Below are 72,089 nucleotides of genomic sequence, written 5' to 3'. Positions count from 1 at the left end.
TGCCGGATTTGGAGAAACCCTCCGCGACGACACCTCAGGGTCGCCCGCCTCGCTAGGCGGCACGGCAGGGGGAGGCGTCCCGCTCTCCATCATCTCCGGAAGGAGATCCCCCGAAGACGAGCTCTGCTGAGAAGGGCTGAGGTCCGAGCTACAAGATAAAGGTTTGGTTAATCTTCTCAGATATAAATCAAGGACTTCCCTCATCCCTCAAAAGGAAAATCTTTTCTCCACTTACGGCTCGCTGGAGGGCTGATCCCCTTGAGGGCGTAGTCCGGCCGAGGAACTCCCCGGCGTCGGACCCTCTGACGAGGATTTTCTCCCCCGTTTCGAGGCCATGGTTTCCGGGTCGTCAGAGGCGGCTCTCTTCTTCCCCTTAGGAGAGGAATTGTCGGTTCCTCCCTTCGGAGCAGCCTCCTTCGAGGAGGCCATAGCTTCCTTGTCCTCCCCTCCAAAGGCATTATCTCCAGCATCCTGACCAGCACGGGATCCGGCCTGGTTTCAGGAAGGGGAGCCGGACACCTGATCAGCTTTGCCTTCGCTATCCACTCCTGTTTAAAAGGACGGCTCTTTTAGGGGCAAGTTTATGACAATTATACGGATAGAAGGTCCGGGCACAAGGTTGCTTACTTGAGTATCCGGGCGATTGCAGCTTAGGCCTGCGTCCTCGGTTAAATCCGGACACATCTCTTGTGATCCGAAGAACAGTCTATACATCTCCGCGGGCGTTGCGCCCATAAAGTTCTGGAGAGCTCGCGGTCCCTCTGGATTAAACTCCCACAGGCGAAGGGGGCGACGTTTGCCGGGCAATATTCGGCGAATCAGCATGACCTGCGTCACCTTGACCAAGCTGAGGTCTCCTTCCAAGAGATCCTTAATTCGGCCCTGTAACAGGGGCACGTCTTTGGGCAAACCCCAATCTAACCCTCTGTTAACCCATGACGCTAGCCGTGGTGGGGGACCCGAGCGAAAGGCAGGAAGCGCCACCCACTTGGTGCTCCGGGAAGCGGTGATATAAAACCACTCTCGTTGCCACAAGCCTAGCTCCTCTTGAAAAGAGCCCTCGGGCCATGGAGCATCAGCATTTTTGCTTATAACAGCGCCTCCGCACTCTGCGTGCCGTCCCTTGATCATCTTCGGCTCCACTTTGAAAGTCTTGAGCCATAATCCGAAGTGAGGGGTAACACGGAGGAACGCTTCGCATACAACGATAAACGAGGAGATATGGAGGATGGACTCCGGAGCTAAGTCGTGGAATTCCAGCCCGTAATAAAACAGCAGTCCCCTCACAAAGGGGTCCATCGGGAAGCCTAACCCCCGAAGGAAGTGAGACACGAACACTACGCTCTCACCGGGCTGGGGACTGGGGATAGCCTGCCTTTGAGCAGGCAACCTGTGCGAAATTTCGGCGGTCAAGAACTTAGCCTCTCTCAACTTTAGCACGTCCTCCTCCGTGACGGAGGAGGGCATCCATCGGCCTTGAAGGTCGGAACCGGACATTGTCGAAGGTCTGAGGCGCCCGGAATCTGGAGCCTAGGGTGTTGGAACTCGAGGCGACGGGCGAACTTGTTTTGGGATTGGAGAAAAGGAGTAAGGCCCTGGTCTCTTTATAAGAGGTTGAATACCAGGAGCCCTCCCCGTAACCGTTTGGGACTCGCCTTTAATCGAGAAAACATGCTAACGGGCACGATTGGGTTACCCACGTCCGTATTGATGAGAATCCCGTAAAAGGGGGGCACACGATCTCTGCTTTGACAAGACGTGCCAAGGAAACCGCCTCGCAAAACACGCTGAGGTGGAAAAGTGAAAACGATTCGAGTGAAGGACTTGGCTGTAGTGTGATGACGCACTGCGGAATACGTCAGCAGATTTGATTTGTGTTAATATTATTCTCTCTATGGCAATATGTGGAAGCTTATTTTGCAGAGCCGGACACTACTCTTGGTGTTTACAATCTTCTATGAAGGACTTGGAGGAGGAACCCGCCTTGCAATGCCGAAGACAATTTGCGCGCCGGACTCGTCGTCATTGAAGCCTGGTTCAGGGGCTACTGAGGGAGTCCTGGATTAGGGGGTGTTCGGGTAGCCGGACTATACCTTCAGCCGGACTCCTGGACTATGAAGATACAAGATTGAAGACTTCGTCCCGTGTCCGGATGGGACTTTCCTTGGCGTGGAAGGCAAGCTTGGCGATGCAGATATTCAAGATCTCCTATCATTGTAACCGACTCTATGTAACCCTAACCCTATCTGGTGTCTATATAAACCGGAGGGTTGTAGTCCGTAGGCAATCAACTCCATATACAACAATCATACCGTAGGCTAGCTTCTAGGGTTTAGCCTCCTTGATCTCGTGGTAGATCTACTCTTGTACTACCCATATCATCAATATTAATCAAGCAGGACATAGGGTTTTACCTCCATCAAGAGGGCCTGAACCTGGGTAAAACATCGTGTTCCCTGCCTCCTGTTACCATCCGGCCTAGATGCACAGTTCGGGACCCCCTACCCGAGATCCGCCAGTTTTGACACCGACAGCTATAAATAGCCCACCCCCTACACCAGAAATTGGTGGCTGCTCAGAGTTAGTGCACGGCTTTTGTCGTTTGAGAGCAACCCACCTCCGAAGCCTTTGAGAGAGAAATCCTTGCGAGGACAAAGCCCTAAACACCCAGAGCCAAAGAGTGTTAGGAATCACTGAAATCTTCCTGTCTGTGTGATCTGAAGACTTGTTACACTTGAGGACTGTGAATCCTCCAGCCAGTTAGGTGTCGCGTTCTGAGCATCCAAGAGTCATTGTGGATTGTCGGTGAACGAAGTGTGTGAAGGTTTGGAAGTCTACCTTGAAGACATACCTGAGCGATGGGCGAGGACTGTGTGTCCTTAGCTCAAGGGGAATAAGGTGAAGACATGGTCTTCTGAGTTAAATCTCAGCCTCCCTAACCAGACGTACAGTTGTCACAACAACTAGAACTGGTCCAACAAATCATTGTCTTCAACAAGCAACTGGTTCTATCCATCCCTTCTCTTTATTTATAGTTGGTACTTGTGAAGTCATAGTCTGTTTGCATTATCTGTTTATCTTCACTGTGTGACTGTTTGTTCTGATTGGCTTCATACTATCTTCCATCCTGATCCATACTGCCTAGTTGCTATTAGTCTTTGTGCTTTCATTTCATTGTATACTTGACTATGGCCTGCCTAGTGTAGTCTACCTTCCGCTGCATGTTTATAGATTCATTTCTATCATTTGTCTTTGAAACATCCATGTTTTGAAGACTTTCATAAAAATCACATATTCACCCCCCTCTAGTCGATAACTAGCACTTTAAAATATATCTCGGAATGGCTATGGAAATGCCATGATAGGTAGGTATGGTGGTTGTTTTGAGGAAGGTATATGGTGGGTGTATGATACCGGCGAAAGGTGCGCGATATTAGAGAGTCTAGCAATGGTGGAAGGGTGAGAGTGCGTATAATCCATGGACTCAACATTAGTCATAAAGAACTCACATACTTATTGCAAAAATCTATTAGTTATCGAAACAAAATATTACGCGCATGCTCCTAGGGGGATAGATTGGTAGGAAAAGACCATCGCTCGTCCCCGGACGCCACTCATAAGGAAGACAATCAATAAATAAATCATGCTCCGACTTCATCACATAATGGTTCACCATACGTGCATGCTACGGGAATCACAAACTTCAACACAAGCATTTCTCAAATTCAAAACTACTCAACTAGCACGACTCTAATATTACCATCTCCATATCTCAAAACAATTATCAAGTATCAAACTTCTCATAGTATTCAACACACTCATAAGATTTTTTTATTAATCTTGAATGCCTAACATAATTAAAGCAAATTACCACGCTGTTTTGTAGAACTCTCAAAATAATCTAAGTGAAGCATGAGAGAACAATAGTTTCTACAAAGCAAATCCACCACCGTGCTCTAAAAGATATAAGTGAAGCACTGGAGCAAAAACTATATAACTCAAAAAATATAAGTGAAGCACATAGAGTATTCTAACAATTTCCGAATCATGTGTGTCTATCTCAAAAGGGTGTTTACAGCAAGGATGATTGTGGAAAACTAAAAAATAAAGACTCAAATAATACAAGACGCTCCAAGCAAAACACATATCATGTGGTAAATAAAAAAATATCTCCAAGTAAAGTTACCGATGGAAGTAGACGAAAGAGGGGATGCCTTCCGGGGCATCCCCAAGAATGGGCTTTTAGGTGTCCTTAGATTATCTTGGGGTGCCATGGGCATCCCCAAGCTTAGGCTCTTGCCACTCCTTGTTCCATAATCCATCAAATCTTTTACCCAAAGCTTGAAAACTTCACAACACAAAACTTAAAGTAGAAAATCTCGTGAGCTCCGTTAGGGAAAGAAAACAAAACACGACTTCAAGGTACTGTAATGAACTCATTCTTTATTTATATTGGTGTTAAACCTACTGTATTCCAACTTATCTATGGTTTATAAACTATTTAACTAGCCATAGATTCATCAAAATAAGCAAACAACACACGAAAAACAGAATCTGTCAAAAACAGAACAATCTGTAGTAATCTGTAGCTAACGCAAGTTCTGGAACCCCCAAAATTCTAAAATAAATTTATGTACGTGAGAAATTTATCTATTAATCATCTGAAAAAATAATTAACTAAATAGCACTTTCCAAATAAAAATGGCAGCAATTCTCATGAGCGCTAAAGTTTATGTTTTTTACAACAAGATTAAAAAGACTTTCCCCAAGTCTTCCCAACGTTTCTACCTGGCACAAAAACTAATTAAAGACAAAAAACACAACCAAAACAGAGTCTAGATAAATTATTTATTACCAAACAGGAGCAAAAATCAAGGAATAAAAATAAAATTGGGTTGCCTCCCAACAAGCGCTATCGTTTAACGCCCCTAGCTAGGCATAAAAGTAAGGATAGATCTAGGTATTGCCATCTTTGGTAGGCAATTCATAAGTGGCTCTCATAATAGATTCATATGGTAATTTAATTTTCTTTCTAGGGAAGTTTTCCATGCCTTTCCTTAACCGAAATTGGAATCTAATATTCCCTTCCTTCATATCAATAATTGCACCAACCGTTCTAAGGAAAGGTCTACCAAGAATAATAGGACATGAAGGATTGCAATCTATGTCAACAACAATAAAATCTACAGGCACATAATTCCTATTTGCAACAATAAGAACATCATTAATTCTTCCCATAGGTTTCTTAATAGTGGATCTGCAAGGTGCAAGTTTAAAGAGCAATCATCAAAATCACGGAAATCTAGCAAATCACACAAAGTCTTTGGAATCGTGGAGACACAAGCACCCAAATCACACAAAGCATAGCATTCATGATCTTTAATTTTAATTTTAATAGTAGGTTCCCACTCATCATAAAGTTTTCTAGGGATAGAAACTTCCAAATCAAGTTTACAAAACAAAGATTTAATAGGGGACACATCAATAACTTTTAGATCCTCATCTTTATTTTCATGGGAACTAGAAGAACACACTTTCACAAAACAATCTTTCTTAGAACGCATCCTAGCGGTTCTTTCTTTGCACTCATAAATGGAAATTCTCATGGCTTTGAGAGACTCATTGATATCATGCTTAGGTGGAATAGATCTAAGTTTCAAAGAATCAACATCAAGAGAAATTCTATCAACGTTCCTAGCCAATTCATCAATCTTAAGCAATTTTTCTTCAATCAAATCATTGAAATTCCTTTGCAAAGTAATAAATTCTTTAATATTAGATTCAAAATCAGAGGGTATCTTATTAAAATTTCCATAAGAATTGTTGTAGGAATTACCATAACTATTAGAGGAATTACTAGGATACGACCTAGGATTAAAGTTTCCTCTATATGCGTTGTTACCAAAATTATTCCTACCAACAAAATTCACATCCATAGATTCATTATTATTCTCAATTAAAGTAGACAAAGGCATATCATTAGGATCAGAAGAAACACTTTTATTAGAAAATAATTTCATAAGTTCATCCATCTTTCCACTCAAAACATTAGTTTCTTCTATCGCATGCACTTTCTTATTAGTAGATCTTTCAGTGTGCCATTGAGAATAATTAACCATAATATTATCTAGGAGTTTAGTAGCTTCTCCTAAAGTAATTTCCAGAAAAGTGCCTCCCATGGCCGAATCTAAAAGATTTCTAGAAGCAAAATTCAATCCAGCATATTTTTTTCGTATAATCATCCATAAATTCAAACCATGTGTAGGGCAATTACGTATCACTAATTTCATCCTCTCCCAATCTTGTGCAACATGTTCATGATCAAGTTGCTTAAAATTCATGATATCGTTTCTAAGAGAGATGATCTTAGCTGGAGGAAAATACTATTTTTAGGCAAATTCATGATATCGTTGCTTAAAAGCATCTTTGCACTGATTCCACGAATCAATACTATTTTTAGGCAAAGACGAAAACCAAGCTTTAGCACGATCTCTAAGCAAAAAAGGAAATAGCTTCAGTTTAACAATATCATTGTCCACATCTTTCTTCTTTTGCATATCACACAAATCAACAAAGTTGTTTAGATGGGTAGCGGCATCTTCACTAGGAAGGCCGGAAAATGGATCTTCCATGACAAGATTCAACAAAGCAGTATTAATTTCACAAGATTCAGCATCGGTAAGAGGAGCAATCGGAGTGTCAATAAAATCATTGTTGTTGGTATTAGTAAAGTCACACAATTTAGTATTATCTTGAGCCATCGTGACAAGCAAGCAATCCAACACACAAGCAAACAAGATATGGGCAAAAAGAGGGAAATAGAGAAAGAGAAGGAGGACAGAGAGAGAGGGCGAATAAAACGGCAAGGGTGAAGTGGGAGGAGAGGAAAACGAGAGGCAAATGGCAAATAATGTAATGAGGGAGATAAGGGTTTGTGATGGGTACTTGGTATGTTGACTTTTGCGTACACTCCCCGACAACGGCGCCAGAAATCCTTCTTGCTACCTCTTGAGCAGTGCGTTGGTTTTCCCTTGAAGAGGAAAGGGTGATGCAACAAAGTAGCGTAAGTATTTCCCTCAGTTTTTGAGAACCAAGGTATCAATTCAGTAGGAGGCCACGCACGAGTCCCTCGCACCTACACAAACAAATAAACTCCTCGCAACCAACGCAATAAAGGGGTTGTCAACCCCTTCACGGTCACTTACGAGAGTGAGATCTGATAGATATGATAAGATAATATTTTTGGTATTTTTATGATAAAGATGCAAAGTAAAGAAAGCAAAATAAACGGAAAAGGAAATAGCTTGTTGACGGAAGATTAATATGATGGAAAATAGACCCGGGGGCCATAGGTTTCACTAGTGGCTTCTCTCGAGAGCATAAGTATTACGGTGGGTAAACAAATTACTGTTGAGCAATTGACATAATTGAGCATAGTTATGAGAATATCTAGGTATGATCATGTAATTAGGCATCACATCCGAGACAAGTAGACCAACTCCTGCCTGCATCTACTACTATTACTCCACACATCGACCGCTATCCAGCATGCATCTAGAGTATTAAGTTCAAGAGAACAGAGTAACGCTTTAAGCAAGATGACATGATGTAGAGGGATAAACTCATGCAATATGAAATAAACCCCATCTTGTTATCCTCGATGGCAACAATACAATACGTGCCTTGCTACCCCTACTGTCACTGGGAAAGGACACCGCAAGATTGAACACAAAGCTAAGCACTTCTCCCATTGCAAGAAAGATCAATCTAGTAGGCCAAACCAAACTGATAATTCGAAGAGACTTGCAAAGATAACCAATCATGCATAAAAGAATTCAGAGAAGATTCAAATATTGTTCATAGATAAACTTGATCATAAACCCACAATTCATCGGTCTCAACAAACACACCGCAAAAGAAGATTACATCAAATAGATCTCCACAAGAGAGGGGGAGAACTTTGTATTGAGATCCAAAAAGAGAGAAGAAGCCATATAGCTAGTAGCTATGGACCCGAAGGTCTGAAGTAAACTACTCACATTTCATCGGAGAGGCTATGGTGTTGATGTAGAAGCCCTCCGTGATCGATGCCCCCTCCGACGGAGCTCCGGAAAAGGCCCCAAGATCGGATCTCACGGATACAAAAAATTACGGCGGTGGAATTAGGGTTTTGGCTTCGTATCTGGTAGTTTGGGGGTACGTAGGTATATATAGGAGGAAGGAGTACGTTGGTGGAGCAACGTGGGCCCCACGAGGGTGGAGGGCGTGCCTGGGGCGCCCTAACTCTTGCCTTCCTGGTTGCTTTCTTGACATAGGGTCCAAGTCCTCTGGATCATGTTCGTTCCGAAAATCACGTCCCCGAAGGTTTCAATCTGTTTGGACTCTGTTTGATATTCTTTTCCCGCGAAACTCTGAAATAGGCAAAAACAACAATTTTGGGCTGGGCCTCCGGTTAATAGGTTAGTCCCAAAAATAATATAAAAGTGTATAATAAAGCCCAATAATGTCCAAAACAGGATATAATATGGCATGGAACAATAAAAAATTATAGATACATTGGAGACGTATCAGAGTCCACGAAGGGCTCCACCCACGAAGGGTCCACGAAGAAGCAACCTTGTCTATCCCACCATGGCCATCGCCCACGAAGGACTTGCCTCGCTAGGGTAGATCTTCATGAAGTAGGCGATCTCATTGCCCGTACAAACTCCTTGGTTCAACTCCACAATCTTGACGGAGGCTCCCAAGTGACACCTAACCAATCTAGGAGACACAACCGTCCAAAAGGTAATAGATGGTGTGTTTATGATGAACTCCTTGATCTTGTGCTTCAAACGATAGTCTCGCCAATACTCAGCTCTCTCTCATAGGATTGGATTTGGTGGAAAGAGGGTTTAAGTGGAAAGCAACTTGGGGAAGGCTAGAGATCAAGATATATGTGGTTGGAATGGAATATCTTGACCTCAACACAAGTGTAGGTGGTTCTCTCTCAGAAAATGTATGTTGGAAGTGTAGGCATGTTCTGATGGTTCTCTCCATGAATGAAGAGTGGGTGGAGGGGTATATATAGCCTCCACAAAAAATCTAACCATTACACACAAATCACCAAACTTGGTGGGACCAAAACATGAAACTCGGTCATACCGATTTGGTTCAGAATGTGGAACGTTAGGATTTTTGGTGGGACCGACATGTCAACTCGGTGGGACCGATTCCATTAGGGTTAGGGCATAATGTAATCTCGGTGAGACCGATTACACAAACTCAGTGGGACCGATTTTGGTAATAGGCAAACAGAGAGTTGGTCAGGCAAACTTGGTGGGACCGATTCGCTCATCTCAGTTAGACCGAAATGTTACGAAGGGGAAACAGAGAGTTTGCATTGCAATCTCGGTGGTACCGATCACTGATGCCCACAAGTATAGGGGATCTATCGTAGTCCTTTCGATAAGTAAGAGCGTCGAACCCAACGAGGAGCAGAAGAAATGATAAATGGTTTTCAGCAAGGTATTCTTTGCAAGTACTGAAATAAGTGGTAACATATAGTTTTGTGATAAGATAATTTGTAATGAGCAACAAGTAACAAAAGTAAATAAAGTGCAGCAAGGTGGACCAATCCTTTTTGTAGCAAAGGACAAGCCTGGACAAACTCTTATATAAGGAAAAGCGCTCCCGAGGACACATGGGAATATCGTCAAGCTAGTTTTCATCACGTTCATATGATTCGCGTTCGGTACTTTGATAATTTGACATGTGGGTGGACCGGTGCTTGGGTGCTGTTCTTACTTGAACAAGCATCCCACTTATGATTAACCTCTAATGCAAGCATCTGCAACTACAACAAAAGTATTAAGGTAAACCTAACCATAGCATCAAACATATGGATCCAAATCAGCTCCTTACGAAGCAACGCATAAACTAGGGTTTAAGCTTCTGTCACTCTAGCAACCCATCATCTACTTATTACTTCCCAATGCCTTCCTCTAGGCCCAAATAATGGTGAAGTGTTATGTAGTCGATGTTCACATAAGACCAGTAGAGGCTAGACAACATGCATCTAATCAAAATATCGAACGGATACCAAATTCACATGACTACTAATAGCAAGACTTCTCTCTTGTCCTCAGGAACAAACGTAACTACTCACAAAGCATAAACATGTTCATAATCAGAGGGGTATTAATATGCATATAGGATCTGAACATATGATCTTCCACCAATTAAACCAACTAGCATCAACTACAAGGAGTAATTAACACTACTAGCAACCTACTAGCACCAATCCCGGACTTGAAGACAAGAATCGGATACAAGAGATGAACTAGGGTTTTGAGATGAGATGGTGCCGATGAAGATGTTGATGGAGATTGCCCTCTCCCGATGAGAGGAGCATTGGTGATGATGATGGCGATGATTTCCCCCTCCGGGAGGGAAGTTTCCCCGGTAGAACAGCTCTGCCGGGGCTCTAGATTGGATCCGCCAAGGTTCCGCCTCGTGGCGGCGGAGTTTCATCCCGAAAGGTTGCTTCTTATTTTTTTCTAGACGAAAGACTTCATATAGGAGAAGATGGCCATCGGAGAGCCACCAGGGGGCCCACGAGGTAGGGGGGCACGCCCTGGGGGGGGCACCCTCATGAGCAGGGTGTGGGCCCCCTGCTCTTCATATTTGGCGAGGATTTTTCATTATTTATTATAAGGTATTCCGTGGAGTTTCAGGACTTTTGGAGTTGTGCAGAATAGGTCTCTAATATTTGCTCCTTTTCCAGCCTAGAATTCCGGCTGCCGGCATTCTCCCTCCTTATGTAAACCTTGCAAAATAAGAGAGAATAGCCATAAGTATTGTGACATAATGTGAAATAACAGCCCATAATGCAATAAATATCGATATAAAAGTATGATGCAAAATGGACATATCAACTCCGCCAAGCTTAGACCTCGCTTGTCCTCAAGCGAAAGCCGATAACGATAAATATGTCACCATGTTTAGAGGTAGAGGCGTCGATAAAAAATAAAATACGGACATGAGGGCATCATGATTATTCTCATAACAACAACATACATAGATATTGTCATATGATTACTTATGTTCAAGTGATGATCTATTCACAATGCAAAAGTATGAATCAGAAACCTTATTGAGAACCAACAAACTATAACCTCAATCATTGAAGTAATTGCAATTTATCATAACATCAGAAAGAGTCTATGTGAGAGCTAAAAAGCAAGTCCACATACTCAACTATCATCTAGTCCTTCATAATTGCTAACACTCACGCAATACTTGTGGTTACGGAGTTTTAATCGGACACAGAGAAAGATAGGGGCTTATAGTTTCGCCCCACAACCTTTTACCTCGAGGGTAATGTCAACAATAATAACTCATGCCCCCTATATCCAATTATATATATATATATATATATATATATATATATATATATATATATATATATATATATCAGGTTCTTTCCGACATGCTGGGCTTGCCAAAGGATAAAATTAAAAAGGAAAGGTGAAGATCACCATGACACTTGCATAAGGTAGAAGATAATAATAAAAGATAGGCCCTTCGCAGAGGTTGCCATGCGCTTTTATGCTTGGATGCACAAAATCTTAATGCGAAAGAACGTCACTTTATATTGCCCCTTGTGATATGAACCTTTATTATGCAGTCCGTCGCTTTTATTACGTCCACATCACAAGAACGTATAAAGCTTATTTCTCCCACACCAATCAATCATACATATTTAGAGAGCAATTTTTATTGCTTTGCACCAATGACAACTTACTTGAAGGATCTTATTCAATCCATAGGTAGATATGGTGGACTCTCATGGCAAAACTGGTTTAAGGGTATTTGTAAGCACAAGTAGTATCTCTGCTTGGTGCTGAGAATTTGGCTGGCATGAGGGGGAAAGGCAAGCTCAACATGTTGGATGATCCATGACAACATACTTTATCTCAGATATAAGAAAACATAACCCATTACGTTGTCTTCCTTGTCCAACATCAACTCTTTAGCATGTCATATTTTGATGAGTGTTCCCAATCATAAAAGATGTCAATAACAATATATTTATATGTGAAACCTCTCTTTCCTTATTACTTCCTATTAATTGCAATGATGACCGAATCTATGTCTGCCAACTCCCAACAACTTTTAATCATCACACTCTTTCTATGTTAATTCATTACTATCAATAAGATCAATATGAACTTTTGTTTCTTCTTATTCTTTTTCTCTTTTCTTTTCTTTTATTTGGGATCATGGAAAAAATAAGCAAGCCCTTGACTCAATCACTAATCTTTATTATATAACTCACAGACTCGATTACATAGAGAGATCATAAAGCAAAACTCGAAACTAGATCTTGCCATAAACTTTATTCTACTAGATCAAAATACTACTAATAGGATCAAACTAAGAAAAACGGTAAAGATAGGAGTTGTGATTGTGATACGATACCGGGGCACCTCCCCCAAGGTTGCCAGTTGCCAAGGGGAGTGCCCATACCCATGTGATTATATCTCCTTGGTTGGTGAAGAAGGTGGAGGTGTTGTTGACTTAGTTGATGGCATAGACTTCTCCCTTAATTTACGCTTGAGGACGGCATTTTGATCCCTTAGATCATCAATCTCCCACTCCAGGGTTAATATCTTTTTGCATAGGTCCTGCTTATTTTCCTGCAAGAGACGAAAAGGGATAAACTCGAATTTTGGTTTCTTTACCCTATCAGGGAGACTTGACTTTTTGAACTCCAGGTGCATATCCCCAGGTTGAGGTAATGGGGCTTCATCTTCATCTGAGCTCGTCTCCTCCTTCCCATAAGGTTCATAGTTCTTTTCTTCCTCCGTGGTCCAACCATCGTGCTCCACATCTCCATAGACCTTAGGATTAGCTAAGTAATCATCCACATAGCTTTCTCCTTCCGAATCCTGGGAAGACATGTTGATCTAATCTGCAGCGGGATAGCTCGAAACAAAAAACAGAGGATAATTGCATGATACGGGAGTCAAAACCCCCGGGAGATTATATAATGAATTTTTACCGACCAAAATACGTATCATGCAAGAAAATGGAGTCTGGAAGGCACACAAGGAGCTCATGAGGGGGGTAGGGCGCGCCCTCCACCCTCGTGGGGCCCTCATGTCCTTCCCGGACTACTACTTAATTTTCTATTTTTCTAAATATTCCAAAACGGAGAAATATTGCCTTAAAAATTGTTTTGGAGTCGGTTTACTTACCGTACCACATATCTATTCCTTTTCGGAGTCTGAAACGTTCTGGAAAGTGTCCCTTATGTATTCCTCCGGTGTTACGGTTTCAATAATATTGGTTTCAACATTTATGGGATTACCTGAGATATAGTGTTTAATTCTTTGACCGTTTACCACCTTCAGATTTGTGCCTTCGAAGTTGTTGATTTTTATGGCACCGGAACGATAGACCTCCTCGATAACATAGGGGCCTTCCCATTTAGAGAGAAGTTTTCCTGCAAAAAAATCTTAAACGAGAGTTGTATAGCAATACATAATCACCTACATTAAACTCACGCTTTCGTATCCTTTTGTCATGCCATCTTTTAACCTTTTCTTTAAACAACTTGGCATTTTCATAAGGTTGGGTTCTCCATTCATCAAGTGAGCCAATATCAAATAACCTCTTTTCACCGGCAAGTTTGAAATCATAGTTGAGCTCTTTAATAGCCCAATATGCCTTATGTTCTAGTTCGAGAGGTAAGTGACATGCTTTTCCATATACCATTTGATACGGAGACATACCCGTAGGATTTTTATATGCAGTTCTATAGGCCCATAATGCATCATCAAGTTTCTTGGACCAATTCTTTCTGGACCTATTAACAGTCTTTTGCAAAATTAATTTGAGTTCTCTATTACTCAATTCTACTTGAAGACTGTGGGTGATACGGAGATGCAATTCTATGATTCACGTCATATTTAGCAAGCATTTTACGGAAAGCACCATGAATAAAATGTGAACCACCATCAGTCATTAAATATCTAGGGACTCCAAACCTCAGAAAAATAACTTCTTTAAGCATTTTAATAGAAGTGTTATGATCATCACTACTAGTTGGAATAGCTTCTACCCACTTAGTAACGTAATCAACAGCAACTAAAATATGTGTATATCCCTTAGAGGTAGGAAAAGGTCCCATATAATCAAAGCCCCAAACATCAAACGGTTCAATAACAAGTGAATAATTCATAGGCATTTCTTGACGTCTACTAATATTACCAATTCTTTGACATTCATCACAAGATAGGACAAACTTACGGGCATCCTTGAAGAGAGTAGGCCAATAAAAACCGGATTGCAATACCTTATGTGCAGTTCTATCTCCCGCGTGGTGTCCTACATAAGTTTCAGAGTGGCACTTGTGTAGGATCTGTTCCTGTTCATGCTCAGGTACACAACGTCTAATAACACCATCTACTCCTTCTTTATAAAGATGTGGGTCATCCCAAAAGTAATGTCTCAAATCATAGAAGAACTTTTTCTTTTGTTGGTATGTGAAGCTAGGTGGTATAAATTTAGCAACTATGTAATTAGCATAATCAACATACCAAGGGGTACTACGAGAAGTACTTATGACATTTAATTGTTCATCAGGAAAGCTATCATCAATAGGTAGTGGGCCATCAAGAACATTCTCTAACCTAGATAAGTTGTTTGCAACGGGATTCTTGGCTCCTTTTCTATCGACAATATGCAAATCAAATTCTTGTAGCAAGAGAACCCATCTAATAAGTATAGGTTTAGCATCTTTCTTCTCCATAAGATATTTAATAGCAGCATGATCAGTGTGGATAGTTACTTTAGAATCAACAATATAAGGTTTGAACTTATCACAAGCAAATACAACTGCTAAAAGTTCTTTTTTCAGTAGTAGCATAATTTCTTTGAGCATTGTCTAGGGTCTTACTAGCATAATGAATAACATTTAATTTCTTATCAACTCTTTGCCCTAGAATAGCACCTACAGCATAATCGCTAGCATCACACATAATTTCAAAGGGTAAATCCAATCAGGTGGCTGAACAATGGGTGCAGAGACTAATGCTTTCTTAAGTATTTCAAATGCTTCTACACAATCATCATCAAAGACAAATGGTATATCTTTTTTAATAAATTAGTCAGAGGCCGAGAAATTTTTGAGAAATCCTTAATGAACCTCCTATAAAATCCGGCGTGACCAAGGAAACTTCTTATACCTTTTATGTCCTTGGGACATGGCATATTTTCAATAGCATCAACCTTGGCTTTATCAACTTCAATACCTCTTTTAGAAACTTTATGCCCCAAGACAATACCTTCATTAACCATAAAGTGGCACTTTTCCCAATTCAAGACAAGATTAGTTTCTTCACATCTCTGCAAAACTCGATCAAGATTTCTCAAGCAATCATCAAAAGAAGATCCATAGACGGAAAAGTCGTCCATGAAAACCTCACAAATCTTTTCACAAAAGTCAGAGAATATAGCCATCATGCATCTTTGAAAGGTAGCAGGTGCATTACATAAACCAAAAGGCATACTTCTATAAGCAAAAGTACCAAAAGGGGATGTAAAAGTAGTCTTTGATTGATCTTTAGCCGACACAGGTATTTGAGAGAAACCAGAATAACCATCTAGAAAGCAGTAATGTGTATGTTTGCATAATCTTTCTAGCATTTGATCGATAAAAGACAAGGGGTAATGATCTTTCTTAGTAGCCTTATTTAATTTGCGGAAATCAATTACCATCCTATAACCTATAATAATTCTTTGTGTAATCAATTCATCTTTATCATTAGGAACAACAGTAATACCTCCCTTCTTAGGGACACAATGAACAGGACTTACCCACTGACTATCAGCAACAGGATAAATTATACATGCCTCTAGAAGCTTTAGTATTTCTTTTCTTACCACTTCTTTCATTTTATGGTTCAAACGTCATTGAGGATCACGAACTGGTTTGGCATCTGCTTCAAATTTATTTTATGTTGACATAGAGTGGGACTAATGCCCTTAAGATCATCAAGAGTATACCCAATAGCAGCATGGTGCTTCTTCAGAGTTTTCAATAATCTTTATTCTTCATTCTCTGAAAGGTTAGCACTAATAATAACATGATATATCTTCTTTTCATCAAGATAAGCATATTTAGATTATCAGGCAATGGTTTAAGCTCAAACACGGGATCACCCTTAGGTGGAGGAGGATCCCCTAGGATTTCAACATGCAAATTGTGTTTCAGCATAGGTTCCTGTTTAAAGAATACTTCATCTATTTCCCTTCTTTCATTCATAAACATATCATTCTCATGGTCTAGCAAATATTGTTCTAAAGGTTCACTAGGAGGTACGGCAATAGAAGCAAGACCAATAATTTCATCCTTACTAGGCAGTTCTTCTTCACGGTGTTGTTTACTAAATTTAGAGAAATTAAATTCATGAGTAATATCATCCAAGCCAATAGTAACAACATTCTTTTCGCAGTCTATCCTAGCATTAACAGTTTTTAAGAAGGGTCTACCAAATATAATGGGACAAAAGCTATCTTGTGGGGAACTAAGAACAAGAAAATCAGCAGGATATTTAGTTTTCCCGCACAAGACTTCAACATCTCTAACAATTCCCATTGCTGAAATAGTATCTCTATTAGCAAGTTTAATTGTGACATCAATATCTTCTAACTCAGCAGGTGTAATTTCATGCTTGATTTCTTTATACAAGTCATAAGGTATAACACTAGCACTAGCACCCATATCACATAAGCCATGATAACAATGATCTCCTATTTTAACAGAAATAACAGGCATGCCTACCACAGGTCTATGTTTATCTTTAGCACAAGGTTTAGCAATTCTAGCAGTTTCACCGCAGAAATGAATAACATGCCCATCAATATTATCAGACAAGAGCTCTTTAACAATAACAATATTAGGTTCAACTTTAACTTGCTCAGGAGGTGTAAATGTTTTAATATTGCTTTTACGAACCACAGTTGAAGCTTTAGCATGATCCTTTATTCTAACAGGGAAAGGTGGTTTCTCAACATAAGAAGTAGGAACAATAGGATCATTATAAGTGATGGTCTTTTCTTCAACTTTAATAGGTGCATCTACTTTTACTTCTATGGGAGGATGATATTTAAACCACTTCTCCTTAGGGAGATCAACATAAGTAGCAAAAGATTCACAGAAAGAAGCTACTATCTCAGAATCAAGTCCATATTTAGTGCTAAACTTATGGAAAATATCGGTATCCATAAAAGATTTAACACAATCAAACTTAGGTGTCATACCTAACTCCTTACCATTGTCGAGGTCCCAATCTTCAGAGTTACGTTTAATTCTATCCAATAAATCCCATCTAAATCCAATGGTCTTCATCATAAAAGAGCCAACACAAGAAGTATCAAGCATGGTGCGATTATTTTCAGAAAGCCGAGCATAATTTTTTTTGAATAATCATTTCTCTTGAGAGCTCATGATTGGGGCATGACTATAACGTTGATTTAAGCCTCCCCCAAGCTTGAGCGATGCTTTCTCCTTCACGAGGCCAAAAATTATATATATATAATTGCGATCACGATGAACAAGATGCATATGATAAAACTTCTGATGAAATTCCAATTTCAATCGTTTGTAATTCCAAGACCTCATATCATCACATAGCCAATACCATGTCGATGCATCTCCCCTCAAAGATATGGGGAAGACCTTCTTCTTAACAACATCTCTGGATACACCTGCAAGCTTAAATAATCCACAAACTTCATCCACATATATTAGATGTTCATCAGGATGTTTTGTTCCATCTCCTAAAAAAGGATTAGCTAGCAGTTTTTCTATTATACCTGAAGGAACTTCAAAGCAAGTATTTTCATTTTCATTTTCATTTTTAGTAGGTTCAGTAGGTTGAGGAGCAACTCTTTGCTCTACTGTTCGGGGTGAAGATACCCCGAACAAGCCCCTCAGAGGATTACTTTCCATAATAACAAGTGACAGTAAATTTCAGCACACTATATAAATTTTTCCTCACCAAATTCCACCTACCAAAGGCGCTTCACTCCCCGGCAACGACGCCAGAAAAGAGTCTTGATGACCCACAAGTATAGGGGATCTATCGTAGTCCTTTCGATAAGTAAGAGCGTCGAACCCAACGAGGAGCAGAAGGAAATGATAAATGGTTTTCAGCAAGGTATTCTTTGCAAGTACTGAAATAAGTGGTAACAGATAGTTTTGTGATAAGATAATTTGTAATGAGCAACAAGTAACAAAAGTAAATAAAGTGCAGCAAGGCGGCCCAATCCTTTTTGTAGCAAAGGACAAGCCTGGACAAACTCTTATATAAGGAAAAGTGCTCCCGAGGACACATGGGAATATCGTCAAGCTAGTTTTCATCACGTTCATATGATTCACGTTCGGTACTTTGATAATTTGACATGTGGGTGGACCGGTGCTTGGGTGCTGTTCTTACTTGAACAAGCATCCCACTTATGATTAACCTCTAATGCAAGCATCCGCAACTACAACAAAAGTATTAAGGTAAACCTAACCATAGCATGAAACATATGGATCCAAATCAGCCCCTTACTAAGCAACGCATAAACTAGGGTTTAAGCTTCTGTCACTCTAGCAAACCATCATCTACTTATTACTTCCCAATGCCTTCCTCTAGGCCCAAATAATGGTGAAGTGTTATGTAGTCGACGTTCACATAAGACCAGTAGAGGCTAGACAACATGCATCTCATCAAAATGTCGAACGAATACCAAATTCACATGACTACTAATAGCAAGACTTCTCCCTTGTCCTCAGGAACAAACGTAACTACTCACAAAGCATAAACATGTTCATAATCAGAGGAGTATTAATATGCATATAGGATCTGAACATATGATCTTCCACCAATTAAACCAACTAGCATCAACTACAAGGAGTAATTAACACTACTAGCAACCTACTAGCACCAATCCCGGACTTGAAGACAAGAATCAGATACAAGAGATGAACTAGGGTTTTGAGATGAGATGGTGCTGATGAAGATGTTGATGGAGATTGCCCTCTCCCGATGAGAGGAGCGTTGGTGATGACGATGGCGATGATTTCCCCCTCCGGGAGGGAAGTTTCCCCGGCAGAACAGCTCTGCTGGAGCTCTAGATTGGATCCGCCAAGGTTCCGCCTCGTGGCGGCGGAGTTTTGTCCCAAAAGGTTGCTTCTTATTTTTTTCTAGATGAAAGACTTCATATAGGAGAAGATGGTCATCGGAGAGCCACCAGGGGGCCCACGAGGTAGGGGGCGCGCCCTAGGGGGGGCGCCCCCACCCTCGTGAGCAGGGTGTGGGCCCCCTGGTCTTCATATTTGGCGAGGATTTTTCATTATTTATTATAAGGTATTCCGTGGAGTTTCAGGACTTTTGGAGTTGTACAGAATAGGTCTCTAATATCTGCTCCTTTTCCAGCCCAGAATTCCAGCTGCCGGCATTCTCCCTCCTTATGTAAACCTTGTAAAATAAGAGAGAATAGCCATAAGTATTGTTACATAATGTGAAATAACAGCCCATAATGCAATAAATATCGATATAATAGCATGATGCAAAATGGACGTATCAATCGCTCATCTCGGTTAGACCGAAACGTTATGAAGGGAAACAGAGAGTTTGCAATCCCATCTAGGTGAGACCGAGATCCCTACTGGTGAGACCGAAATGACTAGGGTTTGTGGTAGTGGCTATGTCAAGTGAACTCGGTGGCGCCGGGTAGGAAATTTCGGTGGGGCCGAGTTTGACTTTTGGTTTGGGACATATGTGGATATGAGAAAGTAGTTGAGGGCTTTGGAGCATATCACTAAGCATTTTGAGCAAGTAACTCATTAGGCAACACCTCATCCCCTTTTAATAGTATTGGCTTTTCCTATGGACTCAATGTGATCTTGGATCACTAAAAGCAAATGTAGAGTCTTGAGCTTGAGCCAACATGTGTTCTTAGTATTTTGAGGGGTCCACTTTCTGATCCATGCCATGCCAAACATTGAGCTTTCCTGAAATATTTATCTTGAAATAGCATTAGCTCAATGGGCTATATGTTGTTAGGAATTACCAAAACCACCCAGGGATAGTTGCACTTTCAATCTCACCCTTTTTGGTAATTGATGACAACATATAGATCAAAACTACGAAAAATGGTAATAAGATTGAAAAATATCGTCGCTTTGAGAAGTATGTGATAAGCAAGAGCTCCCCCTAAATTTGTGCATCATTTAAAATTTGCTTTTGAATGCAAACGCACAATCGATTAGGATCATGGGTTACTCTTCCATGTCACATACATCTTGGTGGAGCGCTCAAAATGATAGAAATTAAAAGCATGCACTCATCACCAAGCAAGTGAATGGTCATTTATGGATATAAAAGATAGTATCATCTAAACAAGCATTAAGGTGTCAAATGATCAATCACATGATCACATAAGTATCTCACACAAGGACATAAAGTATCTCACACAATAAAAAGTTCAACCAAAGACAAAGAAGCAAAACACTCTCTCGAAGCCTATGATCTATACATATTTCTCCCCCTTTGGCAACAAGTTACCAAAAAGTTCAAATATGCATAGTGCTATGCATCTCTCAGGCTTGGTCTTCGGGAGGTGGTGTAGAGAGAACTCCAAGGACAAAGGCATCTGTTGATGTAGTTGGAGCTGGTGGAGTGGATGCTGGAGGTGGCACTGAGGCTGTGGCTGCAGGTGCTGATGTTGTAGCTCTAGAATCTGTCACTGGCATGACAGCAGACCTTTGTCCTCTAGGCACTCACTAAAATGCATCTGTGGTTGCCTTACCTCTCTTCTCTTCTGCTTCCTCCTGAAGCTGCTCAACTGCTGTTTGAATCTCAGTTACCTTCAGATTAAGATCATAAAACTTAGTTTATACGATCCTCTCCAAGCTCTCCTGGTTTTGAGTCAGGGTGGCCAAGCCCTTCTCAATCCTCAGTGTAGACTGGATCAGATATGCAAGTTGATCTTGCTTGCTCTTCAGGAAAACCTGAGATGCCTCTTCAACACTTGGCATCTTGGCAGCTTTCTCAGCCTTTGCTTTGGCTCTCTTCTCCTGTGCTTGAACTGATGATGGTTCCTCCTTATTCATCACAATAGTATTATCTTCAAAATCAGGATACAGGGGTAGATGCTCCTTATCCAACAGATATGTTCCTGTGCTCATCTTGGAGTTGATGAGGTCCTGAATGTGTGGAGCATACCCACAACTTCTCATCTGGTCAGCAGCAGTCCTCTTGATTGTCTCTACAATCAGACTCATGACCTTGAACTTCCGAGGGACATCAAAAAGTTGTAGCAGGTTGATAGAGTGCCCTCTGATCATCTTGTGATCTCCTGACTTGGGTAGCAGAGTGTGCCTTAGGATCCTGTTGATAGTAGGCAGACCAGACAACAAGAAATGTATAGATCCAAGCTTGTGAGTCTCCAAAGCTTTATCTGGGATCTCCTTGTACATGTTAGCTATAGTGTTGTGGTCCTTCTTCTTCATGGCATACACATCCAAGTCATCTTCATGTTCTGCTGGGGCATTTATTAATTTTGCCCATTCTTCAACTGTGGATTGGTACCTAGTACCTTCTGACATCCAAACGATCTTCCCATCTGGGTAAAAGTGAGCAGTGGAGTAAAACTGCATGATCAGCTCATCATTCCATTTTGTGAGCTTCTATCAAATAAACTCATCTACTCCACATGCTTTGAAACTGTCATAAACTCCTAGGAAGTGATCTTCATTCTCCTGGATGAATTCCCAATCAACCCATCTCATGTCACTCACAATGGGCTTCTTGTCAAGCAGAATGGTTTCATAAAAGTCTTGCTATTCCTTTGTGTGAAACCTGTAGTCAACTACAGTCCTTCTCCTCACAGCATAAGGATAAGACTTTCTCCATAATCTCAGTCTAGCATCTTTTCTGATGTGCATGTATTCAGGTACTGGATGAGTATCATTGTGGTATGGAATCTTGGGATTAAATTTTCTCAAAACAAGAGACTCATCATCTTCCTCTTCAGCTTTAGGCACTGGGGCCTTGTTCTTTTCTTCAGCAGGTATACTTCTGGTGTTCCTCTTGGGCTTAGGAGGCTTCTGAGCTTGAGCTTTGGGGGCAGCTTTGGGCTTTGATGTTGCAGCCCCTGACTTTATAGCATCTCCCATAAGCTTCTGAGCTTTGGGTGCTGGAGCATCCTCTTCTTCCTCTTCATCTTTAGAGGGATCTTTCATCATGGAGGGCTTGCCAATGACTCTGGCAATGGTCTTCTTGACTCTTTCCTTTCTCTTCTTTATCTCTCTAGCTTCTTTGGGTTCAAGAGTGAACTCCATTGTTTCTTGAGTAGAGGCTCTGGCCTTAGACATAGGAACTCTCTTTGCTCGAGCCTTCTTATTCATTCCTCGCTTAACTGTAGCAGCTGTGCCATACTCCTTTTTCAACACCTTCTTCTTGGAGCTTACTTCCTCCTCAGTGGCAACATAATCCTCAGCCTCCGATTCTGAGGTTCTCTTCTTCCTAGATCTGCTGGCTGCCTTTGGCAAGTTGCTGGGAGTGCTCCTATTGCCATCATCAGAAGTTCTCGAGGGATTTGAACCCTCACTTAGTTGCACATGTTCTGCAGACTTGTTCTGACTGTCACTCTGATCAGACATCTTTGCAAATTCACTGACAGCAGACCATGTGAATAGATGTAGATGAGATAGGGTGGATGAGCATCACAAAGTGCAGAGTTTTTGCAAAACAGATGACTTAAAAACTTAGTTTTAGTTCTCCACGGAAAACATTTCAGAGCTACCGATTTGTAAACTCGCTGATACCGAAGCAGCTTTTGGAACCTAAACTAGTGAACTCGGTCAGACCGAGTCACAGTTCAGTGGCACCGAGACTGCTAGGGTTTCACAGAGAACCGAACTCGGTCACACCGATTTGTAGTTTTCGGTCAGACCAAAAATCGCAAGTGCTATGGCCTAAGCCAAATCGGTGAGACCGATTTCTACAACTTGGTCGGTCCGAGATGAGTTCGGCGGAGACCTAACCCTAAATTTCAAATCAAATCTAACCTAAAGGATGTTTTCAGTGGATAGAGTGTTTGCATACATGGTAATGATCATGGCAAAAACAATGTGCTATGAATTAGAGGTAAAAGAATAGCACAAGGGTCGAACCCATACCCTAGTTCAGTGGGGGTTCACTACGGCGACAACGGCAGAGAAGATTTCCGTTGATGGCGACGGAGACCAGCGGCAGGAGGTCGCTGGCGGGGAGGAGATGATCTGGAGACCCGAGGAGGCAGAGCAGGACACATGGGCGGGTTGAAGAGTTTGAAGAAATTTCCAAAATCTCACCCGTGGGTATATATATCCTGACCTTGTCGGTGTGACCGAGTGGAACAACTCGGTGGCACCGAGATGCAGACTCGCAAGCGGTTACTGCAACTCGGTGTGACCGAAAAGTTCAAATCGATTGCACCAGATTGAAAACCTAGATCAACTTAGTGATCTCGGTGTGACCGAAATGGATGACTCGGCCATACTGAAATGCACAAGGAGGTTTTGGAAGTTTAAGTCTATGACAAATCGGGGACTCCGAGTGCTCCTCACACAGAGTGGTTCGAATCTGACTTGATCAAACTTTGTGATGTAACATGAATAGAGTTTGAGATGACAAAAGCACAGATAGCTAGAGGAAGTCCTTAGGCATTCTTGTCCATCCATTTGACAAAAGAGAAAAAGCCAAACAATCAAGGCAACGAATGGATGTCCTTGAATGAGTAAAATATGCAACCAACATGCTCACACAATAAGATGGCAAATGAAATATGTGGCAAAGCATGCACAATCACTCTAGCATCTATCAAGCAATTTGGCGATGACTAGGTCATCTATAAATGAGTATATTGACTGAGGAGTCAAATGAGAACATTTGATCGTAGGTCATACTCATCGTTTAAGCACGAGTGAGGTTACCACTTTTACATAATGCATTGTTGTGTTCACATTGTTAGAGTTGCTTTAGCTCAATTGATTAGAGTAAAGCTCCCCCTAGATGTGATATCCCCCCTAGGGGGGATGAACTAACCTTGGGTTTTGTCGATGATGACTTCATGTAGGTGTTGAAGATGTCGGTGCTCAAAGTTGATGTAGATCATTCAGAGCAATCCTTTGGAGTGAGTTGCACTTTCAATACCTACACGGGTTAGTCCCATAAGGAACAAACAAGGATATCCATAGACATAGAGTGATATTCACATGAGATTATGTCCATGAATGCATTGGGTTACCTTGTCCCTTGTCTTACCAACAAGAGGGTTTGTGACTCCTTCAACTAGTGCAAGATATGGAAGTTGTTTGCACTTGTCCTTGCCAAAATGATATGAGTGAAGTATGTTGGCGGAGTCACCCTCAAGAACTCTCTAGTTCTTCTTCTTCGGGATCCACACCATCTTGATGGGAATCCTTGGAGTTGTAGTCGTACTTGATGAAGTAGAACTTGATGTAGTCTTGGGAACCCACTTGACCAATGCCTTAGGAGCTTCTTCAAATGCATCAATCTCCTCTTGAAGCTTGTCCTTGCCCTTTAGCTTGTGGTCTTGTGGTGGAAGATAATCTTGAGCTTGTGTTCCTTGGAAAGTAGTAGGATCATACTTCTCTTATTGAGGAACAAACTTCGTCTTGGGGTATTGATCTTCTTCCCACTCAACTCCCTTGGCATTGAACTTTCGTTCAAAACCAACACCTTGATTCTTCCGGTGTCTTCCTTGCTTGCGTACAATTTCCTCAAATTGCTTACTTCCGGCAAGACTTGTAAACACCTTTCTCTATAATTCCCTTCAATAAGCTATTTTCTTGCTCAAGTGTAACTTGGCTAAGAGAATCATTAGTGGAATAAAGAGAACTACTAGAAGCAACATCATTGGATTTAGCATGATTATTGTTACTACTAGAAGAAGAATCTTTCTTACTCTTGTTGCTAGATTTAACTTGAGGCATGTAAGTAGACAAGAGTAAACGCTTGGCAATGTAAGAAGAACTTGTCTTGCGAAGATCATCGTTGATTGCCTTTAAGAACTTATGCTCTTGCTCAAGGTTGAGCTTTTCAAAGCGTAGCTTTTCATGAGTCTTTAAAAGTTCTCGATGATCTTCCAAGGTAGTTTCATGAGCTAACTTAAGAGTGTTTAGTTCTTTAGTTAGACGCTCAATCTCTTTCTTATCATTGTCATTCATTTTATCTTGATTAGCATGATTAATAGCAAGTTCACCATAGTTTTCATCACTAGAATTGTCAACAAGTAAATCATCATCACCTAGCAAATCATCTTCATGACTATTGAAATCAACATACTCGGGGTGTGATACCTTTGGGCCTTTAGCCATGAAGCATCTTCCAATTCCTTCATTTGGCGACTCAAATATGTCGTAGGAGTTGGTTGGCACAAGTGCTAGACCGACAACACCTTCATCTTGAGTATATCCGGATTCAGAGTGATAACTTCTCTCAGAGTGATTGTTGGAGTCGGAGCCGGATACCCATTCACCAACATGAGCTTGATGTCTTCATTTTGTGTAGCTCCTTGATGGCTTGTCCCTCCTTTCTGAATCCTTGCTTCTCCATGACGTTCTTCGTTCATAACGGTCATCTCTACTCCTTCTCTCTCTTGGTTGTGATTCTTCTCTCCTACTGCTTCTTTTGGGAGAATCTTCTCTTCCTTTGTAGGGAGTCGTACACTCATTGGAGTAGTGTCCGGGTCTTCCACAATTGTAGCAATTATGTTCACGACTTGAAGATCTTTTGTCATTGTAGTACCTTGACTTGGAACTTATTTCCTTGCTTCTACTCTTGTAGAACTTGTTGAAGTTCTTCACCATTAAGCTCAATTCTTCATTGAAGGTTTGTTTCTCACTTGATGATGTGGGAGCATCACATGAGGCTTTGTAAGCACCACTTGACTTGTTGTGGAGCTCTTCCTTATCCTTGAGTGACATCTCATGAGGAACAATTCTTCCAATGACTTCGGTTGGCTTGAGATCTTTGTAATTGGGCATCATTTGGATCGATGTGCACACGGTATCATATTTCCCATCCAAGGCACTTAGGATCTTCTTGATGATGAATTTGTCGGTCATCTCTTCACTTCCTAAGCCGGCAATCTCATTTGTGATGAGAGCGAGCCTAGAGTACATTTCAGTGACACCTTCAGCATCCTTCATTTTGAACTTGCCAAGTTGACTCTGGAGCACATCCAATTTGGATTCCTTGACAGAGTCGGTACCTTCATGCATATCAATCAAAGTATCCCAAATTTCCTTTGCATTCTCAAGACGGCTGATTTTGTTGAATTCTTCAGGGCACAATCCGTTGAAGAGAATATCACAAGCTTGAGCATTGTATCGCAACATCTTTTCTGCGGTAGCTTCACGGTTCGGTTCTCTCCCATCAAAGAATTCACCTTGCAAGCCAATACACACAATAGCCCAAACGGTGGGGTTATGTCCAAGAATATGCATTTTCATCTTATGCTTCCAACTAGCAAAATTGGTACCATCAAAGTAAGGACCTCCACGATGGTAATTTACCTCGCTAGACACCATACTCTCCTAGGTTGTGGAACCAAGGCTATGATCACCAAAAGCTATGGAATCAAAGAAAATGGAGACCAAAGCTCTGATACCACTTGTAGGATCGAAAGTATGTCTAGAGGGGGGTGGGGTGATTAGACTACTTGACCAAATAAAAATCTAGCCTTTTCCAAATTTTAAGTCTTGGCAGATTTTAACAACTTAGCACAAGTCAAGTAATCAACCTACACATGCAATTCTAAGAGTATAGCAGCGGAATGTAAAACAATTGCATATGAAGGTAAAGGGAGGAGTTTGGAGGGAGCAAACGCAATGTAGACACGGAGATTTTTGGCGTGGTTCCGATAGGTGGTGCTATCGTACATCCACATTGATGGAGACTTCAACCCACGAAGGGTAACGGTTGCGCGAGTCCACGGAGGGTCCACGAAGAAGCAACCTTGTCTATCCCACCATGGCCATCGCCCATGAAGGACTTACCTCACTAGGGTAGATCTTCACGAAGTAGGCGATCTCCTTGCCCGTACAAACTCATTGGTTCAACTCCACAATCTTGACGGAGGCTCCCAAGTGACACCTAACCAATCTAGGAGACACCACTCTCCAAAAGGTAATAGATGGTGTGTTGATGATGAACTCCTTGCTCTTGTGCTTCAAATGATAGTCTCCCCAAAACTCAGCTCTCTCTCATAGGATTGGATTTAGTGGAAAGAGGGTTTGAGTGGAAAGCAACTTGGGGAAGGCTAGAGATCAAGATTTATGTGGTTGGAATGGAATATCTTGACCTCAACACAAGTGTAGGTGGTTCTCTCTCAGAAAATGTATGTTGGAAGTGTAGGCATGTTATGATGGCTCTCTCCATGAATGAAGAGTGGGTGGAGGGGTATATATAGCCTCTACACAAAATCTAACCATTACACACAAATCACCAAACTCGATGGGACCGAAACATGAAACTCGGTCAGACCGATTTAGTTCAAAATGTGAACATTAGGATTTTCGGTGGGACCGACATGTCAAATCAGTGAGACCGATTCCATTAGGGTTAGGGCAAAACGTAATCATGGTGAGGCCGATTACACAAACTCGGTGGGACCGATTTTTGTAATAGGCAAACAGAGAGTTGGTCAGGCAAACTCGGTGGGACCGATTCGCTGATCTCGGTTAGACCGAAACGTTACGAAGGGGAAACACAGAGTTTGCATTGCAATCTCGGTGGACCGATCGCTCACCTCGATTAGACCGAAACATTACGAAGGGAAACAGAGAGTTTGCAGTCCCATCTCAGTGAGACCGAGATCCCTATTGGTGAGACCAAAATGATTAGGGTTTGTGGCAGTGGCTATGTTAAGTGAACTCGGTGGCATCGGATAGGAAATTTCGATGGGGCCGAGTTTGACTTTTGGTCTGGGACATATGTGGATATCAGAAAGTAGTTGAGGGCTTTGGAGCATATCTCTAAGCATTTCGAGCAAGTAACTCATTAAGAAACACTTCACCCCCTTTTAATAGTATTGGCTTTTCCTATGGACTCAATTTGATCTTGGATCACTAAAAGTAAAATGTAGAGTCTTGAGCTTGAGCCAACATGTGTTCTTAGTATTTTGAGGGGTCCACTTTCTGATCCATGCCATGCCAAACATTGAGCTTTCCTGAAATATTTATCTTTAAATAGCATTAGCTCAATGGGCTATATGTTGTTAGGAATTACCAAAACCACCCAGGGATAGTTGCACTTTCAAATACTCTAGATGCATGCTGGATAGCGGTCGATGTGTGGAGTAATAGTGGTAGATGTAGAATCGTTTCGGTCTACTTGTCACGGACGTGATGCCTATATACATGATCATGCCTAGATATTCTCATAATTATGCACTTTTCTATCAATTGCTCTCTTGAGAGAAGCCACTAGTGAAACCTATGGCCCCCGGGTCTATCTTTTATCATATAAGTTTCCAATCTATTTTATTTTGTAATCTTTACTTTCAATCTATATCATAAAAATACCAAAAATATTTATCTTATTATTATTATCTCTATCAGATCTCACTCTCGTAAGTGACCATGAAGGGATTGACAACCCCTTTATCGCGTTGGCTGCGAGGTTCTTATTTGTTTGTGTAGGTACGAGGGACTTGCGTGTAGTCTCCTACTGGATTGATACCTTGGTTCTCAAAAACTGAGGGAAATACTTACGTTACTTTGCTGCATCACCCTTTCCTCTTCAGGGAAAACCAACGCAGTGCTCAAGAGGTAGCAAGAAGGATTTCTGGCGCCGTTGCCGGGGAGATCTACGCACAAGTCAAGACATACCAAGTACCCATCACAAACTCTTATCCCTCGCATTACATTATTTGCCATTTGCCTCTCATTTTCCTCTCCCCCACTTCACCCTTGCCGTTTTATTCGCCCTCTTTTTCCGCTCGCTTTTTTTCTGTTCGCTTCTTGTGTGCTCGTGTGTTGGATTGTTTGTCATGATGGCTCAAGATTATACTAAATTGTGTGATTTTTCCAATACTAACAATAATGATTTTATTAGTACTCCGATTGCTCCTCTTATCGATGTTGAATCTTGTGAAATTAATACTGCTTTTCTGAATCTTGTCATGAAAGATCCGTTTTCCGGCCTTGCTAGTGAAGATGCCGCTACCCATCTAAACAGCTTTATTGATTTGTGTGATATGCAAAAGAAGAAAGGTGTGGATAATGATATTTGTTAAATTGAAGCTATTTCCATTTACGCTTAGAGATCGTGCTAAAACTTGGTTTTCGTCTTTGCCTAAAAATAGTATTGATTCTTGGAACAAGTGCAAAGATGCTTTTATCTCTAAGTATTTTCCTCCTGCTAAGATCATCTCTCTTAGAAATGATATTACGAACTTTAAGCAACTAGATCATGAGCATGTGGCACAATATTGGGAGAGGATGAAATTAATGATTCACAATTGCCCTACTCATGGTTTGAATTTATGGATGATCATATAAAATTTTTATGCCGGATTGAATTTTGCTTCTAGAAATCTTTTAGACTCGGCTGCGGGAGGCACTTTTATGGAAATCACTTTAGGAGAAGCTACCAAACTCCTAGATAATATTATGGTTAATTATTCTCAATGGCACACCGAAAGATCTACTAGTAAAAAAGTTCATGCTATAGAAGAAATTAATGTTTTGAGTGGAAAGATGGATGAACTTATGAAATTGTTTGCTAATAAGAGTGTTACTTCTGATCCTAATGATATGCCTTTGTCTACTTTGATTGAGAATAATAATGAATCTATGGATGTGAATTTTGTTGGTAGGAACAATTTTGGTAACAATGCGTATAGAGGAAACTTTAATCCTAGGTCGTATCCTAGTAATTCTTCTAACAATTATGGTAATTCCTACAACAATTCTTATGGAAATAATAATAAGATGCCCTCTGATTTTGAATCTAATATTAAAGAATTTATTAGTTCTCAAAAGAGTTTCAATGCTTTGATTGAAGAAAAATTGTCTAAGATTGATGAGTTGGCTAGGAACGTGGATAGAATTTGTCTTGATGTTGATTCTTTGAAACTTAGATCTATTCCACCTAAGCATGATATCAATGAGTCTCTCAAAGGAATGGAAATTTCCATTGATGAGTGCAAAGAAAGAACCGCTAGGATGCGTGCTAAAAAAGATTGCTTTATAAAAGCGTGTTCTTCTAGTTTTGATGATAATAAGGATGAAGATCTAAAAGTAATGGATGTGTCCCCTATTAAATCTTTGTTTTGCAATATGAATCTTGATAATTATGGGACTGGAGATGAGTCAACTTTAGTTAAAAGGCGTCCCAATGATTCGGAGTTTTTAGATCTTGATGCAAAAATTGGTAAAAGTGGGATTGGAGAGGTCAAAATTTTATATAGCAATGAACCCACTATTTTGGATTTCAAGGAATTTAATTATGAAAATTTCTCTTTGATAGATTGTATTTCCTTGTTGCAACCTAAATTCTTCACATTCTTATAGTCAAAATAAAGCTTTTACCAAACATATCGTTGATGATTTAATGCAATCTTATGAAGAAAAGCTTGAATTAGAAGTTTCTATCACTAGAAACTTCATGATGAGTGGGAGCCTACTATTAAAATTAAAATTAAAGATCATGAATGCTATGCTTTATGTGATTTGGGTGCTAGCATTTCCATGATTCCAAAAACTTTGTGTGATGTGTTAGGTTTCCGTGAATTTGAAGATTGTTCTTTAAATTTGCATCTTGCGGATTTCACTATTAAGAAACGTATGGGAAGGATTAATGATGTTCTTATTGTTGAAAATAGGAATTATGTGCCCATAGATTTCATTGTTCTTGATATTGTTTGCAATCCTTCATGTCCTATTATTCTTGGTAGACCTTTCCTTAGAACTATTGGTGCGATTATTGATATGAAAGAGGGGAATATTAGATTCCAATTTCCGTTAAGGAAGGGCATGGAACACTTTCCTAGAAATAAAATTAAATTACATTATGAATCTATTATGAGAGCCACTTATGGATTGCATACCAAAGATGGCAATACCTAGATCTATTCTTGCTTTTATGCCTAGCTAGGGGCGTTAAACGATAGCGCTTGTTGGGAGGCAACCCAATTTTATTTTTGTTTCTTGTTTTTTGGTTCTGTTTAGTAATAAATAATTCATCTAGCCTCTGTTTAGATGTGGGTTTATGCTTTTAATTAGTGTTTGTTCCAAGTAGAACCTTTGGGAAGACTTGGGGGAAGTTTTAGTGATCTTGCTGTAAAAAACAGAAACTTTAGCGCTCACGAGATTTGCTGCGATTTTTTACTGGAGAGTGCGATTAGGTTGATTATTTTTGCAGATGATTAATATACAAATTCCTCACGTCCACAAATTTATTTAAGAATTTTTGGGGTTACAAAAGTATTCGAAACCTACAGATTACTACAAACTGTTCTGTTTTTGACAGATTCTATTTTTCGTGTGTTGTTTGCTTATTTTGATGAATCTATGCCTAGTATCGGAGGGTATGAACCATATAGAAGTTGGAATACAGTAGGTTTAACACCAATATAAATATAGAATGAGTTCATTACAGTACCTTAAGTGGTGGTTTTTTTCTTATACTAAGGGAGCTCATGAGATTTTCTGTTGAGTTTTGTGTTGTGAAGTTTTCAAGTTTTGAATAAATATTTGATGGATTATGGAACAAGGAGTGGAAAGAGCCTAAGCTTGGGGATGACCAAGGCACCCCAAGGTAAAATTCAAGAACAACCAAAAGCCTAAGCTTGGGGATGCCTCAGAAGGCATCCCCTCTTTCGTTTTCTTCCATCGGTAACTTTACTTGAGGCTATATTTTTATCCACCACATGATATGTGTTTGGCTTGGAGCGTCTTGTATGATTTGAGTCTTTGATTTTTAGTTTACCACAATCATCCTTGCTATACACACCTTTTGGTAGAGACACACTTGAATTGGAATTTATTAGAATACTCTATGTGCTTCACTTATATCTTTTGAGCTAGATGATTTTGCTCTAGTGCTTCACTTATATCTTTTAGAGCACGGTGGTGGTCTTATTTTATAGAAATTATTGATCTATCATGCTTCACTTATATTATTTTGAGAGTCCTTTAGAACAGCATGGTAATTTTCTTTGGTTATGAAATTAGTCCTAATATGATAGGCATCCAAGATGGGTATAATAAAAACTATCATAGAAAGTGCATTGAATACTATGAGAAGTTTGATACTTGATAATTGTTTTGAGATATAAAGATGGTGATATTAGAGTGTGCTAGTTGAGTAGTTGTGAATTTGAGAAATACTTGTGTTGAAGATTGCAAGTCCCGTAGCATGCGCGTATGGTAACCGTTGTGTAACAAATTTGAAAACATGAGGTGTTATTTGATTGTCTTCCTTATGAGTGGCGGTCGGGGACGAGCGATGGTCTTTTCATACCAATATATCCCCCTAGGAGCATGCGCGTAGTGTTTGGTTTTTGATGACTTGTAGATTTTTGCAATAAGTATGTGAGTTCTTTATGACTAATGTTGATTCCATGGATTATACGCACTCTCACCCTTCCATCATTGCTAGCCTCTTCGGTACCGTGCATTGCCCTTTCTCACCTTGAGAATTGGTGCAAACTTTGCTGGTGCATCCAAAGCCCGTGATATGATACGCTCTATCACACATAAACCTCCTTATATCTTCCTCAAAACAGCCACCATACCTACCTATTATGGCATTTCCATAGCCATTCCAAGATATATTGCCATGCAACTTTCCACTGTTTCATTTATGACACGCTTCATCATTGTCATATTGCTTTGCATGATCATGTAGTTGACATCGTATTTGTGGCAAACCCACCATGCATAATTTATCATACATGCCACTCTTGATTCATTGCCCTTCCCGGTACACCGCCAGAGGCATTCATATGGAGTCATATTTTGTTCTAGTATCGAGTTGTAAATAAATAGAAGTGTGATGCTCATCATTAATAGAGCATTGTCCCAAAAAAAAGAAAGGCCAAAAAAAGAAAGGCCCAAAAAAATAAATAAAAAGGGACAATGCTACTATCCTCTTTTTCCACGCTTGTGCTTCAAAGTAGCACCATCATCTTTATGATAGATAGTCTCTTGTTTTGTCACTTTCATATACTAGTGGAAATTTTTCATTATAGAACTTGGCTTGTATATTCCAACAATGGGCTTCCTCAAATGACCTAGGTCTTCGTGAGCAAGCAAGTTGGATGCACACCCACTTAGTTTCTTTTGTTGAGCTTTCATACATTTATAGCTCTAGTGCATCCGTTGCATGGCAATCCCTAATCATTGCATTGACATCAATTGATGGGCCGTTGATTAGCCACGTCGATGTGAGACTTTCTCCTTTTTTGTCTTCTCCACATAACCTCCATCATCATATTCTATTCCACCCGTAGTGCTATATCCATGGCTCACGCTCATGTATTGCGTGAAAGTTGAAAAAAGTTTGAGATTACTAAAGTATAAAACAATTTCTTGGCTTGTCATCGGGGTTGTGCATGACGAGAGCATTCTTGTGTGAAGAAAATGGAGCATGGCCAAACTATATGATTTTGTAGGGATGAACTTTCTTTTGCCATGTTATTTTGAGAAGACATGATTGCTTAGTTAGTATGCTTGAAGTATTATTATTTTTATGTCAATATTAATTTTTTGTCTTGAATCTTTCGGATCTGAACATTCATGCCACAATAAAGAAAATTACATTGAGAATTATGCTAGGTAGCATTCCACATCAAAAATTCTGTTTTTATCATTTACCTACTCGAGGACGAATAGGAATTAAGCTTGGGGATGCTTGATACGTCTCCAACATATCTATAATTTTTAATTGTTCCATGCTATTATATTATCTGCTTTGGATGTTAATGGGCTTATTTATACATTTTTATATTATTTTTGGGACTAACCTACTAACCCAAGGCCCAGTGCAAATTGCTGTTTTTTGCCTATTTTAGTGTCTTGCAGAAAAGGAATATCAAACAGAATCCAAACGGAATAAAACCTTCGGGAGAGTTATTTTTGTAACAAACGTGATCCAAGGGACTTGGAGTGGACATCAATAAATCAACAAGGAGGCCACGCGACAGGGAGGCGCGCCTGCCCCCCTGGGCATGCCCCCACCCTCGTGGGCCCCTCGCAGCTCCACCGACCTACTTCTTCCTCCTACACACACACACACACACACACACACACACACACACACACACACATATATATATATATATATATATGTGTGTGTGTGTGTGTGTGTGTGTGTGTGTGTAGCGACCAGACCTCAAACGGTCCAATCTCTGTGCTCTGGTGTCATCCCTGGATCAGTAATGCCGACACCACACAGTACTTGAAGGATTTATAGCAGAGTAGCAATCACACACTTATTACATCGAGTGTCTCAAAAGAGAACTTATTACAATAAATATGGCTTAAGGCCATCTAATAACGATAATAGCGGAAGGCTTGGAAGATAAGTGAGTCCATCAACTCCAACGACATCACTGAGTATAGAACCACGACCTAAAACTCCTTAATCGTCGTCTGAAAAGTCTACAACATTAACGTTGCAGCCCGAAAACGGGTCAGCACATGGAATATGCTCGCAATGTAACACATAGAGAGTAATGGAATGAAACATCTATTCTATATGCATATTTGGCTGGTGGAAAGCTCTATGGTTACAGTTTTGCGTAAAGCCAATTTTTCCCTACTGCAAAGGAATAAATTTATTTAACTATCATGCTGGTTGTTAAACATTGAGAATGGTTGATAGCATTCTCAATCCCAATTAAACATCATCATTAAACAAACCCAGCAAAATTAATTTTTGAGTAACATGTTGAGATTCACATCATAATCCAAGTACTAGATACTCAACATGTCCATAACCGGGGACATGGCTAACCATGATTAGTTTATACACTCTGCAGAGGTTTGCGCACTTTTCCCCACAAGACTCGATCTCCTCCGTTGGATTTCTCGCACTACAATGCATTTGAGAAACGGATGACCGAGACATAGTCTTTCAGAAGCACTAGCACCTTACGATGGGAGACCGTACACCTACATCCCTACATCTGCTAGTCTACCACTGTAAGAGTTCGCATGACTTAGTCAACTATGCTAGAGCCCATAATAGCTTGTGGCTGCACACAGAAGTTTCTAGCATGAATAATCTCATGATCCCTTTGAGCCTGGGTGGCGGTCCAAAAGAAAACAGGCAAATCCTGGAATACCCAGGTGCCTCAATCCACCCAGATGTGTGTTTAAGTTGCCACCTTAAATAAACCATTAATTAACAATCTCACATCTGTCATGGATACACTCACCCAATCCACGTCTACTAGCATAGCATAGCAATAATAAGCAAACGTAGAGTAACTCCCAAAGGTTTGAAAATAAACAGGTAATAGGTTCTACCTCAACTACTCCCAAACCCACAATTTAATTAGATTCTAAAACATGCAAGGTGTGAGGATTGATCTAATGCAATAAAACTGGGTAGTAGGAGGTATGATCAAAGTGTTACTTGCCTTGCTGATGATCCGGGAAACCTAGTGATTCGAAGTAACAAGCGGCGCACTCCGGGTACTCTATCGCAAACAAACAAGCACACAATAAGTACTCATCCAATGCACAGGTAAAACTCGAATAAGAGACCTAACCATAAAGTTCAACTTAAGAACTCCGGTTGGCAAAAAGAATCAAATCGAATGAAGCAGCGAAAAACAAACGGCAAAAGAAACATGCTTCGTTTACTATTCTGGATCTAAGGAAATTTTTACAGTGGCAAAAACTTGTTTAAGTTGGTTAAACTGAAAGAGTGTTTCGAGACGAAACTCCAGGCGCCTGAATCGCCTGATTCCGATAAACGAGCGAAAAGTTATACTAAAACAAAAATCGAATCAGAAATCGCGATCAGAAAAATCGCGGATTTAATCCGAGAAAAATAAAAATGACGAACGTTCGTTAAAACGAACAAACCGACGAACGCTCATTAATTAAATAAACCGGAAAACCAATCTATTTAAAAAAACCAAAACTAAAAAAACGACAAAACCGTCGGAAAACCGAACGGTTTTTCTAAAAAAACGGCGGCGGGATTGAGGTAAACCTCGGGCGGCGGGTCCGGCAGTGGCGGCGGTTCCGGCAGGCAGCGGCAATAGCGGCGACGGCGGCGCGGGGCGGCGCGTCAAGGCGGCGGCGGCGAAGGCGGCTGTGGCGCGGGGCTAGGGCGGCACGGTGCAGCTAGGGTTGGGGGGGGGCCTTCCGGCTGGGCCTCCCCGGCTTTTAAAGCCGGACGGGCCTTAGTGTCCGGGTCGGACATGGCCCGTAGGTCGGTTGCGCGTTTTTTTAAATAGTTACGCTCACAAAAAAACAAAAGGACTACTAAACGGACTCGAAAAATCCCGAAATAAAATTTCCCCGGCTTTTAAAATCAAGCCGCACAGGATGAACATTTATTTGGGGTCTAAATGAAATTTTGAAAAACACACATTTTTCCTAAATTCAAATAAAATAGCAAATAAAACCCAGTAAAATCTTATTTGATTTTTTTTCATTAAATCCTCAATATTTCTTTATTTTGGGAAAGTCATTTTATTCCCTCTCTCATAATTTTTATAATAGAAATAATTGAAGATAAAATAAATAAAATCAAATGATCCTATTTTCAAAATTTGAGGCAACTCAAAATGAAAATAACGAAATCCCCGACTCTCTCCGAGGGTCCTTGAGTTGTGTGAAATTTCTAGGATCAACCGAAATGCAAAAATTATGATATGCAATGATGATCTAGTGTATAACATTCCAAACTGAAAATTTGGGATGTTACAAACCTACCCCCCTTAAGATGAATCTCGCCCTCGAGATTCTGGTTGGCTAGAAAATAGGTGAGGGTGGTCTTTCTGCAAATCTTCCTCTCGTTCCCAGGTGGCTTCATCCTCCGTGTGGTGGCTCCACTGAACCTTGCAAAAGTTGATAACCTTGCTGCGGGTGACTCGACTGGCATATTCTAGAATCTTAACTGGTTTCTCCTCATAGGTCAAATCACTGTCCAACTGAATTGCTTCCAGTGGTACCGTATCCCTCAGCGGTATGTCAGCCATTTCTGCGTGGCACTTCTTCAACTGGGATACATGAAACACGTCGTGAACTCCTGACAGTCCTTCGGGTAATTCCAACTTGTAGGATACTTCTCCCATACGCTCCAAAACTTTGTATGGGCCTACAAAACGTGGCGCTAGTTTTCCCTTAACTCCAAAGCGCTTAACTCCTCGAAGTGGAGATACTCGAAGATAAACTCGGTCTCCTACTTTGTAAACTGTCTCCTTGCATTTAGAATCTGCATAACTCTTCTGCCTGGACTGAGCTACCTTCAGCCTATCGCGAATCAATTTCACTTTCTGTTCAGACTCCTTTATCAGATCCGGTCCAAACAACTGGCGATCTCCAACTTCATCCCAAGACAATGGGGTCCTGCACCTCCTTCCGTACAAGGCTTCGAAAGGGGCCATCTTCAAACTGGTTTGATAGCTGTTGTTGTAAGAGAACTCTGCATATGGCAAATTCTCATCCCAACTAGATCCATAATCTAGCGCACAAGCTCTTAGCATATCCTCCAAAATCTGATTGACTCTCTCGGTCTGTCCATCTGTCTGCGGGTGGAAAGCTGTGCTAAACTCCAGTCTGGTTCCCAAAGTCTCATGCAACTGATTCCAGAACTTTGAGGTAAACTGGGTTCCTCTATCTGATACAATGCTCCTTGGAACTCCATGCAGACATACGATCCTGGTCATGTATATCTTTGCCAACTTTGCACTGGTATAGGTAGTCTTCACTGGAATGAAATGAGCTACCTTTGTCAAACGATCGACTATAACCCATATCGAGTCATAGCCTGAACGTGTTCTGGGCAATCCTGTAATAAAATCCATGCCTAGCTTATCCCACTTCCATCCGGGTATCGGCAATGGTTGTAGCAATCCTGCTGGCTTCTGATGCTCTGCCTTCACTCTCTGACATACATCACAAACTGCTACATATTCCGCAATATCCTTCTTCATTCCGGTCCACCAGAAAATATCCTTCAAATCCAAATACATCTTGGTATTTCCTGGGTGAATCGAGTATGGTGAGTCATGGGCCTCTTGCCGAATTAGCTTCCTAATCTCTGGATCATTTGGTACATAGACACGGTCTTCAAACCATAAGGTATCGTGCTCATCCTCACGAAATCCCTTAGCTTTTCCTTTGCTCATTTTCTCCTTAATAGAAGCAATTTCCTTGTCAGTCCTTTGAGCTTTTCTGATCTTATCCATCAAAGTAGACTGAATCTCCAATGCTGCTACATAGCCTCTTGGAACTATTTCCAAACGTAGCTCTCGTAGATTTTCAGCTAACTCCCCTGGTAAATCTCCCGTCATTAGGGTGTTGACATGGCTCTTACGGCTTAATGCATCAGCTACTACGTTAGCCTTTCCGGGGTGATAATGCAATTTCATATCATAATCCTTGATGAGCTCCAACCATCTCCTTTGTCTGAGGTTCAACTCCTTCTGTGTGAAAATATACTTCAAACTCTTGTGATCCGTGTACACCTCGCAATGGTTTCCAATCAGAAAATGTCTCCAAGTCTTCAATGCATGCACTATGGCTGCTAACTCCAAATCATGCGTAGCATAATTCAACTCATGAGGCTTAAGCTGTCGTGAGGCATATGAAACAACTCTCCCTTCCTACATAAGCACTGCTCCAAGTCCTTGACGTGAAGCGTCGCAATACACCTCATAATCCTTGGTCTGATCCGGTAAAATCAACACTGGTGAGGTAACCAAACGTTTATTCAACTCCTGAAAACTAGCCTCACATTCCTCTGTCCATATAAACTTGGTATCCTTCTTCAACAACTCCGTCATAGGCTTCGCAATCTTTGAGAAGTTCTCAATAAACCTCCGATAGTATCCTGCGACTCCAAGAAAACTCCGGATCTCTCCAACGGTGGTTGGTGCTTCCCACTTGGTCACGGTATCAACTTTAGTGGGATCTACTACTATACCTTCTCCGGATATAACGTGTCTGAGAAATCCAACTTCCTTCAACCAAAACTCACATTTGCTAAACTTGGCATATAATTGATGTTCTCTGAGCTTTCCAAGAACCAAACGCAAATGTTCCTTATGCTCCTCTTCGTTCTTTGAGTAAACCAGGATATCATCAACAAACACTACGACGAAATTATCCAAGAACTCCATAAACACCTTGTTCATGTTCATAAAATATGCAGGTGCATTAGTCAGGCCAAATGACATAACGGTATACTCGTACAGCCCATACTTGGTGGTAAAAGCCGTCTTGGGTATATCCTGTTCCCGAATCTTCAACTGGTGGTATCCTGACCGCAGATCGATCTTGGAAAATACCTTAGCTCCTTGCAATCGATCAAACAGATCATTGATCATCGGTAGCAGGTACTTGTTCTTGATGGTTACTTCATTTAATCCTCGATAATCGACAACCATCCTTAACGATCCATCCTTCTTCTCTACTAGAAGTACTGGCGATCCCCAAGGCGATGAACTTGGGCGAATATATCCTCTATCCAGTAACTCCTTAATCTGCTTCTTAATTTCCACCAAATCCTTTGCAGGCATCCTATATGGTCTCTTTGATATTGGCCCTGTGCCTGGCAAAAGCTCAATCAAAAACTCAATATCTCTATCCGGTGGCATGCCTAGCAACTCTTTTGGAAATACTTCAGGGAAATCCTTCACTACTGGTACTTCCTCCTGCACAACTCCGATTAAACAATTTACTTGAGTCCTCTTTGGCACATGTCGGGATACATACTTGATCCTTCTCCCTTCTGGGGTGGTAAGTAAAATTGGCTTACTGGCACATTCAATATTCCCTTCATACTTTGACAACCAATCCATGCCTAATATTACATCCAATCCTTGGGATTCCAACACTATTATGTCTGAGGGAAAAACATAGTTACCAATTCTTAATGGTAACCGATCACACCATAGACTAGCCATATATTCTGCTCCAGGCGAAGTTACTAACATGGGTGACCTAAGGGCTTGGGTTGGCAGTTTATACTTATCCACAAATCCCCTTGATATGTATGAATGCGATGCACCAGTATTGAAAAGAATGAGTGCAGTAAATGACTTAACCAAAAACTTACCGATTACTGCATCCGGCTGCTCCTCAACCTCCTCCACGTTAACGTGGTTCACCTGTCCCCCGTTGAAAGGGTTCGGCTTCTTCCCCGAGCTTCCATTGCCATTTCCGTTCTGGGATTCAGGACATTCATTGGCATAATGTCCGGTCTTCTAGCAATTAAAACAAGTGACTTGGCTCAGGTGTTTCTTGGCTGGGGTTGATGAGTTGGTGCGGTTCTGGCCGTTGCTTCCTCCATTCCCATTACCATTCCTGGGGCCATTGTGATTGTGCGAGCTTCCTCCTCCATGGGTATGCTGAAAATGTCCTCCCGGCCTAGGGGTAAATCGTGGCTTATGCTGAGCTCCTGAATTGTACTTTCCTTGTGCATACTTCCTCTTGCGATTCTCAATTTGCTGCTGTTTCCCTTCAATCATAAGAGCACGATCTACCAACTCCTGGTAGTTGTTGAAGGTTGCTACCATCAAATGCATGCTCAACTCATCATTCAGTCCTTCCAGAAACTTCTCCTGCTTTGCTGCATCCGTAGCAACGTCATCTGGGGCATAACATGCTAATTTAATAAAGTCCTCCACATACTGGCAAACTGTCCGTCCTCCTTGGCGCAAGTTACGAAACTCTTGCTTCTTCATGGCCATAGCTCCTGCTAAGACATGGGCAGTACGAAAAGCCTGCTGAAACTGGTCCCATGTGATAGTATCGACAGGGAAAGTGGCTGTGAAATTTTCCCACCATGAGGCTGCGGGTCCTTCAAGCTGATGTGCGGCAAACTTCACCTTCTCCGCATCCGTGCATCCTGCTGTGGTCAACTCTCTAGCTGTCTTGCGGAGCCAATCATCTGCTACTATCGGCTCGGTGCTACTGGAAAACACCGGCGGATTCAGCCTAAGAAAACGGGCTAAGTGATCAACAGGTGGTGGTGGTGGTGGGTTGTTGTTGTTGTTGTTCCCCTGGTTCTGATTCTGGACTAGTAACTGCATCAATGTGTTCTGCTGCTGGATCAACTGGGTGAGCTCCGGTGGAAAGGTAAATCTGGGGTCTCGTCTCGGAGGCATCTAAGGGTTTAGAAAAGATGAGATTTAAGAATAGAGGGGGGTCTAAAGATAAAACACTACCCATATGCACATGAGGCAAAAGCAAACAATTCACTTCATTCAATCAATCAAACAAGGGCATACAATCGATTTAACTATCGCAAAAGTGCTCGGACTACTATATTTATATGCTGGACTACTACTACTGTTGGGGTGGTCTACTAGAAATATTCTTTGGTTGCAGACTCCATGATATCTGCTCCAGCTTCATCAACATAGTCATCATCGCTATCATCTGGATCTGAGTCGGTGTCGTCAATGATGATGTAGTCTTCCGGGCAAATCTCCTTGGGTTCTCCGTCTTCTTCTACTAGTGTAGGGCCTCCCATAAATATTCCAATCTTCTTGATCAGATCGTCATTCTTTTCCACTAATACTTCAATTTCTTCTTCAAAATCTTCACGTCTAGCCTTGAGTTCTTCCTCCAGTTCCTTGATTCTTGTCTTTGCCTTCTTCAGGTCTATCATGTCGACACACATCTGGTTCTCCTGACGTCGAATGTGCTAGTTTAACTCCTAGATAAAAGCTGTAATTGATCTATCCTTTCTGGTGCTGATCATCTCCCAGTGCTCATCTCGGCACCCACAAATCTGGTAGATAGTATCCTTGAGATCATTGCAGTAGACTTCTCCGATGCGTCCCATGGCGATGTGAGCTGCCATGCTCTTTCCTAGACTCCAAGTTGGTGCATCAAAAGAAAACTCTATGGGCTCAGTGACTGGCATGAATGTCCTTCCTGGAACTTGAAATTGAATCATCCAGCGCTCTTCTTTAGGTAGAGTGGCGTTGTAGGTGCCGGTGAAGCTTGGTACTCCTATGTTCAGGTATCTAGTGACTTCCTTCAAATGACGTCCAAAGGGTGTATCTTCATCCGGTTGAGTGAACTTGTTCCTTGCATCCGCCATCCTAAAAGAGTAGAAAATATGAGAGGTCAGAAGAGAAGAGAGTGAGTAGTGATCTAGGTCTTTAGCTTAGTGCTCGTGTCCTACAGTCAGCGTGTGCTCTGATACCATCTTGTAGCGACCAGACCTCAAACGGTCCAATCTCTATGCTCCGGTGTCATCCCTAGATCAGTAATGCTGACACCACACAGTACTTGAAGGATTTATAGCAGAGTAGCAATCACACACTTATTACATCGAGTGTCTCAAAAGAGAACTTATTACAATAAATATGGCTTAAAGCCATCTAATAACGATAACAGCGGAAGGCTTGGAAGATAAGTGAGTCCATCAACTCCAACGGCATCACTGAGTATAGAACCACGACCTAAAACTCCTTAATCATCATCTGAAAAGTCTGCAACATTAACGTTGCAGCCCGAAAACGGGTCAGCACATGGAATATGCTGGCAATGTAACACATAGAGAGTAATGGAATGAAACAGCTATTCTATATGCATATTTAGCTTGTGGAAAGCTCTATGGTTACAGTTTTGCGTAAAGCCAATTTTTCCCTACTGCAAAGGAATAAATTTATTTAACTATCATGGTGGTTGTTAAACATTGAGAACGACCAGACCTCAAACGGTCCAATCCCCGTGCTCCGGTGTCATCCCTGGATCAGTAATGCTGACACCACACAGTACTTGAAGGATTTATAGCAGAGTAGCAATCACACACTTATTACATCGAGTGTCTCAAGAGAGAACTTATTACAATAAATATGGCTTAAGGCCATCTAATAACGATAACAGTGGAAGGCTTGGAAGATAAGTGAGTCCATAAACTCCAACGGCATCACTGAGTATAGAACCACGACCTAAACCTCCTTAATCGTCGTCTGAAAAGTCTGCAACATTAACGTTGCAGCCCGAAAACGGGTCAGCACATGGAATATGCTGGCAATGTAACACATAGAGAGTAATGGAATGAAACAGCTATTCTATATGCATATTTGGTTGGTGGAAAGCTCTATGGTTACAGTTTTGCATAAAGCCAATTTTTCCCTACTGCAAAGGAATAAATTTATTTAACTATCATGGTGGTTGTTAAACATTGAGAATGGTTGACAGCATTCTCAATCCCAATTAAACATCATCATTAAACAAACCCAGCAAAATTAATTTTTGAGTAACATGTTGAGATTCACATCATAATCCAAGTACTAGATACTCAAGATGTCCATAACCGGGGACACGACTAACCATGATTAGTTTATACACTCTGCAGAGGTTTGCGCACTTTTCCCCACAAGACTCGATCTCCTTCGTTGGATTTCTCGCACTACAATGCATTTGAGAAACGGATGACCGAGACATAGTCTTTCAGAAGCACTAGCACCTTACGATGGCTAGACCGTACCACCTACATCCCCTACATCTGCTAGTCTACCACTGTAAGAGTTCACATGACTTAGTCAACTATGCTAGAGCCCATAATAGCTTGTGGCTGCACACGGAAGTTTCTAGCATGAATAATCTCATGATCCCCTTGAGCCTGGGTGGCGGTCCAAAAGAAAACAGGCAAATCCTGGAATACCCAGGTGCCTCAATCCACCCAGATGTGTGTTTAAGTTGCCACCTTAAATAAACCATTAATTAACAATCTCACATCTGTCATGGATACACTCACCCAATCCACGTCTACTAGCATAGCATAGCAATAACAAGCAAACGTAGAGTAACTCCCAAAGGTTTGAAAATAAACATGTAATATGTACTACCTCAACTACTCCCAAACCCACAATTTAATTAGATCCTAAAACATGCAGTGTGTGAGGATTGATCTAATGCAATAAAACTGGGTAGTAGGAGGTATGATCAAAGTGTTACTTGCCTTGCTGATGATCCGGGAAACCTAGTGATTCGAAGTAACAAGCGGCGCACTCCGGGTACTCTATCGCAAACAAACAAGCACACAATAAGTACTCGTCTAATGCACACGTAAAACTCGAATAAGAGACCTAACCAGAAAGTTGAACTTAAGAACTTGGTTGGCAAAAAGAATCAAATCGAATGAAGCAGCAAAAAACAGACGACAAAAGAAACAGGCTTCGTTTACTATTCTGGATCTAAGGAAATTTTTACAGTGGCAACAACTGTTTAAGTTGGTTAAACGGAAAGAGGGTTTCGAGATGAAACTCTAGGCGCTTGAATCGCCTGATTCTGATAATCGAGCGAAAAGTTATACTAAAACGAAAATCGGATCAGAAATCGCGATCAGAAAAATCGCGGATTTAATCTGAGAAAAAGAAAAACGGCGAATGTTCGTTAAAATGAACAAACGAACGAACGCTCACTAATTAAATAAACCGAAAAACCGATCTATTTAAAAAACAGAAAGTAAAAAAAGGACAAAACTGTCGGAAAACCGACCGGTTTTTCTAAAAAAACGGCGACGGGATCGAGGTAAACCTCGGGCGGCGGGTCCGGCGGCGGCGGCGGCTCCGGCGACGGCGGCGGTGGGCGGCAGCGGAGCTTCGGCGGCAACGACGGCGGGCGGCGGCGGTGGCAGCAGCGGCGGCGGCGCGGGACGGCTGGGCGGCGCGGGGCGAAGGCGGCGGCGGCGCGGGGCGGCGGCGCGGGACGGCCGGGCGGCGCAGGGCGAAGGCGGCGGCAGCGCAGGGCTAGGGCGGCGCGGCACGGCTAGGGTTTGGGGGGGCTTCCGGCTGGGCCTCCCCGGCTTTTAAAGCCGGACCCGGACACGACCCGTAGGTCGGTTGCGCGTTTTTTTTAAATAGTTACACTCAGAAAAAAACAGAAGGACAACTAAACGGACTCCAAAAATCCCGAAATAAATTTTCCCCGGCTTCTAAAATCAAGCCGCACAGTATGAACATTTATTTGGGGCCTAAATGAAATTTTGAAAAACGCACATTTATTTGGGGCCTAAATGATGTGTGAGTAGTTTACCATAGACCTTCGGGTCCATAGTTATTAGGTAGATGGCTTCTTCTCTCTCTTTGGATCCCAATACAATGTTCTCCTCGATATTCCTGGAGATCTATTTGATGTAACTCTTTTTGCGGTGTGTTTTCGAGATCCGATGAATTGTGGTTTATGATCAAGTTTATCTATGAACAATATTTTATTCTTCTCTGAAACCTTTTATGTATGATTGGTATCTTTGCAAGTCTCTTCGAATTATCAGTTTGGTTTGGCCTACTAGATTGATCTTTCTTGCAATGGGAGAAGTGCTTGGCTCTGGGTTCAATCTTGCGGTGTCCTTTCCTAGTGACAGCAGGGGCAACAAGGCACGTATTGTATTGTTGCCATCGAGGATAAAAAGATGGGGTTTATATCATATTGCTTGAGTTTATCCCTCTACATCATGTTATCTTGCCTAATGCGTTACTCTGTTCTTATGAACTTAATACTCTAGATGCATGCTGGATAGCGGTCGATGTGTGGAGTAATAGTAGTAGATGCAGAATCATTTCGGTCTACTTGTCATGGACGTGATGCCTATATACATGATCATGCCTAGATATTCTCATAATTATGCACTTTTCTATCAATTGCTCAACAATAATTTTTTCACCCACCGTAATACTTATGCTATCTTGAGAGAAGCCACTAGTGAAACCTATGGCCCCGGGTCTATCTTTTATCATATAAGTTTCCAATCTATTTTATTTTGCAATCTTTACTTTCAAGCTATATCATAAAAATACCAAAAATATTTATCTTATTATTATTATCTATATCAGATCTCACTCTCGTAAGTGACCGTGAAGGGATTGACAACCCCTTTATCGTGTTGGTTGCGAGGTTCTTATTTGTTTGTGTAGGTACGAGGGACTTGCGTGTAGTCTCCTACTGGATTGATACATTGGTTCTCAAAAACTGAGGGAAATACTTATGCTACTTTGCTGCATCACCCTTTCCTCTTCAAGGGAAAACCAACGCAGTGCTCAAGAGGTAGCACTTCATCGATGTCTTTCTTTGAAAAACTCCTTTCAAACACTCCTTTATGCTTTCCAGAAAATTCTACATCATTTCTGATCAAAAATATGTCATTCACATATACTTATCAGAAAGGCTGTAGTGCTCCCACTCACTTTCTCGTAAATATAGGCTTCACCGCAAGTCTGTACAAAACTATATGATTTGATCAACTTATCAAAGCGTATATTCCAACTCCAAGATGCTTGCACCAGTCCATAGATGGATCGCTGGAGCTTGCACATTTTGTTAGCACCTTTAGGATGGACAAAACTTTCTGGTTGTATCATATACAACTCTTCTTTAATAAATCCATTAGGGAATGTAGTTTTGATATCCATTTGTCAGATTTCATAAAATGTGGCAAATGCTAACATGATTCGGACAGACTTCAAGCGTCTATACGAGTGAGAAAATCTCATCGTAGTCAACATGTTGAACTTGTCAAAAATTCAACAAGTCGAGCTTTGTAGATAGTAACACTACTATCAACGTTCATCTTCCTCTTGAAGATCCATTTATTCTCAATGGCTTGCCGGTCATCGGGCAAGTCCACCAAAGTCCACACTTTGTTCTCATACATGGATTCTATCTCAGATTTCATGGCCTCAAGCCATCTGTCGGAATCTGGGCTCATCATCACTTCCTCATAGTTCGTAGGTTCATCATGGTCTAGTAACATGACTTCTAGAACAGGATTACCGTACCACTCTGGTGCGGATCGTACTCTGGTTGACCTATGAGGTTCGGTAGTAACTTGATATGAAGTTTCATGATCATCATCATTAACTTCCTCATGTAGACTTCACTGGACTAATTTCAGTGATGAGCTACTTTCCAATTCGAGATAAGGTACAATTACCTCATCAAGTTCTACTTTCCTCCCACTCACTTCTTTCGAGAGAAACTCCTTCTCTAGAAAGGATCCACTCTTAGCAACAAAGATCTTGCCTTCGGATATGTGATAGAAGGTGTACCCAGCAGTTTCTTTTGGGTATCCTATGAAGACGCACTTCTTCGATTTGGGTTTGAGCTTATCAGGCTGAAACATTTTCACATAAGCATCGCAACCCCAAACTTTAAGAAACGACAACTTAGGTTTCTTGCCAAACCACAATTCATACGGTGTTGTCTCAACGGATTTTTAGACGGTGCCCTGTTTAACATGAATGCAACTGTCTCTAATGCATAACCCCAAAACAATAATGGTAAATCGGTAAGAGACATCATAGATCACACCATATCTAATAAAGTACGGTTACGACGTTCGGACACACCATTACGCTGTGGTGTTCCAGGTGGCGTGAGTTGTGAAACTATTCCACATTGTTTCAAATGAAGGCCAAAGACATAACTCAAATATTCGCCTCCGCGATTAGATCATAGAAACTTTATTTTCTTGTTATGATGATTCTCAACTTCACTATGAAATTCTTTGAACTTTTCAAATGTTTCAGACTTGTGTTTCATTAAGTAGATATACCCATATCTGCTCAAATCATTTGTGAAGGTCAGAAAATAACGATACTCGCCACAAGCCTCAACACTCATCGGACCGCATACATCGGTATGTATTATTTCTAATAAGTCAATGGATCACTCCATTGTTCCGGAGAACATAGTCTTAGTCATCTTGCCCATGAGGCATGGTTCGCAAGCATCAAATGATTCATAATCAAGTGATTCCAAAAGCCCATCAGTGTGGAGTTTCTTCATGTACTTTACACCAATATGACCTAAACGGCAGTGCCACAGATAAGTTGCACTATCATTATTAACTTTGCATCTTTTGGCATCAATATTATGTGTATCACTGTGATCGATATTCAGTAAACCATTTATATTGGATGTAAGACCATAGAAGGTTTTATTCATGTAAGCGGAGCAACAATTATTCTCTGACTTAAATGTAACACCCACGATGCGGCTATATCTCCCACGTGTTGGAGCACGACTTAGAGGCATAACCGCATTGTAGGCATGTCGCAAGAGGGGTAATCTTTACACATCCCATGTACTGAATAAGAAAGAGGTACAGAGTTGGCTTACAATCGCCACTTCACACAATACATAAATATAGCATTACATCATTCAGATACAATCAAGGTCCGACTGCGGAACCAAAATAAAGACAACCCCAAATGCATAAGATCCCCGATCGCCCCAACTGGGCTCCACTCCTGATTGTCTGGAAAGGAAACATAGTAACGTCCTGAGTCCACATCGAACTCCCACTTGAGTTCAATCGCATCTCCTGGAATGGCATCATCGACACCTACATCTGGTTTTGGAAGTAATCTGTGAGTCACGGGGAGTCAGCAATCTCGCACCCTCGCGATCAAGACTATTTAAGCTTATGGGTAGGGGAAAAGGTATGAGGTGGAGCTGCAGCAAGCACTAGCATATATGGTGGCTAACATACGCAAATGAGAGCGAGAAGAGAAAAGCAAAGCACGGTCGAGAATCTATGATCAAGAAGTGATCCTAGAACTACTTACGTTCAAGCATAACACGAGACCGTGTTCTCTTCCCGGACTCTGCCGAAAAGAGACCATCACGGCTACACACGCTGTTGATTCATTTTAATTAAGTTAAGTTTCAGGTTTTCTACAACCGGACATTAACAAATTCCCATCTGCCCATAACCACGGGCACGGCTTTCGAAAGTTCAAATCCCCGCAGGGGTGTCCCAACTTAGCCCGTCACAAGCTCTCACGGTCAACGAAGGATATTCCTTCTCCCAGGACAGCCCGATCAGACTCGGAAGCCCGGTTACAAGACATCTCGACAATCGTAAAACAAGACCAGCAAGACCACCCGCTGTGCCGACAAATCCCGATAGGAGCTGCACAGATCTCGTTCTCAGGGCACACCGGATAAGCTAAGCGTACGGGAGCCAACGTAACCCAACTTGCCAAGGGACGGCCTCGCACGGTGCTCTAGGTTGGACCAACACTTAGAGAAGCACTGGCTCTGGGGTTTAAAATAAATATGACCCTTGAGTCCGCGAAACCCAAGGGAAAAAGGCTAGGTGGCAAATGGTAAAACCAAGGTTGGGCCTTGCTGGAGGAGTTTTATTCAAGGCGAACTGTCAAGGGGTTCCCATTATAACCCAACCGCGTAAGGAACGCAAAATAAAGGAACATAACACCGGTATGACGGAAACTAGGGCGACAAGAGTGGAACAAAACACAAGGCATAAGGCCGAGCCTTCCATCCTTTACCAAGTATATAGGTGCATTAAAGTAAACAAAATATAATAATGATACCCAACAATAAACATGTTCCAACAATGTGACGCCCTCGATTCAATCGTACACTAATCATACACGCAAATGTGTACGATCAAGATCAAGGACTCACGGGAAGATATCACAACACAAGTCTAGACACAAATTAAAATAATACAAGCTTTATATTACAAGCCAGGGGCCTCGAGGGCTCGAATACATAAGCTCGAAACACAAGAGTCAACGGAAGCAACAATATCTGAGAACAGACATAGGTTAGACAAGTTTGCCTTAAGAAGGCTAGCACAAAAACAACATCGATCGAAAAGGCAAGGCCTCTTGCCTGGGAGCCTCCTAACTACTCCTAGTCATCTGCGGTCTTCACGTAGTAGTAGGCATCCTCCAGATAGTAGTAGTCATCAGTGGCGTCGTCTGGCTCCTGGGATCCGTCATCTGGTCGCAACAATCGGGTATGGGGGAAAAAGAAGTAGCAAAGCAACCGTGAGTACTCATCCAAAGTACTCGCAAGACTTACATCAGATCTAAACTAAGTATGCATCTGTATCAAAGGAATGGGTTGTATCCGTGGACTAAACTGCAGAATGCCAGAAGAGAAGGGGAAAGCCTAGCCTATCGAAGACTAGCATCTTCTAGAATCCACCATCTTGCAGCAACATGAGGGAGTAGAGTAGCACAAAGTCAAGTAGTAGAAGAGTTATCAACCTCGGCCAGAGATCCTTTCTCGACACCCTGCGAGAAAGCAATCCCAGAGCCATACTATCCATTTATCATCACATATCCAAGTCTCATCTCCATGTCTCATCTCAAGTATCCAGTTCTAGTTGTATCGATCGGGATACAACTCCAAGTGTCCGTTACCGTAGGACATGCAATCGATAGATGTTTTCTTCCCTGCAGGGGTGCACCAACTTACCCACCACGCTCGATTAACTCCGACCGGACACACTTTCCTGGGTTATGCCCGGCCTCGGCCAAACAATACGCTGCAACCCGACCTAGGCTTAATAGAGAGGTCAGCACACCGGACTAAACCTATGCCCCCAGGGGTCATGGGCCATCGCCCCGGGAACTCCTGCACGTTGCGTGGCCGGCCGGTGAGAAGACCTAGCTACCTCCTTCAACAAGGCAGGAGCTTAGGCGGTCCAACCCGGCACACACCGCTCAGTCACTGACGTCTATTAAGCTTCAGCTGATGTATATGACGCAGAACGCCCATACTATGCCCACGTGATGGTTAGTGCTATCAGGCCAGAGGCCCCTCGGATCAAATATCCAAATCGTAGTGGATTAGGAATGCGCGGTAACAAGCAGAGACTCACGAAAGATGTGACCCCGTCGCCCCGTCTTGAGTACTTGCGGCAAGGGCTAAGAATGCCCGGCCACGCCTCGTAATTATCTCGCGGGCACCCTCCAGGTCAACCCGACTCCACATCACTCGCAATTAAGCTCGCGTGGGTACCCCTCAGGGTCGACCCGTCTTTCCAAGTAACAGTGGTAAAGTCCAAGTATCTGTGTGTCCAAGCATCAAGGGGAAAACCCGAGGAATCACACCCGATGAATTCCACTAGATGTAATCATCAAGGTGAACGTAAGAGGAATCACCCCTGAGGTTCACACTTGAGGGGTTGCACGACAGAGTCGTATCGGAAGTGGTTAAGGAGGAAATCACCCTCGATGACCACGACCGAAGGACTACACTACAGGGTTACATCAGAAGTGCTGAAGAGATCTCACCCTCGGCACTCGATAGTAACCCAGTAGTGTCGAACAACTAAGGGGAAAGTGATGTGTGGTGCCAGGGCCTGGTCTTCGATGATGAAGCAGGGGCAACAAGGACAAGGTGGGGGTCACTGATGGGTCACTAACCAACCTATACTAAGCAGTTTAGGATAAGCAGGTAGGTAACAATGAGCAGGTTACAAAAGCAGGCTATGCATCAGAATAGGAGCAAACAATAACAGTAGCAAAATCTAATGCAAGCATGAGAGAATGGAATGGGTGATATTGGGATGATCAAAAGGGGGGGCTTGCTTGCCTGGTTGCTCTGGCAAGGAGGGGTCGTCGTCGACGTAGTTGATCACAGGTGCAGCATCGGTCTCGGGGTCTACCGGAGAGAAGAGGGGGAGGAAACAGTAAATATAAAGCAACATAGCACCACAAAGCATAACATGGCAATAAGATGTGCCGGATGTGACCTAATGTATGGCTACGCGATAAAGGTGAAGGGGGAAAACAACCGGGAATGTTTCCCTAGTTCCGGACCTGTGTCAGACAGATGACCGGAGGGGGAATGTTCCATGTTCAACATGCTAGGGGCATGTGACAGTCGAACGGACCGCGTATCCGGATTCATCTTGTCGTTATGAGCAACTTTCATGTATAAAACTTTTTCATCCCAGCTACGGATTATTTTCTATGATTTTTTTAAAGTTCTAGTAATATTCTGGAACTATCCTTAAATCCAAAATGGGAAATATGACGTCAGCCTGATGTCACCATGACTTGGGCAGTCAACAAAGCGTTGACTGGTCAAACAGAGCAGGGGGCCCATCTGTCATTGACCTAACTAATTTAACAGGGTTAAATTAACTAATTTAGTTAATTAGACTAATTAATCACAGTTAAATTATTACCTAATTAATTAATTAATTAATTAATTAATTAATTAATATTTATTTATAAATCTCTTTTTTTTAAACAAACAGGGGGTGTGGGTCCCTGTGGTCAGTGGCCCATTGGGCCCAACTGGGCGAAATGGGTGTGGGTGGGGCGTAGCCCGCCCGAACACAGGCGAGGCCGCCGTGCGATGGGGAGGAGAAGGGCGCGCAGGCAGCGGGGCGCCGACGGCGGTGGGCCGGCAAGGCGTGGCGCAACAAAGGCCACGCGACGACGGCAGGCGTGGGGTGAGCCGCGGCGGAGGCAGGCGGCACAGGGAGGCTGAGCAGCAGCAGCGGGTGGAGGCGGCATGCGAGCCACAACGGCGAGCCGGGCATCCTCGGGCGGAGTCGGCGACGGTCGAGCAAGGCCACGGGGGCGGGGAGCGCTGGCGATGCGGCTCGGCCGGAGCGGAGCTGCAGGCGAAGTGCGGGTGCGCTCGGGACGAGTGGCCGAAGCGAGTGGGCATCAGCGAGCGCCGTGCGGGGCCGTGCAACTGCAGGGCGAGGCGGGTGTTGCAGCGGGGCCGGGACGCGGGCGGCTGGGCGAGCAGAGGCACGACGGGCAGCGGTCGCGCGTGGGGAATGGCAGCAAAACAAGAACAGGGCGAGGGGAAGCGGAGAAGAAGCTCACGGGGCCCTGTAGTCATGCAAAAGCAAGCTCGGGGATGCCGGAGGAGCTCGAGGTGGGGTCGGGGACGACGTGGGTGGCCGGTGGAGGAAGACGGAGCCATTGTGGTCATAGCAGTGCTCCCCGTCTCCAGCAGAGGGCACCAGAAGACGAGGCGGAGGCCAGCGGGGTTCGTGGATACGAGCTGCGGATGCGAAGAGGACAGCTGCCGCGGTGGTGTAGCAACGATGGCGACGGGCGCGTCGACGAGAGATGCATCTGGAGGGGAAGGTGGAGCAGGAGGGAGAGGAGGCAAGTGGGTGTGGGCAAGTGGTTGGCGATGTGAGTGGAGTAGGGGGAGGAGCCCGAGGGGTCAGCCTTATCCCCTCGGGGCGTCACTAGCGAGGCGATCCGGCGGGGACTCGCCCCCTGTAGCGACGGGTCGCTTGAACAGGAAGACGACCGGGGTGGGTGGCTGGGTCGGCCTGGCCGGTCGCGGCCAGCTAGGCCAAGAGGCCTAGTTAGGCCTAGGGGTTGTTTTCCTTTCCTTTGTTTATTTACCTTTTCTTTTATAGTTTTGTTTAGTATTTAATTTAAACAACAAAAGGGGTTTTGTAAAATAAGAGACTTGGCCCATAATTTACAATGCAAATTTAGGCACTGCCATAAAATGGTTTGGCACATAAATAAAATAGTTTGCAAACTTTTATAATTTTAAAGGCATACAAGAAATCGATTTGGCCATTGTTTCAATTATTATACGACATTAATCCACTTTGTAAAGAGTTGGTTCACCATCATAATTAGTTATGAAATATTTGCCAAAAGATGAACATTTTAGTTTGCATGTTTGACAAATTTGAATTTTTGACTATAGATTGGATTTGAAACTAAATGGTGATTTGGATCAAGTGAAGATTAGCAATAGTAACATGATGACATGGCACCATTATTAGGGGATTACTGTAGCCTGACACTGGGGGTGTTACAAACAAGGAACAAACTCCAATCTTCACCTGCAACTAGCAACGCTATAAGTGGGGCTGAGCAAAGCGGTAACATAGCCAAACAACGGTTTGCTAGGACAAGGTGGGTTAGGGGTTTGACATGGCAATATGGGAGGCATGATAAAGCATGTGGTAGGTATCGAGGCATAGGCATAGCAATAGAGCGAGCAACTAGCAAGCAAAGATAGAAGTGATTTCGAGGGTATGGTCATCTTGCCTGCGAAGTTCTCCGAGTTGACATAAGCTTGATCCTCATAAGCGTACTCAATGGGTTCCTCGATCATGTACTCGTCTCCCGGCTCTACCCAAAGCAAGAACACAAGCAAAGGGAACCACAATCAACCACGGTGCAATGCGCAAGCAACATGATGCAAAACATGGCATGATATGCGGGATGTAATATGCAATGCATATGCTTGCTCCGGAAGGAAAAGATTGAACCAGGCCTCAACTTGGCAAACTAAGAGTTCCACTGGAAAGATGAGTTGATTTCGGTCAAAATTGATATAAAGATCACCAGAATCGGATGCACGGTTTGCAAATGGCAAGCAAAACAATAATGGCACTATTCTGCGATTAACAGCACGATGCCATCTAAAATGCAACAAGAAACTAAGCTACTGCACTCTAACATAGCAACAAAGCACATGACAGTGATCCACTCAAGATGCTTGACAAAAGATGAACACTGAGCTACGGCTAAATCACACAATAGCAGGTTCAAACAAGCATGGCAAAAGTGCAAAAGATATCAGGTTCACAGACTTAGTGAAAATAACAACATGCCAGGAATTCACATCAGGAAGCAATGTTTAGAGCAAGATAACAACATGCTACAGGAACATATCATGGCAAATCAAGGCATGGCATGAAACTACTCAAAGCATATAACAAACGTCCCTTACTGACCATAAGCTAAAAAGGATCAGAAGATATGATGGCACCCATGTAAACATAGCAAGTTTCGTTAACAGATTCAGACTTGGCAGAAGACTGGACATGGCAAAAACAGAGTTACGTAGGCATGTTTGCGAGCTCGATGAACTCACCACAAGGCATTGCATGACAAACTAATCATACACCCAGCAATATGACATGATCAAGAAGCTAAACATGGCAAGAACAACCTCATAGCATGCATGGATCAACTACAACAACCTTGGCAAAATTGAATAACACGTAAACAATCTGCCAGGAACATTTTATAGCAAAAGTTGAGCAAGATTGAGTCATGCTAGGGTACTCCATAATTGCAAACAAAGACATGGATGGATAGAACATAACAATATCTCAAAATCATCCTTACTGAACATGCTCAAAAGAGGCATGGATCACTGTGTAGCAACATGAATACATGGCATAAAAATAACATCAGGGAAAAGACTTAGAAGAATTCTGAGTCCCTGAAATCAGCAACATCACGAGAGCTACTTTGCATGCTTGTGCTAGTCACCACATTGCTCACAAAAATACATGGCATACACCCCTGTAAAGATGGCATGGCATAGCCCAAAACACATGTAGGGCTCAAGTTCATAGGAGGCACACAATAATCATGGCAAAAATGACAAATGTACATAATCTGTTAAGAAACAGAAACTAACATTCTATAGCACTCTTGCAACAAGATTTTAGGCATCAATATGGACTCAAACAAGCATGGTGCAATGAAATGAAATGAAGAGCACATCCTAACGAACAATTCGATATATTAAACGCCCAAAATGGAGCTACGGATGCAGAGATACGACATGATGAAGATGCCTTGAAAATATAGGGACTTAGGGGAAAAATCACCTCCCAGATCTGGATCTAGGGTTTCGGGCGCGCTTTCCGAGGATCGCCAGAATCTTCACCTGCGGTGGCCGAGACTCGCCGGGGAGGAGGGAGATGGCCGGAGTCGAGGGGAGAGGTTGTCGGAGCGCTCGTCGACGCGGAGGGAGCTGCGGTGGTCGGCGAGGCCGGTGGCGACGTCGCCGGAGCTTGGCGGGGCGGCGCGAAGGTGGCGGCGGCCGGCAGCAGGGTCACCAGAGCCGGGCGGCGAGGCGGCAGCTGGCGGGCGCGTCGGGCGGCGGAGCTACAGGCGTGGGGCGACGAGCTGCGCGTCGGGCGGCGGAGCTTGGAGCGGGCCGGGAGGGTCGGCTGCGGGCCCGGTGGGCCGGCGCGGTAGGTGGTGGCGGCGCCCACGTGGCGGCTGCGGGTTGGTCCGGGCGGCGGTGCGGACACGTCCGGCTGTCTCGGACGTGTCCGGCGGCGGCGGGGAGGTTGGATCTATGGTTTGGGACGAAAATTTTGGGGAAGAGGACATATTTATAGGTAGAGGGAGTTAGGAGAGTCCAAATGAGGTGCAGTTTTCGGCCACATGATTGTGATCGAACGACCGAGAGGAAGGAGGGGGTTTGAAGGTTTTGGACCACTTCGAAGAGGTGTTGGGCTGCAACACACACGAGGCCTTTACGGTTCCTTGGTTAACCGTTGGAGTATCAAACGAAGTCCAAATGGCACGAAACTTGACAGGCGGTCTTTCGGTGGTATACCAAGGCCGCTTGGCAAGTCTCGGTCCAATCCGAGAACATTTAACACCCGCACACGAAAAGAGGCAAAAGGGGGACGCCGGAGGATATATGAGTGCCAGAATGCGAAACGGACAACGGGGAAAAAGCTCGGATGCATGAGGCGAACACGTATGCAAATGCGATGCACATGATGACATGATATGAGATGCATGGCATCGACAAAAAGCAAAACAAAGACAAAACCCAACCATGAGGGAATATCATAACTTAGAGCCGAAAATGGCAAGAGTTGGAATACAAATATGGCAAGTTACATACGGGGCGTTAAACACTCCACCACTACGAAAAGATCTCGTCCCGAGATCTAGGACTAGAAAAACTCCGGATATTCGGAACGGAGGTGGTCCTCGCGTTCCCAGGTGGCTTCACAGTCGGAATGATGTGACCACTTCACTTTCAGGAATTTGATAGACTTGTTGCGAGTCTTACACTCAGTTTCTTCAAGAATAGCAACGGGATGCTCATGATAAGACAGGTCTTCTTGGAGATCAATCTCTTCGAAGTTGATGGTGCGATCTGGAGTATTGAAACACTTGCAAAGCTGAGATACGTGAAACACGTCGTGCACATTTGCAAAGTTGGATGGAAGCTCAAGTTGATAGGCGAGATCGCCTCTTTTGCCAATGATCTTGAAAGGACCCACGTATCTAGGGGCAAGCTTCCCTTTGATACCGAAGTGACGAGTACCTTTCATTGGAGAGACGCGGAGGTAGACATGGTCTCCGATCTCAAAAGCCAAGTCACGATGCTTGATATCATAGTAACTCTTCTGGCGTGATTGCGTGGCTTTGAGATTTTCACGAATGACTTTGCACATTTCTTCAGCCTCTGTGATCAAGTCATTGCCAAGAAGTTGGCGTTCACCAGTCTCTGACCAGTTAAGGGGAGTACAGCACTTTCTGCCATAGAGAATCTCGAATGGGGCCTTGCCCGAACTTGCTTGGAAGCTGTTGTTGTAGGAGAACTCGGCATATGGAAGGCAATATTCCCACTTCATATCAAAAGAAATGACACATGCCCTGAGCATATCTTCAAGAATTTGATTGACTCGCTTGACTTGGCTACTAGTTTGAGGATGAAAGGCTGTGCTGAAGCGAATGTTGGTGCTCGTGGCCTTCTGAAAAGAATCCCAGAACTTAGAAGTAAAGATGCTTCCATGATCTGAAGATATCAACTGCGGAATGCCATGCAGAGAGACAATCCTGGAGCTATATAGCTCTGCCAACTAAGCTGCTGTGATAGATTCTTTGATAGGAATAAAATGAGCCACTTTAGTGAGCTTGTCAATGACAATGAAGATAGCATCATTGCCACGCTTGGACTTGGGAAATCCAGTCACGAAGTCCATCTCAATATGGTCAAACTTCCATTCTGGAATGGCAAGAGGTTGGAGGAGACCAGCTGGCCATTGGTGTTCTGCTTTCACTCTTCTACAAACATCACATTCATTCACGAACTGAGCAATCTCGCGCTTCATTCGAGTCCACCAATACGACTGCTTGAGGTCATGGTACATGTTTGTACTTCCAGGATGAATAGAAAGGAGTGAATTGTGAGACTCGTTCATAATGACTTTACAAAGGTCACCCTTAGGAACAACAATGCGATCCTCGAAGAATAGAGTATCTTTGTCATCAAGGCGATAGCACTTGTACTTGGGTTGGCTCTTGGCAATCCCAATCTTCACCTTCTTCACCATAGCATCAAGAAGCTGAGCCTCACGAATCTGATCTTCCAAAGTAGGAGAGACTTGGAGGTTGGCAAGGAATCCTTGAGGAACAACTTGGAGATTAAGTTTGCGGAAAGCTTCACAAAGATCCGGTTGGAAGGGCTTGAGAATCAAACTGTTGCAGTAAGCCTTCCTGCTCAAAGCGTCAGCAATGACATTGGCCTTGCCTGGAGTATATTCAATACTCGGATTATACTCTTGAATCATTTCAACCCAACGAGTCTTCCTGAGGTTGAGGTTGGGCTGAGTGAAGATGTACTTGAGGCTCTTATGATCAGTGAAGATGTCCACTTTTCTTCCCAACAAGAGATGTCTCCATGTTAAAAGAGCATGGACAACTGCCGCTAACTCGAGGTCATGAGTGGGGTAGTTCTTTTCGTTGGGCTTCAACTGGCGAGAGGTATAGGCCACAACTTTCTTCTCTTGCATTAACACAACACCGATACCTTGAAGGGAAGCATCACAGAAAACTTCGAGTGGTTTGGATTCATCAGGAGGAGTCAGAACTGGAGCTGTGACTAACTTCTCTTTAAGGGTGTTGAAATCGATGTCACATTCAGGCGTCCAGACATACTTCACATGCTTCGGGAGGAGGTTGGAAAGAGGCTTCATGATCTTAGAGAAATTCTCAATGAATCTTCGACAATAGCTTGCGAGCCCAAGGAAGCTGCGGAGTTGCTTCACATTCTGAGGCGGTTCCCAATTCACAATTGCAGACACCTTCTCAGGATTAACAGCTATGCCCTTGGCGGAGATGATATGCCCAAGGTAGAGAACCTCATCGAGCCAAAACTCGCACTTTGAAAACTTCGCATAGAGCTGATGTTCTCTGAATTTGTCGATCACCAATCTCAAGTGCTTGGCATGATCCTCCTTGTTCTTGGAAAAGACCAAAATGTCATCGAGATAGACCAAGACGAAGTCATTTGTGTAGGGGTTGAATATGAAGTTCATCATGCGAGAGAATGTTGGAGGAGCATTGACAAGGCCGAAAGACATGACAGTGTATTCATAAGAACCATAGCTTGTTCTGAACGCTGTCTTGGGGATGTCTTGTTCACGAATGCGAATCTGATGATAGCCCATACGGAGGTCAAGCTTGGAGAATACTTGAGCACCTTTGAGTTGTTCGAATAGCTCATTGATGTTGGGAAGTGGGTACTTGTTCTTTATGGTCTTCTTGTTCAATGGACGGTAGTAGACACAAAGTCGGTCCGTGCCATCCTTCTCCTTGACAAAAAGAACACCACAACCCCATGGAGAAGAACTTGCTCGGATGAGACCCATACACTCTTGTATATCGAGTTGTGTCTTTAGCTCCTTCAACTCTTCTGGTCCAAGCTTGTAAGGACGTTTGCAAACAGGTTCCGTGCCAGGTTCAAGATCAATGACGAATTCAACTGGCCGGTGAGGAGGCATTCCTGGAAGCTCTTCTGGAAAGACGTCTTGATATTCACAAACGACTGGAATCTAAGAGATGGCATCCAACTCGCCCTTCTCACTGAGAGAAAACAGTCGAATGGTATCGTCACGGGCAGCAAAGACGATCACATCCTCAGACGATTGTGTCAGTTGAATCTGCCTGGCAGCACAATCAAGTTGAGCCTTGTGCTTAGAAAGCCAATCCATACCAAGAATTAGATCAATATCCGAGTCACCAAGGACCATTGGAGAAGACAGAAACTTATAGTCGCCCATCATGATAGAAACATCCGGGACCATCGTGGTAGCCCTCATAGACTTGGCCGGAGAAACCACTCCCATAGGTTTACCCAACATTTCCGAAACGAAGTCATGCTTTGAAACAAATGATCTTGACATGAAACAATGCGATGCACCAGTATCAAAAAGGACTTTTGCAGGAGTAGAGTTAACTGGAAAGTTACCCATGATCACTTTTGAAGAGTCCTCTGCCTGAGCTGCGTTCACCATGTTGACCTTTGCAAACTTGGGATTATGCTTGACCACTGCATTGCTAGCAAATCTCACAGGAGGAGGAGGCGGAAGACGCCTCTGATTGAAGCATTTGTTTGCATAGTGACCCTTCTGCTGACACTTGTGCACGTAACCTCTGAAAGCGGCCGGTGATACGGAGACTTGACCTTGGAGCATGAGATGAATCTTTGTTCTGAAAGCCTGGGTTGGGTGGGTGGGAAGATCCATTGCCACCTTTGCTCTTCTACTGATAAGGCTGACGGAACGGAGGAGGAGGAGGCAACCAATACTTTTGCTGCTTAGCTGCCACTTGCGTTGAAGAAGAAGAAGGAGTTGCATCCCTGACTCTCTTCTTAGATGCATCACACTTGATCTGAGCAGCTTCTTGCTTCAGTGCCATGTTGTAGAATTCATCATATTTTCAGCTCAAAAAGCACAAGAGCTAGTTGCAGATCTTCTCTGAGGCCACCTCTGAACTGATAAATCATGCTCTTCTCGTCAGGGACGTCTTGCTTGGCGAAACGAGCGAGCCTCTGGAACATGATGTTGTATTGGTAAACAGACAAGCTGCCTTGCTTCAAATTGCGGAACTCCTCACGCTTGCTCTCAACAACACTCTGAGGAATGTGGTGAGCTCTGAAGTCTTGGCGGAAATCATCCTAGGTAATCACACGACCTCCTCTGGAATTTTTGTATTGTTGATACCACTCAGCAGCTTGGTCTTTGAGTTGGAATGAAGCAAACTTGACAAAGTCCTCAGGCCTGATGTTGCTGCACTCAAAATGTTTGCAGATATCCACGAGCCAATCATTAGTGTCTGTGGCCTCGACACAGTTATTGAAGGTCTTTGGCTGGTTTGCAAGGAACTGGTTGAGGGTAGCAAACTGAGTTTGATTGTTGCCATGGCCTTGATTTCCTTGGTTGCGCTCTTGCAAGAGTTGCATAATCAACTGCGTGTTGGCGTTGGTAGCATCCATCATAGCTTGCCATGCCTCCGGAGGTGGAGGTGGTGGCGGTGGTTCCGGATTCTGACGCGTTGAAGGAGCCATCCTGAAGAGGGTGACATCCGTTAGAATCTTGAAAGACATATATTCAAGCTGAATCAAATGGATCGAAATTGCAACATGTAGCCTTAACATTCGAACAAGAATGAACGAATGAATTCCAAATTAAATGATCACACCTCCATAAATTTAGAAGCCACTAAGATAGAGGTAGATGAAAAACAACAAGGTACGGACATGAACAAATACTTGGTAAGGATTACCCAAACACAAACCAAATATCTGCGGAAGAAATACTAGAGCTACATGAATTCCCACCTATGAAACTCCCGAAACTTTCTGGTTATGCAATCAGGTGTTGGGGATACAGGGGAAGCATAACATCTCACCCAAAACTAGCAAATCCTACATCCAGCTGTATCCATCCTTCAACACATAACCAAGAAACCTTCAGAAATCATTTACCTCAACCTTCGAAAAGCATCCGTTATATGAGTTATGGCAATACTCCCGAACTCCCACCCCAGTACTAGGTGGCGTCGATGTTATCTCACCAACAACTGCATAAAAGAGATTTTCGATGTCGGCGAAACTCAGGTATTCCAGAATTGCAACGATAAAATTGTGACGACAACACCTCGGAGCTCAACTCCCCGGGACACTGCCACAACCCCTAAATGTCAGGAGGCACCAAGAACAATGTTCTCGTCACAAAACCATCAGAACGATTCCAAGATACCCGCGTGATCCTAAAATATTTTTTAGTGAAATTTGAGAAGAGAAGAGTCAAAACTCTACGTCAGGATGCCTCACCAGAGCGACGAAGGGACTAAGGAGTAAAAAGAATCCTACTCTCCGATATATATAATCCTAAAAGACTCAAAACATCTTTCTAGACTCAACAACGCCAGCGATTCGATCAAGCAGGGGGCTCCTAAGTCGGGGAAGGCTCTGATACCAACTTGTAACACCCACGATGCGGCTATATCTCCCACGTGTCGGAGCATGACTTAGAGGCATAACCGCATTGTAGGCATGTCGCAAGAGGGGTAATCTTTACACATCCCATGTACTGAATAAGAAAGAGGTACAGAGTTGGCTTACAATCGCCACTTCACACAATACATAAATATAGCATTACATCATCCAGATACAATCAAGGTCCGACTACGGAACCAAAATAAAGACAACCCCAAATGCATAAGATCCCCGATCGCCCCAACTGGGCTCCACTACTGATCGTCTGGAAAGGAAACATAGTAACGTCCTGAGTCCTCATCGAACTCCCACTTGAGTTCAGTCGCATCTCCTGGAATGGCATCATCGACACCTGCATCTGGTTTTGGAAGTAATCTGTGAGTCACGGGGACTCAGCAATCTCACACCCTCGCGATCAAGACTATTTAAGCTTATGGGTAGGGAAAAGGTATGAGGTGGAGCTGCAGCAAGCACTAGCATATATGGTGGCTAACATACGCAAATGAGAGCGAGAAGAGAAGGCAAAGCACGGTCGAGAATCTATGATCAAGAAGTGATCCTAGAACTACTTACGTTCAAGCATAACACGAGACCGTGTTCTCTTCCCGGACTCCGCCGAAAAGAGACCATCACGGCTGCACACGCTGTTGATTCATTTTAATTAAGTTAAGTTTCAGTTTTTCTACAACCGGACATTAACAAATTCCCATCTGCCCATAACCACGGGCACGGCTTTCGAAAGTTCAAATCCCTGCAGGGGTGTCCCAACTTAGCCCATCACAAGCTCTCACGGTCAACGAAGGATATTCCTTCTCCCAGGACGGCCCGATCAGACTCGGAATCCCGGTTACAAGACATCTCGACAATGGTAAAACAAGACCAGCAAGACCACCCGTTGTGCCGACAAATCCCAATAGGAGCTGCACATATCTCGTTCTCAGGGCACACCAGATAAGCTAAGCGTACAGTAGCCAATGTAACCCAAGTTGCCAAGGGACGGCCCCGCACAACGCTCTAGGTTGGACCAACACTTAGAGAAGCACTGGCCCGGGGGTTTAAAATAAAGATGACCCTTGAGTCCACGAAACCCAAGGAAAAAGGCTAGGTGGCAAATGATAAAATCAAGGTTGGGCCTTGCTGGAGGAGTTTTATTCAAGGCGAACTGTCAAGGGGTTCCCATTATAACCCAACCACGTAAGGAACGCAAAATCAAGGAACATAACACCGGTATGACGGAAACTAGGGCGGCAAAGTGGAACAAAACACCAGGCGTAAGGCCGAGCCTTCCACCCTTTACCAAGTATATAGGTGCATTAAAGTAAACAAGATATAATAATGATACCCCAACAATAAACATGTTCCAACAAGGAACAAACTCCAATCTTCACCTGCAACTAGCAACGCTATAAGAGGGGCTGAGTAAAGCGGTAACATAGCCAAACAATGGTTTGCTAGGACAAGCTGGGTTAGGGGTTTGACATGGCAATATGGGAGGCATGATAAAGCATGTGGTAGGTATCGAGGCATAGGCATAGCAATAGAGTGAGCAACTAGCAAGCAAATATAGTAGTGATTTTGAGGGTATGGTCATCTTGTCTGTGTTCTCCAAGTTGACGTAAGCTTGATCCTCGTAAGTGTACTCAACGGGTTCCTCGATCACGTACTTGTCTCCCGGCTCTTCCCAAAGCAAGAACATAAGCAAATGGAACCACAATCAACCACGGTGCAATGCGCAAGCAACATGATGCAAACACATGGCATGATATGCGGGATGTAATATGCAATGCATATGCGTGCTCCAGAAGGAAAAGATTTAACCAGGCCTCAACTTGGCAAACCAAGAGTGCCGCTGGAAAGATGAGTTGATTTCGGTCGAAATCGATATAAAAATCACCGAAATCGGATGCAGGGTTTGCAAATGGCAAGCAAAACAATGATGGCACTATTCTGTGATTAACAGCATGATGCCATCTAAGATGCAACAAGAAACTAAGCTACTGCACTCTAACATAGCAACAAAGCACATGACAGTGATCCACTCAAGATGCTTGACAAAAGATGAACATTGAGCTACGGCTAAATCACAAAATAGCAGGTTCAAACAAGCATGGCAAAAGTGCAAAAGATATCAGGTTCACAGACTTAGTGAAAATAACATGCCAGGAATTAACATCAGGAAGCAATGTTTAGAGCAAGATAACAACATGCTATAGGAACATATCATGGCATGAAACTACTCAAAGCATATAACAAAAGTCCCTTACTGGCCATAAGCCAAAAAGGATCAGAAGATATGATGGCACCCTTGTAAACATAGCAAGTTTCGTTAACAAATTCAGACTTAGCAGAAAACTGGACATGGCAAAAACAGAGTTATGTAGGCATGTTTGCGAGCTCGATGCACTCACCACAAGGCATTGCATGACAAACTAACCATACACCCAGCAATAAGACATGATCAAGAAGCTAAACATGGCAAGAACAACCTCATAGCATGCATGGATCAACTACAACAACCTTGGCAAAATTGAATAACACGTAAACAATCTGCCAGGAACATTTTATAGCAAAAGTAGAGAAGGATTGAGTTATGCTAGGGTACTCCATAATTGCAAACAAAGACATGGATGGATAGAACATAACAATATCTCAAAATCATCCTTACTGAACATGCTCAAAAGAGGCATGGATCACTGTGTAGCAACATGAATACATGGCATAAAAATAACACCAGGGAAAAGACTTGGAAGAATTCTAAGTCCCTGAAATCAGCAACATCACGAGAGCTACTTTGCATGATTGTGCTAGTCACCACATTGCTCACAAAAATACATGGCATACACCCCTGTAACGATGGCATGGCATAGCCCAAAACACATGTAGGGCTAAAGTTCATAGGAGGCACACAATAATCATGGCAAAAATGACAAATGTACATAATCTGTTAAGAAATAGAAACTAACATTCTATAGAACTCTTGCAACAACATTTTAGGCATCAATATGGACTCAAACGAGCATGGTGCAATGGAATGAAATGAAGAGCACATCCTAGCGAACAATTCGATATATTACACGCCCAAAACGGAGCTACGGATGCAGAGATACGACATGATGAAGATGCCTAGAAAATATAGGGACTTAGGGGAAAAAATAACCTCCCAGATCTGGATCTAGGGTTTCGGGCGCGCTTTCCGAGGATCACCAGAATCTTCACCTGCGGTGGCTGGGACTCGCCGGGGAGGAGGGAGATAGCCGGAGTCGAGGGGAGAGGTCGCCGGAGCGCTCGTCGGCGCGGAGGGAGCTGCGGTGGCCGGAGAGGCCGGTGGCGACGTCGCCGGAGCTTGGCGGGGCGGCACGAAGGTGGCGGCGGCCGGCAGCAGGGACGCCGGAGCCGGGCGGCGAGGCGGCAGCCGGCGGGCGCGTCGGGCGGCGGAGCTACAGGCGCAGGGCGGCGAGCTGCGCGTCGGGCGGCGGAGCTTGGAGCGGGAGGCGGCGGCGTGCGAGCGGGCCGGGAGGGTCGACTGCGGGCCGCTGGGCCAGCGCGGTAGGTGGTGGCGGCGCCCACGTGGCGGCTGCAGGTTGGTCCGGGCGGCGGCGGGGAGGTTGGATCTAGGGTTTGGGACGAAAATTTTGGGGAAGAGGACATATTATAGGTAAAGGGAGCTAGGAGAGTCCAAATGAGGTGCGGTTTTCAGCCACGCGATCGTGATCGAACGACCGAGAGGAAGGAGGGGGTTTGGATGGGTTTTGGGCCACTTTGGAGAGGTGTTGGGCTGCAACACACACGAGGCCTTTACGGTTCCTCGGTTAACCGTTGGAGTATCAAACGAAGTCCAAATGGCACGAAACATGACAGGCGGTCTTTCGGTGGTATACCAAGGCCACTTGGCAAGTCTCGGTCCAATCCGAGAACATTTAACACCCGCACACGAAAAGAGGCAAAAGGGGGACGCCGGAGGACATATGAGTGCCGGAATGCGAAATGGACAACGGGGAAAAAGCTCGGATGCATGAGGCGAACACGTATGCAAATGCGATGCACATGATGACATGATATGAGATGCATGACATGGACAAAAAGAAAAACAAAGACAAAACCCAACCATGAGGGAATATCATCACTTAGAGTCAAAAATGGCAAGAGTTGGAATACAAATATGGCAAGTTACGTACGGGGCGTTACATTAAATGAGTAACCGTATCACAATAAACATGATCCAATCATATTTATGCTCAACGCAAACACCAAATAACATTTATTTAGATCCAATACTAATCATGAAGGTAGAGGGACTATGCGATGGTGATCTTATCAACCTTGGAATCACTTCCAACACACATTGTCACCTTGCCCTCAACTAGTCTCTGTTCATTTTATAACTCTTGTTTCAAGTTATTAATCATAGCAACTGAACCAATATCAAATACCCAGGGGCTACTATGAACACTAGTAAAATACACATCAATAACATGTATATTATATATACTTTTGTTCACTTTGCCATCCTTCTTGTCCGCCAAATACTTGGGGTAGTTCCGCTTCCAGTGACCAGTCCCTTTGCAGTAGAGGCACTCAGTCTCAGGCTTAGGTCCAGACTTGGGCTTCTTCACTTGAGCAGCAACTTGCTTGCCATTCTTCTTGAAGTTCCCCTTCTTCCCTTGCCCATTTACTTAAAACTAGTGGTCTTGTCAACCATCAACACTTGATGCTTTTCTTGATTTCTACCTTCGCCAATTTCAGCATCGCGAAGAGCTCGGGGAATCGTTTTCGTCATCCCTTGCATATTATAGTTCATCACGAAGTTCTAGTAACTTCGTGATAGTGACTAGAGAACTCTGTCAATCACTATCTTATCTGGAAGATTAACTCCCACTTGATTCAAGCGATTGTAGTACTCAGACATTCTAAGCACATGCTCACTAGTTGAGCTATTCTCCTCCATCTTTGTAGGAAAAAAATACTTGTCAGAGGTCTCATACCTCTCGACTCGGGCATGAGTCTGAAATACCAATTTCAACTCTTGGAACATCTTATATGCTCCATGGTGTTTCAAAACATTTTTGAAGTCCCGGTTCTAAGCCGTAAAGCATGGTGTACTAAACTATCAAGTAGTCATCATACCGAGCTTGTCAAATGTTCATAACGTCTACATTTGCTCCTGCGATAGTTCTGTCACCTAGCGGTGCATCAAGGACATAATTCTTATGTGCATCAATGAGGATAATCCTCAGATCACGTACCTAGTCCGCATCATTGCTACTATCAACTTTCAACTTAGTTTTCTTTAGGAACATATCATAAATAAAATGGGGAAGCTATACGCGAGCAATTGATCTACAATATAGATATGCAAATACTATCAAGACTAAGTTCATGATAAATTTAAGTTCAATTAATCATATTACTTAAGAACTCCCACTTAGATAGGCATCCCTCTAGTCATCTAAATGATTACGTGATCCATATCAACTAAACCATGTCCGATCATCACGTGAGATGGAGTAGCTTTCAATGGTGAACATCACTATGTTGATCATATCTACTATATGATTCATGTTCGGCCTTTCGGTCTCAGAGTTCCGAGGCCATATCTGTATATGCTAGGCTCATCAAGTTTAACCCGAGTATTCTGCATGTGCAAAACTGGCTTGCACCTGTTGTACGTGAACGTAGAGCTTATCACACCCGATCATCACGTGGTGTCTCGACACGAAGAACTGTCGCAACGGTGCATACTCAGGAGAACACTTATACCTTGAAATTTTAGTAAGGGATCATCTCGTAATGCTACCATCATACTAAGCAAAATAAGATGCATAAAAGATAAACATCACATGCAATCAAAATATGTGACATCATATGGCCATCATCATCTTGTGCCTTCGATCTCCATCTCCAAAGTACCGTCATGATCTCCATGGTCACCGGCATGACACCATGATCTCCATCATCTTGATCTTTATCAACGTGTTGTCACATGGTAGTCTCGCCAACTATTGCTTTTGCAACTATTGCTATCGCATAGCGATAAAGTAAAGCAATTATATGGCGCTTGCATCTTATGCAATAAAGAGACAACCATAAGGCTCCTGCCAGTCGCCGATAACTTTAACAAAACATGATCATCTCATACAACAATTTATATCTCATCACGTCTTGACCATATCACATCACAACATGCCCTGCAAAAACAAGTTAGACGTCCTCTACTTTGTTGTTGCAAGTTTTAGTGGATGCTACGGGCTTCTAGCAAGAACCGTCCTTACCTACACATCAAAACCACAACGATTTTTCGTCAAGTGTGTTGTTTTAACCTTCAACAAGGACCAGGCGTAGTCAAACTCGATTCAACTAAAGTTGGGGAAACAGACACCCGCCAGCCACCTGTGTGCAAAGCATGTCAGTAGAACCAGTCTCATGAACATGGTCATGTAATGTCGGTCTGGGCCGCTTCATCCAACAATACCGCCGAATCAAAGTAAGACGTTGCTGGTAAGCGTATGACTATTATCACCCACAACTCTTTGTGTTCTACTCATGCATATAACATCTACGCATAGACCTGGCTCGGATGCCACTGTTGGGGAACGTAGTATTTCAAAAAAATCCAACGATCACGCAAGATATATCTAGGAGAAGCATAGAAACGAGCAGGGAGAGCGTGTCCACGTACCCTCCTAGACCGAAAGCAGAAGCATTTAGTAACGCGCTTGATGTAGTCGAACGTCTTCACGATCCAAGCGATCCAAGTACTGAACGCACGGCACCTCCGCGATCTGCACACGTTCAACTCGGTGACGTCCCTCAAACTCTTGACCCAGTTGAGTCTGAGGGAGAGTTTCATCAACATGACAGCATGGTTACGGTGATGATGATGTTACTGGCACAGGGCTTCGCCTAAGCACTACGACGATATGACCGAGGTGTTAACTGTGGAGGGGGGCGCCGCACACGGCTAGGAACAATTGTTGTGTGTTCTAGGGGTGCCCTCCCCATGTATATAAAGGAGGGAGAGGGAGGGAGGCAGCCTAGGGCGAGCCCAAGTAGGAGGAATCCTACTTGGGCCCCTAGTCCAATTCGCACACACCCCTACCATATTTGGACAAGGGGGAAAGGAAGGAGGGGGGAGGGGACTTTATACTTTCCTTTTCCTCCTCTCCTTTCCCTTTCTCCCCACGTGGCTGGCCCTATAGGGGATGCACCAGCCCCTTGTGGGCTGGTGTGTTCCCTTACTTGGCCCATTAAGCCCATATCTTTGCCGGGGGTTGCACGGAACCCCTTCTGGTGATCCGGTATCACCCAAAACACTTCCGGTGTCCAAATACCATCGTCCTATATATGAATCTTTACCTCTCGACCATTTCGAGACTCCTCATCATGTCCGTGATATCATCTGGGACTTCGAACAAACTTCGGTCATTAAATCACATAACTCATAATACAAATCATCATCGAACATTAAACGTGCGGACCCTACGGGTTCGAGACCTATGTAGACATGACCGAGACACATCTCCAGTCAATACCAATAGCGGAACCCAGATGCTCATATTGGCTCCTACATATTCTACGAAGATCTTTATCGGTCAAACCGCATAACAACATATGTTTTTCCTTTTGTCATCGGTATGTTACTTGCCCGAGATTCGATCATCGGTATCCTCATACCTAGTTCAATCTCGTTACCGGCAAGTCTCTTTACTCATTCCATAATGCATCATTCCGCAACTAACTCATTATTCACATTGCTTGCAAGGCTTTATAGTGATGATCATTACCGAGAGGGCCCAGAGATATGTCTCCGATACACAGAGTGAAAAATCCTAATCTCGATCTATGCCAACTCAACAAACACCATCGGAGACACCTGTAGAGCATCTTTATTATCACACAGTTACATTGTGACGTTTGATAGCACACTAAGTGTTCCTGTGGTATTCGGGAGTTGCATAATCTTAGTCATAGGAACATGTATAAGTCGTGAAGAAAGCAATAGCAATAAACTAAATGATCATAGTGCTAAGCTAACGGATGGGTCATGTCCATCACATCATTCTTTAATGATGTGATCCCATTCATCAAATGACAACACATGTCCATGGCTAGGAAACTTAACCATCTTTGATTAACGAGCTAGTCAAGTAGAGGCGTACTAGGGACACTCTATTTTGTCTATGTATTCACACATGTACTAAGTTTCCGGTCAATACAATTCTATCATGAATAATAAACATTTATCATGATATAAGGAAATATAAATAACAACTTTATTATTGCCTCTAGGGCATATTTCCTTCAGTGACAACTGTACGTCTGGTTAGGGAGGCTGAGATTTAACTCGGAAGACCGCGTCTTCACCTTATTCTCCTTGAGCTAAGGACACCCAGTCCTCGCCCAATCACTCTGGCAAGTCTTCAAGGTAGACTTACAAACCTTCATAGACTTCGTTCACCGGTGATCCACATTGACTCTTGGATGCTCAGAATGCGACGCCTAACCGGCTAGAGGATTCATAGTCCTCAAGTGTAACAAGTCTTCAGGTCACGCAGACAGAAAGACTTCAGTGATACCTAACACTCTTTGGCTCTGGGTGTTTTGCGCTTTGTCCTCGCAAGGATCTCTCTCTCAAATGCTTCGGAGGTGGGTTGCTCTCAAACGACAAAAGCCGTGCACTAACTCTGAGCAGCCACCAATTTATGGTGTAGGGGGTGGGCTATTTATAGCCATGAGGCAACCCGACCTGATTTGTCCAAAATTACCTTGGGTCACTAAGGAACCGACACGTGTCCAATGGTCGGATTTCAAACACATGCGATAGCTTGACTTGGGCTACAAGTAAAGCTGACTCATCCAGCACTGGATGAGATTTGCTCTCATTGTCTTTGCTCGAAGACATAGGATTTTGGTTGAGCATCACATCAGTCACTATGACTTTGTTCACTTGGACCCCACTTAACAGTACGGTGGTTCCTATGACTCAACAAAGAATAAATGGAAACTACGAAACAACTATGTCTTCGCACTCCATAGTCTTCAAGTGAATGTCTTCACATGTCATAATATTCATCGTGGATGTCTTCACGAACCACCATTGTCTTCAATGTCTTCACACATTTTTAGGGGTCATCTCTAGTAGGTAAACCGAATCAATAAGGGACTACTACCTGTGTTATCCTGCAATTCTCACAAACACATTAGTCCCTCAACCAAGTTTGTCATCAATACTCCAAAACCAACTAGGGGTGGCACTAGATGCACTTACAATCTCCCCCTTTTTGGTGATTGATGACAAACTGGTTGAAGTTTTCAATAGGGATAAAAGTATGTGAAAGTTAAGGATTAAGGATTTGTATTCATATGTCGCAAGAGGCTCCCCCTGAAGATGTGCATATAAGTAGTTTGCACTTGAATGCAAATGCACATGGCAGGTTTTACTTTGTGGAGATCCTCTTCAACATATGAAGAAAATTCATCATGCATATGTAAACACAACAAAGATAATGACATGCACAATGACAAATGGGCGTCTATAGAATGACTTCATGCGGAATTTATCAACACATCACAAAGTAGCAGCAAAAGTAGCAGACGACCATCAAGTTTAAGTGTTACAACTCAAGAGCCAAATAGTTTCAAAACGAGAGTTGTAAGAACTTAGCAAAAATAATGCAACCACCCATATTGACCCTTTTGTTAGTAAGGAGCAAAAAGGTTTGAAGACATAGATGATCTACTCGTTCCCAGTTGGAGTAGAAGATGGAGCAGGGTCGACATTGGAGTTTGGTGGTGCAGACGGGCCTGGCATAGAATCATGGTGAAGAGCAGCTAGGGTTGGTGAAGTGGCGTCATCCTCTTCATCAATGACTCTCGCAACAATAGTTGCAGCCGGAGATGAATGTTCAGAATCTTCAATGGATGGTGTGCAACGCCAGCTTGCATTTTGTGGAGGCATGGAGTCAAACTTGAAGCTCTCTGTGAAGCCATCTTCGTGAAGATCATCTTCAGAGCA

This window comes from Triticum aestivum, chromosome 1A (genome assembly GCF_018294505.1).
Source record: "Triticum aestivum cultivar Chinese Spring chromosome 1A, IWGSC CS RefSeq v2.1, whole genome shotgun sequence".
Classification (NCBI taxonomy): domain Eukaryota; kingdom Viridiplantae; phylum Streptophyta; class Magnoliopsida; order Poales; family Poaceae; genus Triticum; species Triticum aestivum.
The sequence above is the reverse complement of the archived record's forward strand: the minus strand, read 5'-3'. Positions refer to the sequence as shown.